The 72,089-nt window shown below is 38.0% G+C and overlaps 5 protein-coding genes and 1 pseudogene across 7 annotated transcripts; 5 read left to right on the top strand and 1 right to left on the bottom strand.

The window, feature by feature from the left end:
- The first annotated feature begins 17,998 nt into the window (after positions 1–17,998).
- On the top strand, positions 17,999–22,923 carry LOC144292635 (olfactory receptor-like protein OLF1). Its single transcript, XM_077863289.1, has 2 exons — positions 17,999–18,019; positions 21,813–22,923. The coding sequence occupies exon 2, from the start codon at positions 21,851–21,853 to the stop codon at positions 22,793–22,795; it is 945 nt and encodes a 314-aa protein (XP_077719415.1). The 5' UTR covers positions 17,999–18,019; positions 21,813–21,850; the 3' UTR covers positions 22,796–22,923.
- Positions 22,924–25,952: 3,029 nt separating this feature from the next.
- LOC144292633 (uncharacterized) lies at positions 25,953–29,206 on the bottom strand (annotated as a pseudogene).
- On the top strand, positions 26,496–55,033 carry LOC144292634 (olfactory receptor-like protein OLF1). 3 transcript variants are annotated; one of them, XM_077863287.1, is made up of 8 exons: positions 26,496–26,566; positions 29,782–29,900; positions 31,532–31,685; positions 31,908–31,933; positions 40,649–40,758; positions 44,084–44,197; positions 48,869–48,976; positions 53,140–55,033. In XM_077863287.1, exons 7-8 carry the CDS (start codon positions 48,925–48,927, stop codon positions 54,120–54,122), a joined length of 1,035 nt encoding a protein of 344 aa, XP_077719413.1. In that variant the 5' UTR covers positions 26,496–26,566; positions 29,782–29,900; positions 31,532–31,685; positions 31,908–31,933; positions 40,649–40,758; positions 44,084–44,197; positions 48,869–48,924; the 3' UTR covers positions 54,123–55,033. The 3 variants fall into 3 exon arrangements, with proteins under 3 accessions (XP_077719413.1, XP_077719412.1, XP_077719414.1); XM_077863286.1 differs by lacking the exons at positions 26,496–26,566; positions 29,782–29,900; positions 31,532–31,685; ... (1 more) ...; positions 40,649–40,758; positions 44,084–44,197 and adding an exon at positions 46,278–46,377; XM_077863288.1 differs by lacking the exons at positions 26,496–26,566; positions 29,782–29,900; positions 31,532–31,685; ... (1 more) ...; positions 40,649–40,758; positions 44,084–44,197 and adding an exon at positions 46,284–46,377 and having other exon boundaries at positions 48,869–49,002.
- LOC144293326 (olfactory receptor 10AG1-like) lies at positions 33,356–34,396 on the top strand. Its single transcript, XM_077864411.1, has one exon. It carries the CDS (start codon positions 33,419–33,421, stop codon positions 34,352–34,354), a length of 936 nt encoding a protein of 311 aa, XP_077720537.1. The 5' UTR covers positions 33,356–33,418; the 3' UTR covers positions 34,355–34,396.
- Positions 55,034–60,879: 5,846 nt separating the features above from the next.
- On the top strand, positions 60,880–62,213 carry LOC144292636 (olfactory receptor 5W2-like). The gene has a single exon (XM_077863290.1). The coding sequence runs from the start codon at positions 61,054–61,056 to the stop codon at positions 61,984–61,986; it is 933 nt and encodes a 310-aa protein (XP_077719416.1). The 5' UTR covers positions 60,880–61,053; the 3' UTR covers positions 61,987–62,213.
- Positions 62,214–70,793: 8,580 nt separating this feature from the next.
- LOC144293165 (olfactory receptor-like protein OLF2) lies at positions 70,794–71,788 on the top strand. The gene has a single exon (XM_077864288.1). It carries the CDS (start codon positions 70,850–70,852, stop codon positions 71,786–71,788), a length of 939 nt encoding a protein of 312 aa, XP_077720414.1. The 5' UTR covers positions 70,794–70,849.
- The last annotated feature ends 301 nt before the right edge of the window (positions 71,789–72,089 follow it).

Here is a 72,089-nt window from a genome sequence, read left to right as displayed (position 1 = left end):
GTTCCTCTGAAGAAAACACTTAAAAAATTAAGAAACACAACTACCTATAAGAATGTAGTGATTATATTTTATAAAAACTACTTTTTAAAATGTTATTTTATCAAAGAATTATATATGACATATGAAAAGCATGTGTCTTTAGACCATATATAAAAGATTTGAACATAGTGACTTTAAGTCACAATGTGGTATGTGGCCTATTTTCTCTGGTGACCTCTAGAAGCTAAGAATGACATTTGGCTGATAGCCAGCAAAGGGACAGGGTGTTCTGTTCTGCAACCTCAGAGAACTGAACTCTGCCAATAACCTAATTGAGCAAGGAAATGGAATCTGCACTAGAGCTTGTAGAAGGAAGTGCAGCACAGCCCACACTTTGATTTTTGTTCACTGAGATCCATGTAGGATCTATGACCTACGGTGCCATAAAAGTTCTAGGAATTGTCCATTAATATTTTAAAATAAAGAGTTGTATGTTTCTCTAGGTACAGCTCTTATAAATATCATATGCCAGATATTTGATAATTTGCAAGTAGTTTCTTCACAAATATTTTATATTTAAAAAAATATTTCACTCTCTCATCAGCTTTGCTGCCATTCCTGTATCATTTTGGCATTGAAAAACATTGTTAAGGAGTACCTGGGTCGCTCAGTTGGTTAAGTGTCTGCTTTCTGCTCAGGTCATGATTCTGGGGTCCTAGAATGGATCCTCACCTTTGGTTCTCTACTCAGGGGGCAGCCAGCTTCTTCCTCTGCCTCTCCCCCTGCAAGTACATGCACTCTCTTTCAAATAAATTAATAAATCTTTTTTAAAGTATTATTATTAAATCTGTGACTTTGCAGATATACTTTATCACTTGGTTTACAAAGAATGTGACTTCTTTACCATTATTTGAAACAGTGTCCTGAAGTAGGGAAAACTAGGTGAAGAGCATATGATTAACAGTGTGATTCATGGTTATGGTTCAATCTGACTTTCCTTTGAACATCCATACGACCATAACGATAAGTTCCTGTAACTAATATTTCATCCTTAAGATAAAGTCTGCTAAGTAGTTACAAATGGTCTCACAAGGAATTATGATTCATCCTCTTGTCTTGACAAGCTTCTGTTTCTTGTCTTTAAAATAAAGGACTATTTTAGCCGTAGTGTGCAAATATTTTAGTGATATTTGTCACATAAACACCACACATATTCTGTTCTATCATCCATCTTTGTCTGTGAGTCTCCCCTTCTACAGGGTCTATTGACTGAGTACATAAGAAAGTCCATAATAAAAAAAACTCACCTCTGGGGAGCAAAGCAGACCTTCTTTCAGTATCTGAGATTATTTTTATATATGCAGGCTGATCTTGGAAGAGGGTTTCTTAAGGGAGTTGCCAAGAGATGTTGTTTGTCATGGTGAATGTTCTCATTCATTTGGGGAATATAAATAATAGTGAAAGGGAATAGAAGGGAAGGGAGAAGAAATGGGTAGGAAATATCAGAAAAGGAGACAGAACATAAAGACTCCTAACTCTGGGAAACGAACTAGGGGTGGTGGAAGGGGAGGAGGGCAGGAAGTGGGGGTGAATGGGTGACGGGCACTGAGGGGGGCACCTGACGGGATGAGCACTGGGTGTTATTCTGTATGTTGGTAAATTGAACACCAATAAAAAATAAATTTATTAAAAAGAGATGTTGTTTGTTTAATACGGATAAAATATATTCTTTAGAGGGTTTCGGGGAAATGGCATATGTAAAAAAATATGTAAAGTCTTAGTGAAGACTTTGTTAATTGGTAGCATTTTAAAGTTTATTTTTAATTTACATACAGTAAATGTTAAATTTACATACAAAACAATATTCTTTTCAGTGTAAGTTCCACAAGATTTCACATATTTGTGAAGTTGTATAATCATAAACACCATTAAGGCACAATTCCAGCCCTCTCCAAAATTCTAAGCTGTTGTTCTCAATGTGGAGGCTGAGATTATTGGGATTTCTTTTTTTCTTTTCAAATGTAAGATTTATGTAATTCTTTTGCTGTAACAGATAAATTTTTATTTCTCTTGCTTCTTTAAAAGAATATTATGGTAGAATGTATATGACAGTTTTCTGGCATTGTCAGGGAATGGGACTGCAGGCATAAGAAAGAGCAGATGTCTCCATACCCTACTAATATTTTAAATTAAGAAAACTATAGATCATAATATGTAAGAAATAATACAAAGGGCTCCCTTTTATAATCTTCCCAGTTTCTCCCAATAGCAACATTTTGCAGAATTATAAGTTAATGTCATAACCAGGATACTGCCATGAATCCAACCACTGGTCTTATTCCAAGTTTCCTGGTTTCACGTGTACTCAATTGACTCTGTGCACACACACACACACATGCACGCAAACACATGTTTTTTAAGTTTCTCTCTTATGTTTTTTCCTTCTTTCTGAAGAACCGCCTTAGTATATCTTCTAGAGCAGATTACTGGTGATAGATTCTAACACTATTCCCTCAACTAAGAACAGTGAGGATGTTTACAGCATGGAAATCATCAAATGCTACAAAAAAAAAAGGGTTTCCCTTTACTTTTCTTTTTCCTTTCTATGTATGTCTTTATGTCTATCTATCATTTATCTACCTATCTATCATCTATCATCTATCATCATCTCTGTATCATCATTTATCATATTGATTCTGCTGTGATGGAGACCCCTGATTACTATACCTCCAAAACTCTACATTTCCAAATACCACCATATTGGTGAGGGCTTCAGCATATACACTTTTAGGGGAGCATAATGTTTGTCCTAGTACCCACACAGTTAAAATAGTTCAAATAGCCCAGTGTACTATAAAACAAGGTCGCCAAGGATTTAAGCCCTTAAACAAGACATTTTTTGAGAACTGGTGACAATCCACACCCCTTGTCCATCTTGAAACACAATTTGACCTGTGCTTTTATTTGGAAATATGGATGTCATGAGATTACCACAACTTTAATCCCATGGTCCCACTCATTAAAGCCTCCACAGGAAACATTATTGAAATTATTGACTCAGTCAATCAACAACTGTTAAATATTTTGTAGCCATAGATTTGGCTAATATGTTCTGTTCAGTGCTTATTTCAATAGTCTCTCAGAGCAGTGTGCCTTCAACTCTAAAGGGATATAATTCACTTTGTCTTCGCCATGCCTGGGGTATCTCAACAGCCCTGCCATCCTTTTTATTTTTTAAAGATTGCATTTATTTATTCAAGAGAGAGGGAGAGAGAGAAAGAGAAAGAGAGGCAGAGATATAGGCAGAGAAAAGCAGGCTCCATGAAGGGAACCTAATGTGGGACTCAATCCTGGAACTCCAGGATCACACCATGGGGCAAAAGCAGGCACTCAACCACTGAGCCACCCAGGTGTCCCTGCCATCCTACACATTTTTTCAGGCAAGATTTTAGTTGCATTCATCTCTCTCTACAAACATAGCTATGATACTGTATTTAATGTGTCCTCTTCTAGGAGATTCATTTGACAGACTCATTTCTACCATACAAACATTTATAAGGGAGCCCATAAAAAGAGGGTGGACCATTATCTCCCAAAATGTATAAGATCTCACCTCTGAAGATTATTTAGTAAACCAGTGCTTGAATTATCCCTACCACTATAAAGAAATACCTATTGATCATCTTAGCACCCACAATATTAAAAGAAAGGTAATATCTTATAGATTTTTGGGGACTCTAGAAGCAATATATCTTTGATTTTGCTTAAGCCAACTTATACTTTGACTCATTTGTCCCATTGTTAATGGGACTTCTTAAAAAGAGTTTCTTGAATCTGCCCAATTTATAATATAACTGGCTGTCCTGTTAGTGCCTCCCAGAGAGTCCTTCATTCTAGAAGCTTTGGCAACCTCATTAGTCTTAGAATCTTAGAATCTCTGGTTCTCTAAAGGTGGCCATTATTTTCCAAGAACTTCTAGTACAAGAAACTACCCTCCTCAGTTCCAGACTACCCATCATTGAGATAATAACTGCAGTGTATACTGCAGTCTCCTGAAAACAGGGGCTCTCACAAGTCCTAATCCCATGACACCCTATTAGCTGCCTACTGTGCCTTGTGTCAGGGAAGCAAAGCAGGACCCCCACAAGATTAGAGCAGTTATTGAGGCCTCCCTGCTACAACATAAAGCTTAACTTGAACCCATTCGTATATCCCATTTGCAGGAGTATGTGGCCTCTCCTGTCTTCAGTTCCTTGCTAGAGACCATGGTGTTCAGTGAGTTCCTTCTCTCCTGGACCCTTTGGATAATCCTGGAGCAGTTGGAGTCAAGTGTGTACAGGAAAGGGAGTGTTTACACTTTAAAGACAACATCCCTACCATTGTACATGATAGAACTCTTCATAGCAGTTGCTTTTTGTCCCTTTTCAGGACATCTCTAATCACAGATGAGATCCAGAATGGGCACAATTTCTCAGACTGCAAGCAGTCGTTTTAGTACTCTGGCCAATAATTATCTCCATCTTTGCCTTTTTATAGACTCTTGGACCATTGCCAATAGTTTGACCATCTAGTCAGCATAATGGCAGAAAAAATAATTCCTTATCTAAAGTTGTCACAGCTTCTGGCAAATAACCAACAAGGAAATGAGGCCTTATTCTTACAATGGCACAGAAGTTAACTTTGTCGACAACTTGAATCCTTCCCCAACCAAGCATTCAGATGATGTCCCAGCTCCAGCCAAGGCTTTGATCACAGCTTTGTGGATCACCCAACTAAACCCTGCTCACATTTCACTCACAGAGATTATGATATGATAACTACCAACTTAATCTTCTAATATTTTGGTAGTTTGTTATGCAGCAATAGATAATTAATTAGATGATCCTTATAAGCTTGGGAAAGAGCTCTTTTTCTTTTTTTTAAATATTTTATTTATTTATTCATGAGAGACACAGGGAGAGAGGCAGAGACACAGGCAGAGGGAAAAACAGGCTCCATGCAGGAAGCCCGATGTGGGACTTGATCCCAGGTCTCCAGGATCCAGCATTGGGCTAAAGGCAGACGCTCAACCAAGAGCCACCCAGGCATCCCAGGCCTCTAATCCATCAGGATACTTTACTTGGTATATGTATTGAATGTGTCACATTGTTGTGGGTTTTTTCCTGCATTTATTGAGATAATTTGATAAAGGAGTTTTTCTCCTTTATTTTTTTCATATGGTTAAATAAATTGATTTTAAAATGTTCATCCACACTGAATTTCTGAAATAAGTCCTTCTTTGACATGTTACATTATCTACTTTTAGTAACATTGGATTTGATTTACTAATAGTTTATTAAGGGCATTTTTGCATCTATTACCATAAGTCAGACTATAATGTTCTCATTGTTCTCAGGTTCTTCTCAGTTTTGATTTTAAGATTAACTGGGTTTCATACAAAAAGAATAACAGTATGCTATATTTGACTATTTTCTTAACAATATTGCATACTTTGAAACTGTTTCTTGCTAAAATATTTAGAGTTCACCAGACAAGCCCTTTGGGCTGCTACAATTTTTGTAAGAAAATTCTGAGTGTCATGTATTTTCTGATTATAGAATTATAGATTGACTTTTTAAACTTCATCCTTCTAATGTTGTCATTCTAATGTCTTTTGAAATCCTTTATTTCTGAGGAGAAATCAATACTCATTTTTATATCTGTTTCATTTGATGGTTGTTTGGGCTGCTTTGTCTATGTATAGCTATTTTTGTTATTGTTTTGCTTAATTTTATTTTATTTAGCTATCCTAAACCTAGATGTAATTCACTTTGCATTCATTATAAGTTCACTGAGAGTTTAGATCTGAGTGTTGGTGTAATTTCTGTGTTCTTATAGAATTATTATTATTATTAGATGGCAGAAGAGTAGGGTCCCCAAGTCACCTGTCCCCACCAAAGTACCTAGATAACCTTCAAATCATCCTGAAAATCTATGAATTCGGCCTGAGATTTAAAGAGAGAACAGCTGGAATGCTACAGTGATCAGAGTTCACGCTTCTATCAAGGTAGGAAGACGGGGAAAAAGAAATAAAGAAACAAAAGGCCTCCAAGGGGGAGGGGCCCCGCGAGGAGCCGGGCTGAGGCCGGGGCGAGTGTCCCCAGGACAGGAGAGCCCCGACCCGGAGGAACAGGAGCTGCACCAACCTTCCCGGGAGGAAAGGCACCCGCAGGGAGTTGGAGCAGGACCCAGGAGGGCGGGGATGCCCTCGGGCTACCGGGGACACTAACAGACACCTGCGCCCCGGGAGAGTGCGCCGAGCTCCCTAAGGGCTGCAGCGCGCATGGCGGGACCCGGAGCAGCTCGGAGGGGCTCGGGCGGTGGCTCTGCGGAGGGGGCTGTGCGGCCCCGGGAGCAGCTCGGAGGGGCTCAGGCGGAGGAAGAGGCTCCGTGCGGAGGGGGCTGCGGGGCGGGAGCAGCGGGGGAGGGGCTCGGGCGGCGGCTCCGCGGAGGGGGCTGCGGGGCGGGAGCGTGAATCCAACAGCGCAGGCCCCGCAGCACAGGGCGCCGGGACACAGCCCAGGATCCGGCCTCCCCCGGGACAGGCAGAGGCCGGGAGGGCCCAGGACAGCAAGGACGCTCCTGCCCCGAGCTGAGCAGATCAGCGGCCCCGCCCCGGAGCCTCCAGGCCCTGCAGACAGAGAGCTCCGGAGTTACTGCGGGAGCTGATCCAGGGCTGCAGAGCTGGCCCCGCCCCTGGGGCTGTTCCTCCTGGGGCCTCACGGGGTAAACAACCCCCACTGAGCCCTTCACCAGGCAGGGGGCAGAGCAGCTCCCCCAAGTGCTGACACCTGAAAATCAGCACAACAGGCCCCTCCCCCAGAAGACCAGCTAGATGGACAAGTTCCAGGGAAAGTCAAGGGGCTTAAAGTACACAGAATCAGAAGATACTCCCCCGTGTTTTTTTTTTTTTGTTGTTGTTGTTGTTGTTGTTGTTTTGCTTTTTTTTTTCTTTTTGCTTTTTGATTTCTGTTTGCTTCTCCCATCCTTTTATCCCCTTTCTTTTTCTTTCTCTTTTTCTTCTCTTTTTTCTTTTTTCTTCCTTTTTTCTTTTTCTCTTTTCTTTCCTTCTTTCTCTCCTCTCTTTTTCTCCTTTTCCCAATACAACTTGTTTTTGTCCACTCTGCACTGAGCAAAATGACTAGAAGGAAAACCTCACCTCAAAAGAAAGAATCAGAAACAGTCCTCTCTCCCGCAGAGTTACAAAATCTGGATTACAATTCAATGTCAGAAAGCCAATTCAGAAGCACTATTATACAGCTACTGGTGGCTCTAGAAAAAAGCATAAAGGACTCAAGAGACTTCATGACTGCAGAATTTAAACTAATCAGGCAGAAATTAAAAATCATTTGAATGAGATGTAATCCAAACTAGAAGTCTTAATGACGAGGGTTAACGAGGTGGAAGAACGAGTGAGTGACATAGAAGACAAGTTGATGGCAAAGAGGGAAACTGAGGAAAAAAGAGACAAACAAAAGATCATGAGGATAGATTAAAGGAAATAAATGACAGCCTGAGGAAGAAAAACCTACCTTTAATTGGAGTTCCCGAGGGCGCCAAAAGGGACAGAGGTCCAGAATATGTATTTGAACAAATACTAGCTGAAAACTTTCCTAATCTGGGAAGGGAAACAGGCATTCAGATCCAGGAAATCGAGAGATTCCGCCCCCCCTGCCCCAAATCAATAAAAACCGTTCAACACCTCGACATTTAATAGTGAGACTTGAAAATTCCAAAGATGAAGAGAAGATCCTTAAGGCAGCAAGAGACAAGAAATCCCTGACTTTTATGGGGAGGAGTATTAGGGTAACAGCAGACCTCTCCACAGAGACCTGGCAGGCCAGAAAGGGCTGGCAGGATATATTCAGGGTCCTAAATGAGAAAAACATGCAACCAAGAATACTTTATCCAGCAAGGCTCTCATTCAGAATGGAAGGAGAGATAAAGAGCTTCCAAGACAGGCAGGAACTGAAAGAATATGTGACCTCCAAACCAGCTCTGCAAGAAATTTTAAGGGGGACTCTTAAAATTCCCCTTTAAGAAGAAGTCCAGTGGAACAATCCACAAAAGCAAGGACTGAATAGATATCATGATGACACTAAACTCATATCTGTGAATAGTAACTCTGAACGTGAACGGGCTTAATGACCCCATCAAAAGGCGCAGGGTTTCAGACTGGATAAAAAAGCAGGACCCATCTATTTGCTGTCTACAAGAGACTCATTTTAGACGGAAGGACACCTACAGCCTGAAAATAAAAGGTTGGAGAACCATTTACCATTCAAATGGTCCTCAAAAGAAAGCAGGGGTAGCCATCCTCATATCAGATAAACTAAAATTTACCCCAAAGACTGTAGTGAGAGATGAAGAGGGACACTATATCATACTTAAAGGATCCATCCAACAAGAGGACTTAACAATCCCCAATATATATGCCCCAAATGTGGGAGCTGGCAAATATATCAATCAATTAATAACTAAAGTGAAGAAATACTTACATAATAATACACTTATACTTGGTGACTTCAATCTAGCGCTTTCTACACTCGATAGGTCTTCTAAATACAACATCTCCAAAGAAACGAGAGCTTTAAATGATACACTGGACCAGATGGAATTCACAGATATCTACGGAACTTTACATCCAAACTCAACTGAATACACATTCTTCTCAAGTGCACATGGAACTTTCTCCAGAATAGACCACATACTGGGTCACAAATCGGGTCTGAACTGATACCAAAAGATTGGGATCGTCCCCTGCATATTCTGAGACCATAATGCCTTGAAATTAGAACTAAATCACAATCCTTCATTTGGAAGGACCTCAAACACCTGGAGGTTAAGGACCATCCTGCTAAAAGATAAAAGGGTCAACCAGGAAATTAAGGAAGAATTAAAAAGATTCATGGAAACTAATGAGAATGAAGATACAACCGTTCAAAATCTTTGGGATGCAGCAAAAGCAGTCCTAAGGGGGAAATGCATCGCAATACAAGCATCCATTCAAAAACTGGAAAGAACTCAAATACAAAAGCTAACCTTACACCTAAAGGAGCTAGAAAAAAACAGAAAATAGATCCTACACCCAGCAGAAGAAGAGAGTTAATAAAGATTCAAACAGAAGTCAATGAAATTGAGACCAGAAGAACTGTGGAACAGATCAACAGAACCAGGAGTTGGTTCTTTGAAAGAATTAATAAGATAGATAAACCATTAGCCAGCCTTATTAAAAAGAAGAGAGAGAAGACTCAAATTAATAAAATCATGAATGAGAAAGGAGAGATCACTACCAACACCAAGGAAATACAAACAATTTTAAAAACATATTATGAACAGCTATACGCCAATAAATTAGGCAATCTAGAAGAAATGGACGCATTTCTGGAAAGCTACAAACTACCAAAACTGGAACAGGAAGAAATAGAAAACCTGTAGAGGCCAATAACCAGGGGGGAAATTGAAGCCGTCATCAAAAACCTCCCAAGACACAAGAGTCCAGGGCCAGACGGCTTCCCAGGGGAATTCTATCAAACGTTTAAAGAAGAAACCATACCTATTCTCCTAAAGCTGTTTGGAAAGATAGAAAGAGATGGAGTACTTCCAAATTCGTTCTATGAGGCCAGCGTCACTTAATTCCAAAACCAGACAAAGACCCCACCAAAAAGGAGAATTACAGACCAATATCCCTGATGAACATGGATGCAAAAATTCTCAACAAGATACTAGCTATTAGGATCCAACAGTACATTAAGAAAATTATTCACCATGACCAAGTAGGATTTATTCCCGGGACACAAGACTGGTTCAATACTCATAAAACAATCAATGTGATTCATCATATCAGCAAGAAAAAAACCAAGAACCATATGATCCTCTCATTAGATGCAGAGAAAGCATTTGACAAAATACAGCATCCATTCCTGATCAAAACTCTTCAGGGTGTAGGGATAGAGGGAACATTCATCAACATCTTAAAAACCATCTACGAAAACCCCACAGCAAATATCATTCTCAATGGGGAAGCACCGGAAGCCTTTCCCCTAAGATCAGGAACAAGACAGGGATGTCCACTCTCACCACTGCTATTCAACATAGTACTGGAAGTCCTAGCCTCAGCAATCAGACAACAAAAAGACATTAAAGGCATTCAAATTGGCAAAGAAGTCAAACTCTCCCTCTTTGCCGATGACATGATACTCTACATAGAAAACCCAAAAGCCTCCACCTCAAGATTGCTAGAACTCATCCAGCAATTTGGCAGTGTGGCAGGATACAAAATCAATGCCCAGAAATCAGTGGCATTTCTATACACTAACAATGAGACTGAAGAAAGAGAAATTAAGGAGTCAATCCCATTTACAATTGCACCCAAAAGCATAAGATACCTAGGAATAAACCTAACCAAAGAGGTAAAGTATCTATACCCTCAAAACTATAGAACACTTCTGAAGGAAATTGAGGAAGACACAAAGAGATGGAAAAATATTCCATGCTCATGGATTGGCAGAATTAATATTGTGAAAATATCAGTGTTACCCAGGGCAATGTACATGTTTAATGCAATCCTTTCAAAATACCATGGACTTTCTTCAGAGAGCTGGAACAAATTATTTTAAGATTTGTGTGGAATCAGAAAATACCCCGAATAGCCAGGGAAATTTTAAAAAAGAAAACCATAGCTGAGAGTACCACAATGCCAGATTTCAGGTTGTACTACAAAGCTGTGGTCATCCAGACAGGGTGGTACTGGCACAAAAACAGACACATAGATCAATGGAACAGAATAGAGAATCCAGAAGTGGACCCTGAACTTTCTGGTCAACTAATATTCGATAAAGGGGGAAAGACTATCCACTGGAAGAAAGACAGTCTCTTTAATAAATGGTGCTGGGAAAATTGGACATCCACATGCAGAAGAATGAAACTAGACCACTCTCTTTCACCATACACAAAGATAAACTCAAAATGGATGAAAGATCTAAATGTGAGCCATCAAAATCCTAGAGAAGAATACAGGCAACACCCTTTTTGAACTCAGCCACAGTAACTTCTTGCAAGATACATCCACGAAGGCAAAAGAAACAAAAGCAAAAATGAACTATTGGGACTTCATCAAAATAAGAAGCTTTTGCACAGCAAAGGATACAGTTAACAAAACTAAAAGACAACCTACAGAATGGGAGAAGATATTTGCAAATGACATATCAGATAAAGGGCTAGTTTCCAAGATCTATAAAGAACTTATTAAACTCAACACCAAAGAAACAAACAATCCAATCATGAAATGGGCAAAAGACATGAAGAGAAATCTCACAGAGGAAGACATAGACATGGCCAACACGCACATGCGAAAATGCTCTGCATCACTTGCCATCAGGGAAATACAAATCAAAACCACAATGAGATACCACCTCACACCAGTGAGAATGGGGAAAATGAACAAGCAGGAAACAACAAATGTTGGAGAGGATGTGGAGAAAAAGGAACCCTCTTACACTGTTGGTGGGAATGTGAACTGGTGCAGCCACTCTGGAAAACTGTGTGGAGGTTCCTCAAACAGTTAAAAATAGACCTGCCCTACAACCCAGCAATTGCACTGTTGGGGATTTACCCCAAAGATACAGATGCAATGAAACCCTGGGACACCTGCACCCCAATGTTTCTAGCAGCAATGTCCACAATAGCCAAACTGTGGAAGGAGCCTCGGTGTCCATCGAAAGATGAATGGATAAAGAAGACGTGGTCTATGTATACAATGGAATATTCCTCAGCCATTAGAAACGACAAATACCCACCATTTGCTTCAACGTGGATGGAACTGGAAGGTTTTATGCTGAGTGAAGTAAGTCAGTCGGAGAAGGACAAACATTATATGTTCTCATTCATTTGGGGAATATAAATAATAGTGAAAGGGAATATAAGAGAAGGGAGAAAAAGTGTGTGGGAAATATCAGAAAGGAAGACAGAACATAAAGGCTCCTAACTCTGGGAAACGAACTAGGGGTGGTGGAAGGGGAGGAGGGCAGGGGGTGGGGGTGACTGGGTGGTGGGCACTGTGGGGGGGCACTTGATGGGATGAGCACTGGGTGTTATTCTGTATGTTGGCAAATTGAACACCAATCAAAAATAAATTTATTATAAAAAAAGATATAAAAAAAGAATTATTATTATTATCATCATTATTTTTAAGGATCACATCTTCCTGCCTCTTTATATGTCTCATGATTTTTTAGTTTATTTTACACTGGATATTTTGCATAAAAGAACAGTAGAGACTTAAGTAGATAATATTTTCCTTCAAAATTATGCATGAATCCTCTCTGTAGCTGCTAGGACAAGCGGCTGAGTCAATCAAATTGGCATTTGAGTTTGGTCTGGAATTTGCTGCAGTTTAACTAGATTTATATCCCCATTGGCTCTAAATATCTCTATTATTTCAGAGAGTGAGATCTCACAGAGTGAGATGATGAGGATTTTCCTGCTTTCAAGCTCAGTTTGGTAAATGCATCATTTATTGTTCATCCTTTGATGCTTTGTGTAGATTTAAAATAGCTCTATTTATGATTTCTTCAGTAAAAGAGCTGGTCTGAATACCTTAGGCTGTCACAGTAACAGAAGTAGAGTCTCCTTGAAAGATATTTGTTCATTCAGAAAAATTAGCTTTTCCCATTGCTTTGACAGTTTCTGTGGGATGGATAATGGATAAATTATCATTAATTTAGTAATTTGATACTTGTTTTAGACCATGGGTTCAATTTTCAAAATATTTTTAAAATTAAATTGTTTATTTATTTATTTTAGAAAAAGACAGCACAAGCAGGATGAGGGGCAGAGAGAAAGGGGCAGCAGAGTCCTCTGATGGGATAGCCCAATGCAAGGCTTGATCCCTGGACCATGAGATCACCACCTAATCTTAAAGACAGACTTTAACTAGAGTCAAGCAGATAATCCCAAACATGAGTTCCATATTGAATAAACTGTCTTTTAGGCTATATCCCATAAAATTAATTCAACTTATTGAGTTTTTCATACAAGGGGTAGGAAAGAATAGAATCAGGGTTTGCTGTTTAATGATGCTTTATTGAGACTGAAAGTCAGAATATCATGTGCAAAGAGAAGAGATATATCTTACCCAAGTAACAGAAGTGTTTCTTAAAATAAACCAACAAAATCTGAAAAATACACTTCAGGATGAGAAATCCAATTCCGTCCAGCCTAATGAAATAATAATCACACCAAACGTTATCTAAGAACACTGGAAGATTAGGTTTGGCTTCAGGACTTACTACTTACGTGGTGACATAGTTGTCTCTGGTGCCATCCAGTGTGTAGAAGATGTAACAACTCTGTAGATTCTGGGGCAAAAGTGCTGAGTTCATTCCTTCCCAAGCATTCCCAGGGTGAAAGAGCCCTTGCTGGGAAAATCTGATTTCTTAAGAGCAGGTTCAAAGTGAGCATTCTAGATATTTGGGTGACAGAGCATATACTTCTCTGATGGCGTTCTGTACCACATTGGTTTCAGGTTCCAAGCAAAGATCCGAATATGAGCCCTCTGGTTCATCAATGTTCATTCATCCTCCTGTTTTCTAATATTCAATGCACCATTCATTAAGTTAAATTAATTCAGTAAGTTGCTCATTATAGACAGATTTTTAAATGAATTTAATTCTTTTCTGTAGCTTTCAATTCATCGGGGAATTTCTCTGCTTTTTTGTCATTTTTCTAATTTAAAAAAAATGTTTAAACATACTTTTACAATTATTTTAAAGTCCTTACTTGCGAACTCCAGTATAGGGCTCAATCTTCATTTGCTGTTGGCCTTTTTTCTCCTTGTCCATTGCTCATAAACTTTGCTCGCCCTGAGTAGTGATTCATTTGCTTATTACATGCCTTATATGATCACAAAGAAAAATGTTCCAGATGATTTCACCTACCAAAGAGGTTTCAATCATTCCTCCACTGAAGTTAAGGCTAATAATCTCAATTCAATCAGAAACTGATCTGAGTTGAACCTTCCTTACAGTTTTGGCAAGAATCAGTGTACCTCCAGGTCACCCACCCCTATTTCTAGGGCATGGCAATCCAGGATTTTCACTTAAGAACACGGGCTCTCTTTGTCTCTTCAGCAAGAAGAGAATAAAACAATATCCTGTATTTGAGAGGTTTCTGGTTTACATCTTTAGTCTCCCACCCAGACCAAATTTAGAATCTGGCAAATGCCATGCAGGGAAGAGCGCTAGCATTTGAGAACACACAAATTTCCAGTTTTGAATTATTCCTGTGTGTGCTATTACCAACAGTTCAGCAAGTTTGTTTGTTTGTTTGTTTGTTTGTTTTTGTTTTTGTTTTTGCTGGTTTCTGATTTTGTTTGTTTGATCCAGCTGAAGTCTATTCCAGGGCCCAGACCCGTATTCTCAAGTTAGACTCTCAGGGAAATGTGGTTTCTGATTGTCAGGTCAAATCCCTCCAGGATTTTACACATTTTTATTCTCAGAATCCAAATTCATGGCACTCTTTTTATCCTAAGCACAAGAAATTGGGAGGAAGTCCACTTTGCTTTTCCTAAAGTTTTGGTGCTTTTTTGTCTACTATATGCTAAAGCTTTGAATTTAGAAAATGTCTTGAAGAGAAAATCTACCATTTGTTTGAGGTTCCTTACATCCTCCGTTTTGCTATTCCAGCCCAATGTAACTGCCAAAAGTTCTAGACAAGTCCATATTCTCAGGGTCTTGCCCATACTCACACTTGATAAATTCCTACAAGGACATCAGTAAGTTTTCAGCTCACCTCTACATAGGTATAACCTTCCTTGAGGTTCTCTAGTCCATAATGATGAGTCTACATATATGATGCAAAAGTGATTTCCTCACATATCACCAAAATAAAGTTGGTAAGACAAAGGTGAGTTTACTGCTCGCATTCATAAGGGAGAACATCACCTCACAGAGCTTTCACAGTTTCCCTGGGGAAGGGGAAGCAAGGAATGAATTTATTGAGACTTGGGAGTTTGGTTTAAGGTAGGTTGTTCAAAGCAAGGATTTGATAGGATTGGCTAGAGGTCAAGAGACAATAGATCAAGTTGGTGGAAACAAAAAGAGGATTTTGTGGCAAGAGATCCAAAGAATTTGAGGAGTAAATTGTTGATATTTTCCATTGAAGAGTCTATGGGTTGTGTACATTGTTGTAATGGACAATCGAAATATTAGCCTGGGCAAACCCTCTTAGATAAATATAGTCATGATAATAAAAACAGAGGAAGAGCTAAGTCATCTTTTTTTTAAGACTTTTTTTTTTATTTATTCATGAGAGACACAGAGAAAGAGGCAGAGACGTAAGCAGAGGAGAAGCAGGCTTCCCTGGGAAACCCACTGTGGGACTCGATCCCAGGACCCCAGGATCACAACCTGAGCCAAAGGCAGATGCTCAACCACTGAGCTCACTCAGATGCCCCTATAGCTAAGTCATCTAAATGTAAATATTAAGTTAGTTCCTTGTTTCCAGGTTAAATGATGTTAGACAGTTTCTGTTCCATATGTTACTTTTAATTTACTTTTTTCTCCCCCCAAAAAATATCAGTGAAAGTAAAAAACTATAAATGATCACATCCTACCTCATATGGAAGGCTGTTTTTTTGAAATTTTTATGAAAATAATGAAGAATATTGAGTTATTTAAATACTATATCCCTTACTCCTCTCAGTAATTCCTACATGGGAGAGATCTGATCCATTGCTTACAAAGTCCTGTGTAATTTTCTGGTATCAAATAGTATAAAATCAGATGCAGCAAAGCAGCATCACCTGCAGTGCCTTCTTTGTAAACAAAGATCTAAAATTAACAGCCAATATCATACTTGCTATATACTAGCAGATCTTATATTAAAAAGTTAAATTTCAACTGTATTTATTTATCTAACAACTGTGTTTTCCTAGAGCACTTCAAAAGTGAGTACAATTAATTTACCATTATAAGATTCCCTTCATTCCACGTTGCCTTCTACTCTCCTGTATACTATGGCAGGAACATTTCAAATCATCATAAAAAATGTTGTAAAGGGATGCCTGGGTGGCTCAATGGTTGGGCGCCTGCCTTCAGCTAGGTTTGTCATCCTGGGATCTGAGTTCGAGTCTCACATTGGCCTCCCTGCAAGGAGCCTGCTTCTACTTTGGCAGGCTCTCTGTCTCTCTCCCTCTCAGTCTGTGTCTTTCATGAATAAATAAATAGATAGATAGATAGATAGATAGATAGATAGATAGATAGATAAATAAATAAATAAATATTTTTTTTAATGTTGTGAAATCCCAGGACTTACACCAAGATTCCAAATGTTTACTACAGAAGCAAGGCTGCTGGTGCATTTTACAAAACTTAAAGACTTGGACCTCTGCCTGTGGGTCAAATAGATCATTCAATTCGTGTTAGTTATTACTCTCCTCTTTGAAGAGTAAGAATAGGGAAAAGAGATAGGTATTTTTATCTTTTAATGGATAAAATTCTAAATAATTACATTTTTAAAATGTAAGTATGTATAGAAACAATTATCAATAATTAGTTTTAATAAAACTATTAAAATTTTAAAACATTTCTTAATTTTTTCTATACCATCATTATCATCATGGTAGAATTTTTTTATTTTTGTGTTTTTTTTTATTTTTTATTTATTTATTTATGATAGTCACACAGAGAGAGAGAGAGAGGCAGAGACACAGTAAGAGGGAGAAGCAGGCTCCATGCACCGGGAGCCCGATGTGGGACTCGATCCCCGGTCTCCAGGATCGCGCCCTGGGCCAAAGGCAGGCACCAAACCACTGCGCCACCCAGGGATCCCTATTTTTGTGTTTTTATACAGTCGATTTTTTTTAATTGTAAAAATCCATAATGGCCATGTTACGCTAAAAGAACTTTAATTTTTGCTTAAATTATTAACTTACAGTTCATCAACCCAATCATTAAACAAAATGATTTCAATATGGCTTGCATATACATGAGAAGATCACACTACAAATAAGGTAGAAAAATAAATTCAGATCAGCATTCACCATAATGGAGAATTTTTCAATGGTTAGAACACCCACAGTAAATTGAAGTTGTGAAACTCTTGCCCTTAGAAACAATTAAATTGAAACTGGCTGGCCATTTTACCATCCTGAATTAGAAGTAGACCTTTACATTGGCTATAGGTTTTAACAGGATTCCCTCTAAGATTCTTAAATATGAGTCATTAATAAACCCATGTTATGCTGTGAAAAAAATTTAGAGTTGCGCTAATTACCCTTAGCCCTTAAATACCGTTGTTGTAGTAAAACTGTCAGATACTGTATATATAAGACTAATTAGCTGAAGAGAGCTTGTCCTTACTAACTGGAATGGTTCTGCCATTTATGCTTTCTGGCAAAATATACTCATCTGTAAATCCTTCCATCTTCTCAGAAAGCATATGCCAGTATCAGCTTCTACAGTAAACCTCCCCTGTGCTCAGCTTTTGAGGACATGAGAATGAATTATCAATTTTCCAGATCTGATAATAAAAATAAGTAACGATTTTTGACCTTCCATGGGGTTTTTGTTTTTGTTTTTGTTTTTTTGTTTGTTTGTTTGTTTGTTTGTTTTCTCCATGGGGTTTTTGAAAAAACTTAAATGGTGATTAAATCAAAATTTCAAGTATTTGAACTATTCCAAAGAATCTCCACCAAAAAGGGGATCCTGCAGGATTCCAGGTGTCATTACAAACAACCACAACATTACTATAATGGAAACTGCCTATTCAAATTTACACTACCAGAATTTCTATTATAATTGCCAATTCTTTTTTTAGAAAAATAATTCGTAATAGCAATAACCTGTTAATAGTTAATTGTTCTCTAGGTGCCCCTTGGAAATGAGCATGTTTGGAATCCTTCATTTATTTGGTCCCCAAAGACATGAGAATGCATGTAAAGGCTTGTGGTTCTGCTGGTGAAATTATTCATGTGGGTAATTGGAAAACAACTCCTTCCTTGGTAAGTGGCTTCTGTGGTTACTAGATTGGCTTTCATGGTACAAAAACAGGCTTTTGTGGATTTGAGAGCAAGAACCACTGAATTGTGTCTAAATGGTTCAGAAACCACACTCATCAGTTAGTATTGCACCCATGTAATCTATCTTGGGTCATTCTTTTTTACATAGCTTCTACAAGGGTCTAAAAAACTTCGGTTTTAAATAAGCTTTTTTTCCTTACAGATAAGAAACCTGCAGCATGACTGGCTACCTGATAGAATTAATTTGTTTTCTATATTAAGATTGTTTTGTTATAGCTTTTGGAAGAATGTAATGAATTATAGAGTCATTCAAATTTTTCATTAAATTTTAGTTAACATACAGTGCAACCCTGGTTTCATGAGTAGAATTCATGATTCATCACTTACGTACAATACCCCGTGCTCATCAAAACAAGTGCCCTCCATAAGACCCATTTCCTATTTAACCCATCCTTCCACAAACTTCCCCCTCCAGTAATCCTTAATTTGTTCTCTGTAGTTAAGAGTCTCTTACTCTTTATTTCCTCTTTTTCTCTTTCCCCCCTTCCCACATGTCCATCTGTTTTGTTTCTTAAATTCTAATATTTGTTTTTCTCTGAACAACTTATTTCACTTAACATAATATCCTCTAGCTCTACACATGCCTTTGCAAATGGCAAGATTGCATTCTTTTGGATGGCTAGTACTCCATCATGCACATGTGTGTATATATATATATATATATATATATATATATATATATATATATCTTCTTTATCCATTCATCAGTCATCAGTCAATAGACATCTGAGCGCTCTCCCAAGTTCGGCTATTATTGATAATGCTGCTATACACATCAGGGTGCATGTACTCCTTCAAATCTGTGTTTTTGTATCCTTTGGGTAAATAGCTGTTATAGCAACTGTTGAATTGTAGGGGAGTACTATCTTTAACTTTTTGAGGAACCTCCATACTGTTTTCCAGTTTGCATTCCCACCAAAAATTGAATTATATTATTTTGATTTAATCATTTTGTTCATTACTTTTTGAAGCAAGAATCTAAAATTCTAAGACTCTGTCTTCTACCTTGACCATCATGCCTCTCTCATCTCTCTAAATGGAAAAGGTGACCAATCAGAAATTCTCACGGACACATACCCTGCTTTTCTGTAAACATATAAGTATTTTTTCCATCTTTCAGCACCTGTCTACACCCCAGACTGTCTCACCTTGGCCACCCCTTCTTAATATTCCAACAACTTTCATGGTAGCTCTCATGAGCTTAGTCCTAGGATACACACCTGGACTTAAATTGCATCTATCACTGAGTAGTTGAATGACATGGCATATTGCTCTCAAAGTTCATATCTAAAATGTGAAATTAATCACAGGAATGCAGCTTTAAGAGACCCAGTGTATCACAAGGTTTTGAGGTCAGGAGCTTGGGTTTCAATCTTATTTCTTTCACATCTTACCTCTCAAACTGTGTGTTAGTTTCCTCATCCGTAATAGAAAGAGCACAGAGAGGGTAACTGCATTGTAATTTTGTTATAGTGTGTGTGTGTGTGTGTGTGTGTGTGTCTGCCCGTGTGTGTGTGTGACAAACAAATTATATAAAATGTGCTTAGAATATTGCATTGCATGTAGTAACCATTATATAAATGATAGCCGTTACTTATACAGCCTTGCCACCTAGCGCTGCTCGTAAGCTAAGGAAGGAAGAGAGCAATTGAAATTAATATTTGCTGTTTACCTCTCATGTGTCAGTCTCTGTAAAGTGTGACCACACAGAAGCATAGATACCTAGATGGATGGATGGATGGAGAGAGAGAGAGACAATCAGATAAATTTTTCTAACCCATGCAGCAACCGTATGAGATACTTGTCATTTTTACAGTACAGATGAAGATGTGTATATTAAATTGCACTAGGTCACATGGCTCACATGTGGCCAAGGTAAGATTTTAACCAAATTCTTAATAACTCTAAAGTAAAATCCTATCTTTTTCAAATATCTTGATGACTTTGAAACAGACAAAAGAATAAATGAACCACTGTCCCACTGTAGTACATTCTGATATGGGGCTTTCAAGGGGATTGAGCTCTGTTCTCATTCTAATATGGGGCTTTCTGCCACTGGTTTGGGCTCTGTTCTCATTCTAATATGGGGCTTTCTAGGAGTTAAGCTGTAAGCTGTTTTTGTTTTGTTTTGTTTTGTTTTTGTTTTTGTTTTTTGTTTTGTTTTTTTCCTGTAACTGAAGTAATGTAAATTTCAGCTCTGGGATGGCTGTACTTGTGCTAACTCTGAACTTAAGCCTTAATTTTCTCGGCCTCCACATTTCCCTCTCTCAGAGGAACCTAAGGAAGGGCCCAATCATGGGTCCAGGTTGCTCTCAGAGTGAGCCAGAGGGAATGATTAAACCAGGATTTGAACCAACCTTGTTGCTGTTCTTGCTCCCGTTTACATCCCAGGGAAGAAGCAACATCCTACGTTTAAGGCAGCACATAACCCTGCCCCCCCCTTTGTTGTAAGAAGACTAAGTCTAATCCCCTTCTATTTTGAAGGACAACCTCAGACTAGGGAGTCTTGGAGTTGGGAAGTAAGTGAGAACAGCGCAGTCTTAGCTTTAGGGGAACCAGAGGAATTAATATGCTGTCATGTTATTGCCTCAGAGTGTGAATGAGATGTTGGACTACAATGTAGGTTTCTCTGTGCCTGCCCCACAGGGTGTTTGAATGGTTAGCTGGCATAAACAAATGAAGTTCGCATCACAATCACTGACAGGATATGCTTTACATAAATGAGAGAACAACCAAAAACATTTTGTTCCCTTGCTGGCAATATTAACAAGGCTCATTGAATACTTTACTTGTATGCTTTAAATATTTCCAAGCATATCTTTTAAGATTAGGAGAAAAGTTTTTGCACTTCAAGCTTGGGTTTGATTTTTTTCCACTTCTGGAAAAATGTGGGTTTCAGCTTAGTTTTATGGACTGGTCTAGGGGACCTCCAGAAGGGGTGGAGGAATTTCTCAAGTTCTGTTTACATTCTGATATGGGGCTTTCAAGGGGATTCAGCTCTGTTCTCATTCTAATATGGGGCTTTCTAGGACATTAAGCTGTAAGCTGTTTTGTTTTTTTGTTTGTTTTGTTTTGTTTTGTTTTTTCCTGTAACTGAAGTAATGAAAATCTCAGCTCTTATTCACAGGGGACTTGGATGGCTGTACTTGTGCTAACGCTGAACTTAAAGTGGAATGGCCTTAATTTTCTTGGCCTCCATACTTTACATTAAAAAATAACCAGAATGTTTCATTATACCACATCATCTGCTCTGCCAAGAGTACAGCATACCACTGTCTATTGAATCTGGACAGAAAGAGCAAACTCATCTCTAGCCATCATTCTAAGGCAGACTCTAAAGTCAATTTCTGTTTAATAATAGCTGTATTCTTCTTCTCTTTATATCATCGTCAGTACATCCATTGATCCATCAATTCTTTAATCCTCTGAACCAGCTATTGTGAAATATTTAGGTACAAAAAAGTAAGCAAATTCAGATCCCTACATGTAGAATCCAACTCTCCAATGGAAGACAGAGTCATTCAAACAAGTAAGATAAAACCATCAGCCATGGGACCTGATAGCTACTAAATTCTGAAATACATCTCTCAGGTTTATATTTGAAAGGGAGTTTGGGCTTGGAGTCTTTATTTGCTTACTTGTTTGCTTGTTCACTAACAATAAAATACCGTGTAATTATATCTGTTTTCCTCTTTCCTTCAATAAACCATTTTAGGATGTTTGAATTCTCATAGAAAGAAAACAACACAGAATATGGAATTGATGGATGGAAACTACACCTTGGTGACCGAGTTTATTCTTTTAGGGTTTCCGACCCGCCCTGAACTGCAGATTGTCCTATTCCTCGTGTTTCTGACATTGTATGGTATAATTTTAACAGGGAATATTGGATTGATGATGTTAATCAGGACCGACCCTCACCTTCAAACCCCTATGTATTTTTTCCTTAGCAACCTCTCCTTTGCAGACCTTTGTTTCTCCTCAGCCATTGTTCCCAAGATGTTGGTCAATTTCCTCTCAGAAAATAAATCTATCTCCCTTTATGGCTGTGCCCTACAGTTTTATTTTTCCTGTGCTTTTGCTGATACAGAATCCTTTATCCTGGCTGCCATGGCATACGATCGCTATGTTGCCATCTGTAATCCTTTACTGTATACAGTTGTGATGTCTCGGGGCATCTGTGTATGGTTGATTGTCTTGTCCTACATTGGAGGTAACATGAGTTCCCTGGTTCACACGTCCTTTGCCTTTATTCTGAAATACTGCGATAAAAATGTCATTAATCATTTTTTCTGCGACCTCCCTCCCCTGCTTAAGCTATCCTGCACAGACACCTCAGTTAATGAGTGGCTTCTCTCCACATATGGCAGCTCAGTGGAAATTTTCTGCTTCATCGTCATTGTCATCTCCTACTATTTCATTCTGCGCTCAGTCTTGAGGATCCGCTCTTCCAGTGGCAGAAAGAAAACCTTCTCCACGTGTGCCTCTCACCTGACTTCTGTGGCCATCTATCAGGGGACTCTTCTCTTCATTTACTCACGGCCCAGCTATCTGTATACTCCCAACACTGATAAAATTATCTCCGTGTTCTACACCATTATTATCCCAGTGCTGAATCCGTTGATTTATAGTTTGAGAAATAAAGATGTAAAAGATGCCGCTAAGAGAGCTGTAAGGTTAAAAGTGGATTCCTCATGAGCTATAAGGTTCTGGGATTCATCTAAATCCCCAGTTACAAACTCTAAATGGAATCTGTGACATGCCCACCAGCAGATACACAATGGATGTTATCAAACACTCGTTTTTCATACAGCCGAAACTCAAGTTGTAAAATGAGGCAATAAAGCATTTAAAAGTTTCAAAATTGCTGCTAAATAATAAGACTACTATTGAAAGATTATTTGCTTGAAGTTAATGCTAAAATGTGCTTTATCCTGTTGTTTTAAGGGATATAGTAAAGAATGCATGTATTTGTTCATGTGTAATATACAACAATATACAACAATATTCACATGGTAGATTAATGGATGATGAAGGAGGCTAGATTCTCTTGGTTCAGCTGCATACTCAGCTAATGAGTGACTTTTTGAACAAGTTACTTCATTTTTCATGCTTCAGTTAACTTCTTGTAAAATGAGGAGAATATGGTACACATATCATTGGCTGTTGGATGGTTAACTGAGCAGATGCTGTAAACAGTACCTGCACCATTTTCAGCCCTTGATAGATGTTAATATATATATTTGTATAATAGCTCACCTTAATTAAAATGTATATTTACAATGAGATAATGAGAGGCAAGTATGTTATCGAAGCAATAATACAAAATAAATCTATTTTCTTAACTTCAGTTCAGTAATATGATGCTAACCTTCTCTACCCAATCTACTCCTAAGTAATTTGGAAATTTTGTCTAAGTAGCGCCTTGAAGAATATAGATTAATTTCAAGGAAGGCCATTTGCCTTCCTGTCTTCTTTCTTTTATAAACCAAAGTTTTACTAGAGGGATGAAACATCTTTCTCTGGCATCTCAGAAACAGAATCAGCCCTGCGATATATCACCTGTATCCTCAAGCAGAGATCAACCCACATGACCTGGTGGAACTTCGAAGACTGAAATGAGAGGCATGAATCTGCAAAGTGTATTTTCATAATTAAAAATGTCTACTGTGCTTTATTTTTATTATTATATTATTTCTTCTCTATGATAATAAATATTTATAATCTTTGACCTGGAAATATCAATGTTTACAAAGTATGTTTAAAGCCAGGTACTCTTTGTTGCAAAAATCCCCAAAAGACACAGCCTGAATCACTGTCAGTTTTAAATTCCCCTAGGAATCTTCTCTTTGGATTTCTGACCAATAGTGTTTCTCCTGAGCATTTTGATTGTTTCATGTGGTAAGTCACTCACAGCTGCACACTCACCAAAGTACTCTAATATTTTTATTTTTACTTAGCCAAGATTACTTGTCTGAGATTATAGAGAATCACGCAAAGCAATATCAGATGAGTAATTATCTATAGCTTTTCATGTTTGCTAAGTTCTGAAATTCCATAAGCGTCTATTAGGAGGAGTGTATATGGTGCAATATTACATACCCAGCTGCCTATGAAACCCTTAGTTTTGCGACAGCACTGCCTTTTGATGCTGAATAATTATGGCACCAAGTATTACACCACTAAAAAAAAAAATAGCCATTTCCAAGTGAAGAAATACCTGAAATTAAGGGGTATTGGTATTTTTTTCGAGGTCTGCAGGGCTGTTGTTATTTGGTGAGCTTTCATGATGGTCCACACTGCTTTTCCCCCAGGGAGAATCCTATATTTCCTCCGGGGGTACAGGCACCTATCAAATTCTCAAGACTCTGTGGTAGCCAGCAAAGCCCAAATTTATTTTTTAGCCCTATCATAGTCAGAATTTCCTGGGGCCACCCACTTAGCTATGCCCTCTTCTTTGGTCTGTGCTGAAGCCTCTGTGGTCCCCGTATTATTGAAGCTGCTTAATTCATAACTTTGGTAATAAAAGCAGAACCACTATAAACATTAAGGAAAGAGGCTATTTATGCCCAAACCTCATGCAAATTTCTCTTTTTAATAATGCTATCTTGAAACCTGGCTGAGAAGATTTGGGAAATGCAGCTCCCAGCCACAACCACCTTGGCAGCAGGATCCCAAATAATCCACCCCCTTTTCAACATGCCATTCAGAGGCATGTCTTTTACTCACAATCCACTTTCAAATAAGACAACAGCAAAAGTATGCTTATTTTTAACAGATGCATACATGCAATGGAAAGAAAAGGAGTGACACAAAGTTTCATATGCCAATTTATCCTTATGCGGTGGTCCAGGGTCTTTGAGGCTGTCACACAGCTTTCATATCCCATAACATGCAAAAACCTTGAAGTAAAAGTTTAAACCTTCTCAATGTATCTTATGTTAGGAATCAGAGGAAATAGGAGAGACAGAAATACTAGTCAATATATTTATATCACAACAAAGGAAAAACAACATCGTAACTCCTACAGTCTTGTTTTCCCCATGGGACACATGATCATAGCTGGTACCATAGCATTTCCTTTTTTCCACAGCCTCTACCATAACCCCTTTAATTTCAATTAGCATCCCAGTTGTCTTGTTTCCTTGTCTTGTGAAGTGGCCCAAAGCTTGATCCCTCAATATAGGTATCACTTCTAGTTCTTTTTATCTGGGTCTGTTACAGTTTTCCATTCACTTTTTAATATTGGACATGTGAGTTCTCAGAGGTGCCCCCAGAGGCTCTCTTACGTTCCAGAAACACACCTCATTACCCTATCTCTATAGTAAAGATCACCTGTTCCCCTTATATTCAGGAACAACCACCCTCAACTGGTAGAGAAACCCCTGTTTCCTGTTGACTAAGTAGCATGAGGTCAGTGACCAGATGCAGTCTTGGTATTAGTTCAAGAGAACCACTTTGTGTTCCCTGATGTAAAAATTATTTTTTTATTATTAAACAAAGACCAACAGCCCCTAAAATTATGAGGATAATGAGCAAATTGTTCATTAGTGGACCATTAGTAATAATAAGACAGGGGCTACCTCTTTTTCTCTGCTTTTTTAGAATTATCTGCATCTAGATGAACTTCTTTAAATGCATTATTTTTGCACATATGAATTCTATTAATAGATAAATCCCCAAATACATTGTATTATTATTCTTCGCATATCACCTTTCATTTTAAATAGCTAAGAAGATTCAGCAATGAATATTTAGAAAGCAGTTACTTTTGCAAATCATGTACTGGGGAGCTTAGAGAATATAAATATAAACATTGGTCTTATTCCTGAAATCTCAAATGTAGTATATTTTATATATATATATATATATATATATATATATATATATTTTATGAACAAAGGGAACATAATTCAGTAAAGGATACACTAAGTATAGAATAGGTGATGGAGTCCTAATGTCAATGAAATGGTGGATGATGTGTGGTGGGGGGTGGGAGAAGATATGCTCCTTCATGAGCAGGTTGCTAAGACCTGGGTCACCATAAGGGCCTCCTCCTTTGCTTTTAAATCAGCTAGCTGGTTTCCCCTGGCTACTGGCGTGTCTGCCTTTTGGTGCCCCGGACAGTGGATGATGGCTAGGGCCTTGGGCAGCCAGAGGGCCCTCAGGAGTTCAAGAATCTCTGTTTTGTTTTTAACAGTCTTTCCGTCTGCTGTCAGGAGCTCTCTCTTCCTGTAAAGGGCTCCGTGGATGTGAGCGGTGGCAAAGGTGTACCTGCTGTCACTGTAGATGTTTACTCGTTTACCTTCCCCCATGGTCAGCGCCTTGGCCAGTGCCATCAGTTCTGCCCATTGAGCTGACGTTCTGGCTGCCAGTGGCTCCGCCCAGATGGTCTCCGTTTCCGTGGTTACGGCTGCCCCCGCACATCTGACTCCTTCTCGCACAAAACTGCTGCCGTCCGTGTACCAGGTGACGTCCGCATTCGGCAGTGGCTGGTCCTGGAGATCAGCTCTGATGCCGTGCACCTGTGCAAAAATTTCTTGACAGTCATGCAGAGGGGGGGGCCCAGTCTGGGTTAGGGAGTAGCGTTGTGGGATTCAGGGTTGTTGGTGGCTTAAATAAAATTCTGGTGGGGTTTAGCAGCAGGCTCTGATAATGGGTCAGATGGGCATTGCTGATCCAGCGGTCTGGGGGCTGTTTGAGTACCCCTTCAATAGCATGTGGGGTGGTAACATGCAGTTCTTGCCCCATGGCCAGTTTGTCTGCATCCTTGACCATAGTGACCACCGCAGCAATAATTTTTAAGCATGGGGACCATCCAGCAGCCACCGTGTCCAGCTTTTTGGAGAGATAGGCTGTGTCTCTTCCAGGGACCTAAGTACTGGACAAGGACCCCTTTTGCCACCCCGTCTTTCTCATCCACATACAGGTAGAAGGCTTGGCTAGATCGGACAACCCAAGAGCCGGGGCAGACAGTAAGGCCTGTTTAAAGGTCATTAAAGGCTCTGTTCATGGCCTCTGTCCATTCAAAATTTTGCTGGTGCCTGGTGGCCTAATAGAGGGGTCTGGCCATCTCAGCAAAATCGGGAATCCATAAGCGACAGAACCCTGCTGACCCCAGGAATTCACGTACCTGGTGGACAGTTTGCGGCTGTGGGATTCTTAAGACAGTTTCCTTCCGTGCATCCGTCAACCATCTTTGTCTATCCTTTAATTTGTACCCAAGGTAGCTCACCTCTGCTCTGTAGATCTGGGCTTTTTTAGCTGAGGCCCAGTATCCTAGGGCCGCTATGGTCTGGAGCAAGTCCCTGGTACCTCGCAGGCATGTGTCCTGGTCCTCCGCCGCCAACAGGATATCATCTACATATTGTAATAAAGTCAAATGAAGGTGCTTGGAATGCAACTCACCCAAGTCTTCGTGTAATGCCTCATTGAAGATGGTCGGTGAATTTTTGAATCCTTGTGGTAGTCGAGTCCAGGTGAGCTGACCATTGATGCCTGTCTCAGGGTCCGTCCATTCAAAGGCGAAGAGGTCTTGGCTCTTGGGCGCTAAAGGCAGGCTGAAAAAGGCATCTTTTAAATCTAATACCGTATACCAAGTTTTGTCTGGAGGCAGGGTGGAGAGGAAGGTGTATGGGTTTGGGACCGTAGGGTGCATATCCTCTACTCTCCGGTTGACTTCCCTCAAGTCTTGGACTGGCCTGTAATCGTTAGAGTGCGGTTTCTGAACTGGAAGCAAGGGAGTGTTCCATGCCGATTGGCAGGGCCTTAATATGCCCGAGTCCAGTAGTCGCTGTATGTGGGGTGTGATTCCCTTTCGTGCTACTAGAGGCATGGGGTATTGGCGTACCCTGACAGGGTCTGCCCCCAGCTTTAGTTCTATGTATATGGTCGGTCTATGCTGGGCCAGCCCGATTCCCCCAGTTTCTGCCCACGCTTGGGGAAATTCCCACAGCCAACGGTCAATGTCAGTCATTGGGGCTGAGGGCATTTGGTGGAGATGATATTCATCTTCTAAACTCAGGACAAGCACCTGAATCAGGTGACCCTTCTTGTTTAGGACTTTTGCCCCTTTGGGGTGGAAGCAAATTTGTGCCCCCATCTTGGTGAGAAAATCCTGACCTAACAACGGGTAGGGACACTCAGGGATGACCATGAAGGAGTGGGATACCCAGCCCGTGCCGAGATCCACAGTTCTTCGGGTAGTCCATGAGTATTGTTTCGTGCCCATGGCCCCTTGCACCCATGAAGTCTTGTTTGCCAATTTCCTTTGGGGTTGTAATAAAACTGAATGTTGTGTCCCAGTGTCCGCTAGGAATTCAATAGGTTGCCCCTCCACTTTAAGAGTTATCCTGGGCTTGGGGAAGGGTGCCCAACACTGACTCCCCTAATTGTCTAGGTCCTCCATTTCCAAGATCTTGGCAGGGGCCTTAGATCTTTTGTTAGGGCAGCTTTTTACCCAGTGGCCCTCTTCTTTGCAATAAGCACATTGGTTTTTGTTCAGCTTAGGGCGCTCCCGATGGGGACCAGGGCCATCCTCCTTACCTGTCCCTGAAGCCAGTTTCTTGAGGTGCCTCCGTCTTTCCTGCGGGTCATTCATGGTTGTGGCCAGCAGGATCTTGGCCAGGTTTCAGGTTTGCCGGTCACTTAGTTTGGTTTGTTGTTCTTCCGAATCTTATTATTGTAGACTCATTCTGCTACTATCGCTAAGTCCTGCAAGCTCTTCTCTCTCAGTCTCTCTACACTTTGCAATTTCTTTTTAATGTCCGGAGCAGCCTGGTTAACAAAAGCCATGATAATTGCGGCCTTTGTTTCCGGGGCTTCTGGGTTCATAGGGGTGTACTGCCTAAAAGCCTCTAAGACTCTCTCTAAGAAGGCTGCTGGACTCTCATCCTTACCCTGCCTCACATCATAGACCTTGGCCAGATTGGTAGGCTTGCGCGCGGCAGCCTGGAGACCTGCCCCTAGAGTCTGGCGGTGGACCTGGGGTCTCTCCTTACCTTCAGCTGAGTTGTGCACTTTGAGGGGTGTAAAAACGGTGTTAGCCAAGGAAGGGAATTTTTCGGTCATGTCCTGCCAGGCCAGGATGTTGGGCACCTGGTCAGGGTGGCCGTCTGGTTTGTCCCTGAAGATCACGGCCTTAACCTGTAAGATAATAGGTAGGTGGGAAGTTCCTTCTCAGGGCCATCCCACGTCAAAGGTTGGCCATTCTGATATGCAATAAATTTGGAATCTCTCTCTCTGTATGTCTATGCTCAGAATACGAGCTCTTTCCGTAACATCCAAGAAGTGGGAGAGCATAAGAGACAGGGGAGTGGTTTCTGTCTCCCCCATTATGTCCCCAATCCACACCAAGACACAGACAGTAAAGACAATTAACAAGGACCCAACAACACAGACAAATGCAAAAAAAAGTTAACAAGGACATAATAACACAGACCAACGTTCCTATGCAATCGCAGAGACAAAACAGAAAGTAACCCGAAGGGCTGGCAGCTGGCCCTCCTCACAGATGAGGTCCCCTGTCCTCCTCACAGATGAGGACCCCCGTCCTCCTACAGATGAGGACCTCCGTCCTCTTTACAGATGAGGACCCCGTCCTCCATACAGATGAGGACCTCTGTCCCCCTTACAGACGAGGACCCCCGTCCTCCTATAAATGAGGACCTCCGTCCTCCTTACAGATGAGGACCCCATCCTCCAGGCGGGGGCAAGGGACGTCTCCTCAAGACCCCCGGTCGACAGCCTGCCAGCGCGTCTGCCTAAGCCAATGTTGACCCAATACAGATCGGAATTCCTACAGGTACAGTACAGTTTAAAGCTCTCAGAAAATATGCGCACAAAAGGTGGAAAAAGTTGAGTGCACTCACCATGCGTGAAACCTTCTGGATGGGGTCCTGGGGGTTCTCGGATCCCGGATGAGCCCCCAAATGTTGTGCCCAAGATCACAAATCCGAGAAACCACCGAGGACCCGACACTGATGCAAACACACGAGGGTTTATTTACAAGCTCGGGCTTGGGTCCAAGTGCACCCCACACAGCGGAGCAGGGACTTGGACCCTGAGACTAAGAGGCATAGCAGCTTTATAGGGGCCAGTGGCCCATGGGATATGCAGAAAGTTGCACAGTCATGTCGATCCACACGCAGGTGGCCAATTGAATTACATCTTACCCTATAGTATCCATTTGAGCTGGCCTATTACTTTGGTCAGAATTGGTGCGCAGTTTTGTCGGGCACAAAGCAGGGTTACTTTGTTATGAGCTGATTTCTGATTAGGGTGGGCCCAGCAGCTTGACTAGGGTGGGGCAGCGCCTTAAGCAATAAGCAGGTCATGTGGGGGTCATACAGGAGGTGGCAGGTGTAGCACAAAATGGAGTTAGTCCTGCTCTGCTTGTCCAGGGGTAGAGGATTTTTGTTAAATTTCCTGGGTCCCACAGTGTGAAGATTAGAAAGTTGGTTATTGGTCCCTGGGAGCTGGAAGGGGGCAAGGAGTGTGGCACCTAACAGGAATGGGTTTCTCACAGTTTCAGGATTAGACTATAGTGATGGCTTAACAATCTTGAAAATATGTTAAAAACCAAAAAACTATATACTCTGAAAGGGTGAATTTTACACCAATCAATGACACTTCAATAAAAAAAGAAAATACCTTGAAATTGTAGTAACATACGTAAACTGATTATGAAGGAGAATGTTTCAAATGCAGAAGAAACAAAATGAACAATCAAAAGGAGCTAGAAATGATTAAGGGGGGGGTCAACTTCATTTTCATTAGATTTTTCTCTTTGACTAGAGGAGAATAATATAAGTTCAGAGAAGCTGAAGAATACAGAACATGAAAGACTCCTAACTCTGGGAAATGAACAAGGGGTGGTGGAAAGGGAGGTGGGTGGGGGGTGGGGGTGACTGGGTGACAAGCACTGAGGGGGGCACTTGATGGGATGAGGACTAGGTGTTATTACATATGTTGGCAAATTGAACACCAATAAAAATAAATAATAATAATTTTGGGAGCACTTGGGTGGCTTAGTAGTTTAAGCATTTGCCTTTGTCTCAGGTCATGATCCTAGGGTTCTTGGATCCTCTCTGCTCATCAGGGGACTTGCTTTTCCCTCTCCAGTTCCCCCTGCCTGTGCTTTTTCTCTCTCTCTCTTTCTCTCTCTCTGAAAAATAAACAAATAACATGGTTTCGGGGTCCTGGGACTGAGTCCCCCATTGGGCTCCCTGCAGGGAGCCTGCTTCTCCTTCTTTCTGTGTCTCTGCCTCTCTCTACGTGTCTCTCATGAATAAAAAATTAAAACTTTAAAATAAATATTAAATAAATAAAATCTTTTAAAAAATAATAATAATTTGGAGTTTTCTTTCTGGCATAGATCAACTTGATGACAGTGAAACATTAAAGCTCAGTCTTTGCCTGTTTCTGAATTCACAGGGAGCTACACAGAACCAGAAGTATAATTACCGACATGTTTGTGTAACATCAAAGCCCAAGGGTAATAGCTTCAGAGATTTAAGTCCCAAAAGCATCTGCTAAAATAAAATACCAGCTCCCTATTGTTTGGCCAATAAAGACCTGCTCATTTCAGGTAGGCTTTGAGGTTCTAGTTTAAAGAATATAGGGGGGGAAAAAACTAATCTTTCAGGAAAAAAAAAGAGATTTTTAATGATCTTTTCCCTGCTCACTCAATTAAATAAACTCCACAATTTAATGACCAAAAGTATTTTCTTTTCAAAGCTGAAAGAATCTATCTGAACTTAGTATTCACAATATAACTTTTTAATTATTTTATTTTGATGTTGGTTTACAGAAAGCTTCTATTCCTTCCATCCCTGGGTAAGTATATCTATGAATTTAAGTGTTTCTTGTTTTGTTTTGTTAATTTAAAATATGACGTAGGCAGCACTTTACAATTAGCAATAATCACAAATGTGTCTTCATGTGTACCACATGCCATATTTACCTCTGTCTAAAGAACAATTTCATTGTCCACTTTCTATTCTCAGGTACAACAGAAACATACATACATGTAAAAGTGTGACACACACATACATACACACACACAAAGAAAGGAATCCTGGATCTCTCAGAAAAATTTATTGTTCCTCATCTTATTTCTTTTTCTTTCTTTTTCTTTTTTCTTTTTTCTTTTTCTTTTTCTTTTTTAAGAGATATATAGAAAGAGCAGGGTTGAGGGGAGCCAGCAGAGGGAGAGAGAGAATCTGTTTCTGTTTCTGAGATGCCAAGGAGAGATTTTCCATAGCTCTCATAAGACTTTGGCGTATTAAAGTTAAGATAGACAGGAAGCCAAATAGTCTGCTTGCAATTAACCTATATTCTTTCAAGCTGCTACTTAGAAAATGCTTCCAAGTTACTTTGGAGTAGATTGGGTGTAGAAGGTTAGTATCATGTTATTGAACTTAAAAATATGGATTTGTGGGATGCCTAGGTATCTCAGCAGGGTGTGATCCTGGAGTCCCAGGATAGAGTCTCACATAGGGTTCCCTGCATGTAGCTGCTTCTCCAGAACTCTGCTTATGTCTCTGCCTCTCTCTCTGTGTCTCTCATGAATAAATAAAGTCTTAAAAAATGAATTAATTAATAAAAATTTAAAAAGAGAAATAAAATGCATTTGACTTCCTTTTCTCCACTCTGCAAAATCTGAAAAAAAAAAAATGCTGATTTCAGGGATCTTACACTGAAATACACAGTTTAAAGATAAAATAACACCCCATGATATTTAGTGTTTGGTTCACCAATTTTGTTTTACAGAAAAATAGTCTAAGCATGCAGAATGTCAAAGCTCAAAGAGATTTAGAAATACCCCCAAAAAACCCACTACTTTAAAAATGAACTGTATTCAGCCCTAATGCCAATTTAGGTGGCTTAAAATATTTACTTGTGCAATGAGATTCATTTTGAATTGATAATAGTGGAAAACAGAGTTGAGGGGTGGGGAGAAAACATAGGAGGTGAAAGAATGGAATCCTTGTCACAAGTGAACATAAATTCAGATTTTGTACTTTTGAGTGTTACAATGGATAGGGACATGATAATTACATATCTTATCTTCAGAAGCAAAGCAATATAATTCATATCAGAAAAAAAAAGGCCATGGGGACTTTTTTTCTTACAGATACATTTAATAATAATGAAAATTACACTTCACCACACTTCTAGAGTGCTGGCAATTACAGATTTGTTTTAACAGAGGATGGGAAAAATTGGCAGGCATGCCATGTGTGCAAGAAGACAAGAACCAAAGAAATCAGAGTAACTTGGACTTCTGATTCAATCATTCCCACAGATGACGTTGAAGAGATGAGAGCAGAAGACAATGGTTCCACAATAACACAATTTGTACTCTTGGGATTTTCTGACCTTCCAAACCTCCAAGGGTTACTATTTGGGGTGTTCTCCATCATTTATGTTATTATCTTAATTGGAAATAGCCTCATAATAATAATAACCAGACTTGATGCTGCACTCCAAAAGCCCATGTATTTTTTCCTGGCAAATTTTTCCTACTTGGAAATCTGTTATGTGTCTGTCACCCTCCCCAGGATTCTGGTGAACCTTTGGACTCAGGACAGAAGCATTTCTTGGTTGGGCTGTGCCACTCAAATGTGCTTTTTCCTTATGCTGGGAGCCACTGAATGTTTCCTCCTGGCTGTGATGGCCTATGACCGCTACGTGGCCATTTGTAACCCTCTGCACTACCCTCTCATCATGAACCACAAGATGTGCGTCCAACTGGCTGTTGGGTCCTGGATTGGTGGAGTCCCAGGCCAAATAGGACAAACATGGCAGATTTTCTCTCTACATTTCTGTAATTCTAACCAAATCAACCACTTCTTCTGTGACATACCTCCCATCCTCAAGCTAGCCTGTGGGGACACTGTTGTGCATGAGATAGCAGTCTATGTACTAGCTGTGTTGTTTGTTGCAGTTCCTTTTCTGTTAATACTTGCCTCTTACAGCAAAATCATTTCCACCATTCTGAGGTTGCCAACAGCCAGAGGACGGGCCAAGGCTTTCTCCACCTGTTCTTCCCATCTCATTGTTGTGCTTTTATTCTTTGGATCGGCTACCATCACCTACTTAAGGCCCAAATCCAATCATTCTGCAGGAACTGACAAGATGTTCTCTCTTTTCTATACCATTGTGACCCCGATGTTTAATCCTATGATATACAGCCTTAGGAACAAGGATGTGATTGCAGCACTCAGAAGACTGTTACTTAAAAAAATAGTGTGATGAGTTTAATTGTAAATGCTTTAGCTGCTTGCCACACATTGATCAGAGGAACATTTCTAATCTCTACATTCCCTTGTAAGAAGGTAGCCACTTCCAGTTTATGATGTATTTCTACATACTTCTAGTTGCCAACCTACAATTTACTGTGCTTGGATACATACCAGGCAATTAATCTGACTTCAGTGCTCCAAGCCTAAATAATAAGCCGCCCTCATGAATAAAACAGTAATGTGTACTATTCATTTCATATGAAATTCAAATATAAATAAAATTTATATTAAATAAAATTCAATCTGCTAAGATTTTTGGATTGATTATCCTAAAAATATATAAGATTATTTACATAAATAATCTCCTAAAACTTCACACTTCTATTTGTTACCATTCCTTGATTCTATACCCAGAGATTGAAAATAGCAGCTAAATAGTAAATGTTCTAAGATGCCTGGGTGGCTTAGCAGTTGAGCATCTGCCTTCGGCTCAGGATGTGATCCCAGGATCTGGTATCAAGTCCCATATCAGGCTCCCTGCAAGGAGCCTGCTTTTCCCTCTGCCTATGTCACTGCCTCTCTCTGTGTGTCTCTCATGAATAAGTAAATAAATCTTTATAAATACATACATACATACATACATAAAGTTCTCTTGAATGAGTGATTAAATAAATTAATGGGTAAATGAATATTGCTAGGACACACCTCAGACATCTGGCAAAATCGAGAGATTTCAGAGCATCAATAAACATTGAAAGTGCATTTATCTGGGATGCCTGGGTGGCTCAGCAGTTTACGCCTGCCATTGGCCCAGGGAGTGATTGTAGAGTCCCAGGATCCAGTCCTATATCAGACTCCTGCATCAAGCTTGCTTCTCCCTCTGCATATATCTCTGCCTCTGTGTGTGTGTGTGTGTGTGTGTGTGTGTCTCATGAATAAATAAATAAAATCTTTAGAAAAAAAGAAAGAAAGTGCACTTATTTAACATACTACACAGCCATGTGGAATTACACTAAACATAACACCAAAAGAAAACCTTACATTCACTTAGCTCTTTTTCTAATAACATCCTTCTGTATTTAACTTAACTGTTTTGGTCCCAAAGTAATTTGCTTTGAATTACTTCACCTCTTCTTTCATGGCACTCCAAACAGCTACTCCACCAATTCATATTTTGAAAATAAAATATCCATGAGTTGGAAAGTGAAGGAATGTGTTAGAAATTTTTTGCAGAACTACTCAAAGTCCGCATAGATGGGTGCCTAAACTTTCATGCCTTTAACCCTTTCTAAAGAGTCTGAAATTAGGGCAGCCTGGCTGGCTCAGTTTAGGGCCGTCTTCAGCTCAGGGCATGATCCTAGAGACCCAGAATTGAGTCCCACATCAGGCTCCCGGCATGGAGCCTGCTTCTCCTTCTGCCTCTCTCTCTCTCTCTCTCTGTCTTGAATAAATAAATATTTTTTTTAAATCTGAAATTATTAAACCTCTGAACTGTTTTTTTTATTGGTGTTCAATTTACCAACATACAGAATAACCCCCAGTGCCCATCACCCAATCACTCCCACCCCCCGCCCTCCTCCCCTTCTACCACCCCTAGTTCATTTCCCAGAGTTAGCAGTCTTTACGTTCTGTCTCTCTTTCTGATATTTCCCACACATTTCTTCTCCCTTCCCTTATATTCCCTTTCACTATTATTTATATTCCCCAAATGAATGAGAACATATAATGTTTGTCCTTCTCCGACCGACTTACTTCACTCAGCATAATACCCTCCAGTTCCATCCACGTTGAAGCAAATGGTGGGTATTTGTCATTTCTAATAGCTGAGTAATATTCCATTGTATACATAAACCACATCTTCTTTATCCACTCATCTTTCGATGGACACCAAGGCTCCTTCCACAGTTTGGCTATCGTGGACATTGCTGCTATAAACATCGGGGTGCAGGTGTCCCTGCGTTTCATTGCATCTGTATCTTTGGGGTAAATCCCCAACAGTGCAATTGCTGGGTCATAGGGCAGGTCTATTTTTAACTCTTTGAGGAACCTCCACACAGTTTTCCAGAGTGGCTGCACCAGTTCCCATTCCCACCAACAGTGTAAGAGGGTTCCCTTTTCTCCACATCCTCTCCAACATTTGTTGTTTCCTGCCTTGTTAATTTTCCCCATTCTCATTGGTGTGAGGTGATATCTCATTGTGGTTTTGATTTGTATTTCCCTGATGGCAAGTGATGCAGAGCATTTCTCATGTGCATGTTGGCCATGTCTATGTCTTCTCTGTGAGATTTCTCTTCATGTCTTTTGCCCATTTCATGATTGGATTGTTTGTTTCTTTGGTGTTGAGTTTAAGAAGTTCTTTTTTTTTTAATTTATTTTTTATTGGTGTTCAATTTACTAACATACAGAATAACCCCCAGTGCCCGTCACCCATTCACTCCCACCCCCCGCCCTCCTCCCCTTCTACCACCCCTAGTTCGTTTCCCAGAGTTAGCAGTGAGTTTAAGAAGTTCTTTATAGATCTTAGAAACTAGCCCTTTATCTGATATGTCATTTGCAAATATCATCTCCCATTCTGTAGGTTGTCTTTTAGTTTTGTTGACTGTATCCTTTGCTGTGCAAAAGCTTCTTATCTTGATGAAGTCCCAATAGTTCATTTTTGCTTTTGTTTCTTTTGCCTTCGCGGATGCATCTTGCAAGAAGTTACTGTGGCCGAGTTCAAAAAGGGTTTTGCCTGTGTTCTTCTCTAGGATTTTGATGGAATCTTGTCTCACATTTAGATCTTTCATCCACTTTGAGTTTATCTTTGTGTATGGTGCAAGAGACTGGTCTAGTTTCATTCTTCTGCATGTGGATGTCCAATTTTCCCAGCACCATTTATTGAAGAGACTGTCTTTCTTCCAATGGATAGTCTTTCCTCCTTTATCGAATATTAGTTGACCAGAAAGTTCAGGGTCCACTTCTGGGTTCTCTATTCTGTTCCATTGATAACAGGCCAATAACCAGGGAGGAAATTGATGCAGTCATCAAAAACCTCCCAAGACACAAGAGTCCAGGGCCAGATGGCTTCCCAGGGGAATTTTATCAAACGTTTAAAGAAGAAACCATACCTATTCTCCTAAAGCTGTTTGGAAAGATAGAAAGAGATGGAGTACTTCCAAATTCGTTCTATGAGGCCAGCATCACCTTAATTCCAAAACCAGACAAAGACCCCACCAAAAAGGAGAATTACAGACCAATATCCCTGATGAACATGGATGCAAAAATTCTCAGCAAGATACTGGCCAATAGGATCCAACAATACATTAAGAAAATTATTCACCATGACCAAGTAGGATTTATTCCCGGGACACAAGACTGGTTAAACACCCGTAAAACAATCAATGTGATTCATCATATCAGCAAGAGAAAAACCAAGAACCATATGATCCTCTCATTAGATGCAGAGAAAGCATTTGACAAAATACAGCATCCATTTCTGATCAAAACTCTTCGGAGTGTAGGGATAGAGGGAACATTCCTCGACATCTTAAAAGCCATCTATGAAAAGCCCACAGCAAATATCATTCTCAATGGGGAAGCACTGGGAGCCTTTCCCCTAAGATCAGGAACAAGACAGGGATGTCCACTCTCACCACTGCTATTCAACATAGTACTGGAAGTCCTAGCCTCAGCAATCAGACAACAAAAAGACATTAAATGCATTCAAATTGGCAAAGAAGAAGTCAAACTCTCCCTCTTCGCTGATGACATGATACTCTACATAGAAAATCCAAAAGTCTCCACCCCAAGATTGCTAGAACTCATACAGCAATTTGGTAGCATGGCAGTATACAAAATCAATGCCCAGAAGTCAATGGCAGTTCTATACACTAACAAGAAGAAAGAAAAATTAAGGAGTCAATCCCATTTACAATTGCACCCAAAAGCATAAGATACCTAGGAATAAACCTAACCAAAGATTTAAAGGATCTATACCCTAAAAACTATAGAACACTTCTGAAAGAAATTAAAGAAGACACAAAGAGATGGAAAAATATTCCATGCTCATGGATTGGCAGAATTAATATTGTGAAAATGTCAATGTTACCCAGGGCAATTTACACGTTTAATGCAATCCCTATCAAAATACCATGGACTTTCTTCAGAGAGTTAGAACAAATTATTCTAAGATTTGTGTGGAATCAGAAAAGACCCCAAATAGCCAGGGGAATTTTAAAAAAGAAAACCATATCTGGGGGCATCACAATGCCAGATTTCAGGTTGTACTGCAAAGCTGTGGTCTGAACTGGTTTTTTCAAGGAAAGTGAGCCCCTGTCAACAGAACCACTAATGCCTATCCTCCCAGTTCCAGGTTTTCATATTAGTCACTGGCATGAAGACATGATTAGTTCATCTGTCCCTGAGAACATCTATTAACAGTTCTTTGACAATTATGACATTCTGCAGTTTTAGCTATAATCGTACATATGCCTGTATGACAATGTTAGTTCCCGTTCTTTAGATGGTTATATTTTACTTTATCAAGCCAACTACATCCTCTACCACCTAACATAATGTACTACATTCATTTATTTCTGTATTTTATCCTTGGAACTAAACATGTTTATACCCTTCTCATTCAATGTTTTACATAAGAAATTTATGTATGCCTATGATAAAGACCATGATGGTGATGATGATGATGATGAAGATGATGATGATTGTGGTGGTGGTGATGATAATGATGATAAAGATGATGATTATGATAAAGATAGTAGTGGTGGTGTTTGCTGTTTCTGAAATTTAGTAAAGCAGGAATCATGATGTCACAGATACAGTGCTATCTTAGGAGTTCAGATAACTCGATTTAAATCTTTTTACCAATATCTTGAGAAGTTCATTAAGCACTTTCTTTCAGTATATTCTGTTAAGAACAGAAATCCAACTAAGTAAATCTTAAAGATCTTATTGGCTTTTTTCAGCACTTCATGAAAAAGGTAGCATCCAATCCCACAAGTAGAAAGGAGCTCTAAAGAGCTACAAAAGGCAAGGGGTTTTATAGGAAGAAAGGAGCAGGAACAAGGAACAAAAAAATTGAATTGGTTATTGCAAAGTTACTTTTCTTATAGGGCATGGCAGGGAGGAATCAGGTATATTACCTAGCTTATGTTAACCAGGTAATTCCTGATTGTGTGGTCTTAGATTCCATTCTTGGGAGAGCCAAAACTGGAACTAAGTTTTGGTTAGGTGATGTGGGACTTAGAATGGCTCCATTTTGAGCCTGTTGTCTTGTCTTTAACAATTCACAATTAATAAAATGGTAAAAACATACTATTTTCTATGAACTTCCAGGACCATTATAAAGATCGATCACTAGCCACCTAGCATGGAGAAGCATTTGGGATGGTTTAAAGCACCAAAAATGGAAGTATTGGCTGTATTTCAGTATAATTCTTAGTGAAATCACTAGTGTTTTGTTTTATACTCATATTCATAGAGGTAAACAATTTGATGCTATTTTTTGAGAAAAATGGACATTCCACAATATTAATTACCTTTGGAAGAAAATCTATTTAAAGACACCTTAGAATTATTTTCTTTTTACTTTCTTAATGGTTAGTCTTTCAAAAATGTGTACTCAACTCTTTGGTATTCTAAACAACAGTTATGGAACAAAACTAAATATTCCTTAGTATTCAAATAAAATATTAACAGACATTTGTAGGATTATTATTTCTTTTATACTTTTAAAAATTCCTTGAGACTTTTGTATTTTCTCTTTTTGTATCTCTATCCCATCTTCCCAGTTTGTCAATTCACAATGAAGTAGCTTCTAGGAATTACTCCCTGGATTCACTTGATTATAGATGCTATCCATTATTAGCTACAGTGCTTGAGAATGATTAAAAAAAAAACTGTGAGGGGCCACTAGGTAACTCAGTCAGTTAAGGGTGACTCAGACCAAGGTCTTAGGGTCCTAGAATCCAGCCCTTCGTAGTGCTCCCTGGTCAGCAGGGAGTCTGCTTCATCTTCTCTCTCTACCCCTCCCCCTACTTGCACTCTCTCTCTCTCTGTTATTCTCCCTCAAATATAATAATTAATATAATATAATATAATATAACAATATAATATAATATAATATAATGAAATAATAAAAAGAAATTTTGACATAGTTTATGAAAAATGGGTATTCGAACTAACATACACTTTAACTAAGCCATGATTGCTAGTGAGGGCTGCACACATTTTTTGAAGGAGAGACCAAGAAATTATTCTCATGCAGCTTTCCTTTTTTTTTTTTTTTCTGATTTTTATATTGCACCAGTCTTCTAGATAGCATCATTTACTGACTTCTGGCCACCCAGTATATGCAGACTGCAATACATGGCTTGTACCAGTTGCTGAGGATTTAGATTCTCCATTATTTCAAAATAGGTGAGTCAGGGAACCTGGGTGGCTCAGTGGTTGAGCTTCTGCCTTTGGCTCAGGGCATGATCCCGGGGTCCTGGGATGGAGTCCTGCATCAGGCTCCCTGCAGGGAGACAGCTTCTCCCTCTCACCTTATCTCTCCCTCTCTCTCTGTGTCTCTCATGAATAAATAAATAAAATATTCGAACTCTTTAAAAAAATAGCCTAGGCAATAAATCCATCATTGACAATATGTATTTAATGAGAAAGGAAACGCACACACTCTTGTCTAAATTCATTTTGGATGAGGGTTGTTATATGTAAAAGATTCCCTCTTCCCAAGGCTATTTATACATTCTTTCCTTAACAAAATAACAACTTGGATATAATGTTCCTCTGAAGAAAACATTTATAAAATTAAGAAACACAACTACCTATAAGAATGTAGTGATTATATTTTATAAAAACTACTTTTTAAAAGGTTATTTTATCAAAGAATTGTATATGACATATACATGTATCTTTAGAGCATATATAAAAGGTTTGAACATAGTGACTTTAAGTCACAAAGTGGTATGTGGCCTATTTTCTCTGGTGACCTCTAGAAGCTAAGAATGACATTTGGCTGATAGCCAGCAAAGGGACAGGGTGCTCTGTTCTGCAACCTCAGAGAACTGAACTCTGCCAATAATCTAATTGAGCAAGGAAATGGAATCTGCACTAGAGCTTGTAGAAGGAAGTGCAGCACTGCCCACACTTTGATTTTTGTTCACTGAGATCCATGTAGGATCTATGACCTACGGTGCCATGAGATAATAAATGTGTATTATTATGACTCAATCTATTTGTGGCAATTTATTACAACAGAAATAGGAAACTAATACACAGATTCATGCAAAATGATGTCGGAGATGTTGTAGATGGGCTCGGAACATAGTGACCTCCATCTTCTATCTTATAACCAATTTAACTATACATTTGAGGATTTGAAATACCAACTTTCCAGCCCCCCTTCTAGCTAAATATGAGCAGATGACTCAATGCTGGAAGACGGGATGAATGTAGATATGCTCTTTTACTTCCATTTTCTCTCATTCTTGGCAGATTGGAGAGGTCAAATTTAGAATCAAAAATCAGGAAGATGAGAGAAATGTAGCCCTCTGAGGTAAAAAGCCCTAGACTATTTACCCCATTCCCTAGAAAATTTGGCATGTGATGCAAATAAATGTTTCATTGTATACGACTGCATGCAATTCTAAAAGAGAAAATATCTACAATATAAATATTTCACAAGGTTTGGTGATGGATAGTACTTCTTAGGTAATTTTCGGCTGGTGTGAAAATCCTTTTGTGGTAAGAAATGTTTCTCAGGAAGGCAGGTCCTGGTATTTTTCTATGATCAAACACTTCAGGTGTTTAAGGATGCTTTTCTTCACTTTGCATGTATTTAACACACCTTCACCTGATATATGAACTTCTGAGGATATAGAAAGTTGTGAACACAAACACCTTTTAGTAGTATTTTACAAGAATTCAATATACTCCAAGTAGCAATGGGGAAGTAGCAAGAAAGTTCTAGGAATCATCCATTAATATTTTAAAACAAAGAGTTGTTTCTCTAGGCACAGCTCTTATAATGATATATGCCAGATATTTGATCATTTGCAAGTAGTTTCTTCACAAATATTTTATATTTAAAAAAATATTTCACTCTCTCATCAGCTTTGCTGCCATTCCTGTATCATTTTGGCATTGAAAATCATTGTTAAAGGGTACCTGGGTCACTCAGTTGGTTAAGTGTCTGCTTTCTGCTCAGGTCATGATTCTGGGGTCCTAGAATGGATCCTCACCTTTGGTTCTCTACTCAGGGGGCAGCCAGCTTCTTCCTCTGCCTCTCCCCCCTGCAAGTGCATGCACTCTCTTTCAAATAAGTTAATAAAAATTTATTTTTTATTTCAATCTAACTTTCCTTTGAACATCCATACGACCATAACGATAAGTTCCTGTAACTAATATTTCATCCTTAAGATAAAATCTGCTAAGTAGTTACAAATGGTCTCACAAGGAATTATGATTCATCTTCTTGTCCCTTTGTAGCATTTGCTGATTCCCATGCTGTAAACATCCTTACTGTTCTTAGATTAAGGAATAGTATTAGAATCTATCACCAGTGCATCTACTTTATTAGGAGATATACTAAGGCGGTTCTCCAAACAAAGGAAAAGATATCAGAGGGAAATTATGAAAACATGTCTGTGCATTCATGTGTGTGTGTGTGTGTGTGCACAGAGTCAACTGAGTACACGTGAATTAATGAAATAAGTCCTTTGACATGTTACATTATCTACTTTAAGTAACATTGGATTTGATTTACTAATATTTTATTAAGGGCATTTTTGCATCTATTTCCATAAGTCAGACTATAATGTTTTCATTGTTCTCAGGTTCTTCTCAGCTTTGATTTTAAGCTTATTTGGGTTTCATACAAAAAGAATAACAGTATGCTATATTTGTCTATCCTCCCAACAATTTTGCATACTTTGAAACTGTTTCTTGCTAAAATATTTAGAGTTCACCAGACAAGCCCTTTGGGCTGCTACAATTTTTGTAAGAAAATTTTGCATAAAAAAACAGTAGAGACTTAAGTAGATAATATTTCCCCTCAAAATTATGAATGAATCCTCTTTGTAACTGTTAGGTTGAGGGGCTGAGTCCATCAAATTGTCAGTTGAGCTTGGTCTGGAATTTGCTGCAATTTAACTAGATTCATGTCCCCATTGGCTCTAAATATCTATTATTCATACATAGTGAGGTGATGAAGATTTTCTTGCTTTCGTACTCAGTCTAGTAAAGATATACAGTTACGGTTCATCCTTTGATGCTTTTGTGTAGATTTAAAATAGCTTTATTCATGATTTTCTTTTCAGTAAGATAGCTGGTCTGAATACCTTAGGCTTGGGATCCCTGGGTGGCTCAGCAGTTTAGCGCCTGCCTTCAGCCCACTGCAGGAATCCAGTCCTGCAGTGGGGTACCTGCATGAGGCCTGCTTCTCCCTCAGCCTGTGTCTCTGCCTCTCTCTCTCTTTCTCTCTCTTTGTGTCTCTCATGAATAAATAAATAAAATCTTTAAAAAAAAATGAATACTATAGGCTGTCACAGTAACAAAAGTAGAGTCTCCTTGCAAGATATTTGTTCATTCAGAAAAACTAGCTTTTCCCATTGCTTTGACGGTTTCTGTGGGACATATTTATGGTTAAATTACCACTAATTTTGCTAATTTGATACTTGTTTTAAACCATGGGTTCAATTTTTAAAATATTTTTTAAGTTAAATTGTTTATTTATTTATTTTAGAAAGAGAGAGCACAAGCAGGATGAGGGGCAGAGAGAGAGAGACAAGCAGAGGCCTCCATGATGGGGTAGACCAATGCAGGGCTTGATTCCTGGACCATGAGATCACCGCCTAAGGTAAAGACAGAGGTTAACACACTGAGACACCCAGGTGCCCCAAACATGACTTTAATATTAAATCTATTGTATTTTATCCAGTTTGCCATAAAATTATTTCAACCTATAGAACTGTTGACACCACAGGGTGGGAAAGTGTAGAATCAGGTTTTACTGTTTAATGATGCTTTATTGGGGCTGAAAATCAGAATGTCATGGGCAGAGAGAAGAGATATATTTTACCCAAGTAACAGAAGTGTCTTTTAAAATAAGATAACAAAATCTGAAAAACACCCCTTCAGGATAAGAAATCCAATTCTGTCCAGCCTAACGAAATAATAATCACGCCAAACGTTATCTAAGAACACTGGAAGATTAGGTTTGGCTTCAGGACTGACTTACTCCTTAGGTGGTGACATAGTTGTCTCTGGTGCCATCCAGTGTGTAGAAGATGTAACAACTGTAGATTCTGGGGCAAAAGGAAAGTGCTGAGTTTATTCCTTCCCAAGCATTCCCAGGGTGAAAGAGCTCTTGCTGGGAAAATCTGATTTCTTAAGAGTAGGTTCAAGGTGTGCATTCTAGATATTTGGGTGACAGAGCATATACTTCTCTGATGGCGTTCTGTACCACATTGGTTTCAGGTTCCAAGCAAAGATCCGAATATGAGCCCTCTGGTTCATCAACGTTCATTCATTCCCCTGTTTTCTAATATTCAATGCACCATTCACTAAGTTAAATTAGTTCAGTAAGTTGCCCATCATAGATTTTTCAGTGTAAATTCTTTTCTTTAGATTCCAATTTCTCAGTGATTTCTCTCTTTTGTCATTTTTCGAATTAAATTTTTTAAACATATTTTTGCAATTATTTTAAAGTTCTTACTTGCCAACTCCAGTATAGGGCTCAATCTTCATTTGCTGTTAGCCTTTTTTCTCCTTGTCCGTTGCTCATAAATCTTGCCCACCCTCTCTGTAGTAATTTATTTTTTTACCACATACATTACAATGACAACAAAGAAAAATGTTCCAGATGGCTTCACCTACCAAAGAGGGTTAAATTATTCCTCTACTGAAGTTAAGGCTAATAATCTCAATTCAATCAGAAACTAATCTGAGTTGAATCTTCCTTACAGTTTTGGCAAGATTCAGTGTACCTCCAGGTCACCCCTATTTCTAGGGCATGGCAATCCAGGATATTCACTTAAGAACCCAGGCTTTCTTTGTCTCTTCAGCAAGAAGAGAATGAAAGAATCTCCTGTATTTCGGAGGTTTCTGGCTTACATCTTTAATCTCCCACCCAGACCAAATTTAGAATCTGGCAAATGCCATGCAGGGAAGAGCACTAGCATTTGAGAACACACAAATTTCCAGTTTTGAATTATTCCTGTGTGTGCTATCACCAACAGTTCAGCAAGTTTTTGGGGGGTTTTGGTTTTTGTGTTTTTGTTTTTTTTTTTATTTTTTTTTGCTTTTGCTGGTTTCTGATTTTGTTTGTTTGTTTGATCCAGCTAAAGTCTATTCCAGGGCCCAGAACCGTATTCTCAGGTTAGATTCTCAAGGAAATGTGGTTTCTGACTGTTAGGTCAAATCCCTCCAGGGTTGTACACATTTTTATTCTCAGAATCCAAATTCATAGCACTTTATATCCTAAGCACAAGAAATTAGGAGGAAGTCCACTTTGCTTTTCCAAAAGTTTTGGTGCTTTTTTGTCTACTACATGCCAAAGCTTTGAATTTAGAAAATGTCTTGAAGAAAAAATCTACCATTTGTTTGAGGTTCCTTACATCCTCCGTTTTGCTATTCTAGCCCAATGTAACTGCCAAAAGTGCTAGACAAGTCCATATTCTCAGGGTCTTGCCCATACTCATACCTGATAAATTCCTACAGGGTCATCGGTAAGTTTTCAGCTCACCTCTACATAGGTATAACCTTTCTTGAGGTTCTCTAGTCCATAATGATGAGTCTACATATATGATGCAAAAGGTGATTTCTTCGCATATCACCAAAGTAAACAGTTGATAAGACAAAGGTGAGTTTACTGCTCACCTTCATTAGGGAGAAAATCACCTCACAGAGCTTTCACAGTTTCCATGGGGAAGGGGAATCAAGAATGAATTTATTAAGACTTGGAAGTTTGGTTTAAGGTAGGTCGTTCAAAGCAAGGATTTGATAGAATTAGCTGGAGGTCAAGAGACAATCCATCAGGTTTGTGGAAACAAAAAGAGGATTTTGTGGCAAGAGATCCAAAGAATTTGAGGAGCAAACTGTTGATGTTTTCCATTGAAGAGTCTATGGGTTGTATAAATTATTGTAACAGACAATCAAAATATTAGCCCGGGCAAACCCTCTTAGATAAATATTGTCATGATAATAAAAACAGAGGAAGAGCTAAGTAAACTTTTTTTAAGGTTTTATTTATTCATTCAGGAGAGACACAGAGAGAGATTCAGAGACATTGGCAGAGGAGAAGCAGGCTTCCTTGGGGAGCCTGATATGGGACTTAATCCCAGAATCCAGGATCACAACCTGAGCCAAAGGCAGATGCTCAACCACTGAGCCCACCCAGATGCCCCAATAGCTAAGTCATTTTAATGTAGATGTTAAGGTAGTTCTCTGTTTCAGATTAAGTATGATGGTAGACAGTTTCTGTTCTATATGTTATTTTTAATTTACCTTCCTCTCCCCCCAAAAAATTATCAATGAAACCAAAAGCTACTATGGTTGATCACATCCTACCTCAAATGAAAAGCTGTTTTCTTTTTAATTTTTATGAAAATAATGGAGAATATTGAGTTATGTAAATACTGTATCTCTTTCTCCTCACTTGATCTTAACCAAAAGGCCAAGAAGCGATTATCTCATTCTCCTCTCAATAATTCCTACATGAGAGAGATCTGATCAGTTGCTTACAAAGTCCTGTGTAATTCTGGTATCAGATAGTGTACAATTAGATGTAGCAAAGCAATATCACCTGTAGGGCCTTCTTTGCAAACTAAGATCTAAAATTAACAGCCAATAGTATTCTTGGTATATACCAGTAGATCTTATGTTAAAAAGTAAAATTTCAACTGTATCCATTTGTGAAACATCTGTGTTTTTCTAGAACACTCCAAAAATGAGTATAATTAATTTATCGTTATAAGAAAGATTCCCTTTGCTCCACCTTGCCTTCTAGCTCTCCTGAATATTATGGTAGGGACATTTCAAATTATCATGAAAAATGTAAAATCCCAGGACTTATACCAAGATTCCAAATGTTTACTACAGAAGCATTGTTACTAGTGCATTTTACAACAGTCTTAAATACTTGGACCTCCACCTGTGGGTCAAATAGATCACTCAATTGGTGTTAGGTTATTACTCTCCTCTTTGAAAGGTAGGAATAGGGAAAGGGAATGGTATTTTTATCTTTTAATGGATGAAATTCTAAATAATTGCATTTTTAAAATGTAAATTTGTATGGAAAGTTTATATGAAATCATTTTTATTAAAATTATTTATTTTAAAACATTTCCTAATTTTTTTTCATTACCATCATTATTATCACAGTAAAATTTTTTTTATTTTTGTTTTTTTACAATAAATTTTTTTAATTGTTAAAATCCATAACAGCCATGTACGCTAAAAGAACTTTCATTTTTGCTTAAATTATTAGCTTATAGTCCGTCAACCTAATCACTAAAGAAAATAATTTCAATATGGCTTGCATATAGATGAGAAGATCACACTGCAAATAAAGTAGAAAAATAAATTCAATTGCAGTTCACTCTAATGGAGAATTTTTCAAAGATTAGAAAACCCACAATAAATTGAAGTTGTGAAACTCTTGCCCTTAGAAACAATTAAACTGAAGTTGGCTGGCCATTTTACAATCCTGAATTAGAAGTAGACCTTTACATTGGCTATAAGTTTTAGCAGGATTCCCTCTAAGATTCTTAAATATGAGTCATTAATAAACCCATGTTATGCTGTGAAAAAATTCAGAGTTCTGCTAATTACCACTAGCCTTTAAATACCGTTGTTGTAGTAAAACTGTCAGATAATGTGTATATAAGACTAATTAGGGCAGCCCAGGTGGCTCAGGAGTTTAGCGCCCCCTTCAGCCCAGGGTCTGATCATGGAGACCCGGGATCGAGTCCCACATCTGGCTCCCTGCATGGAGCCTGCTTCTCCCTCTGCCTGTGTCTCTGCCTCTCTCTCTCTCTCTGTGTCTCTCATGAATAAATAAATAAAATCTTTAAAAAAAGAGAGAGAGAGAGACTAATTAGCTGAGGAGAGCTTGTCCTTACTAACTGGGATGATTCTGCCATTTATGTTTTCTGGCAAAACATACTCATCTGTAAATCCTCCCATCTTCTCAGAAAGCACCTGCTGTTATCAGGTTTGAGGACACAAGAAAAAATGACCAATTTTTGGTACTGGTAATAATAATAATAATTAACAATTTTTGAGCTTCCATTAGGTTTTTGGGAAAAAATTAAATAGTGATCTATTTTCAAATATTTGAACTATTCCAAAGAATCTCTACTATAATGGGGTTCCTGCAGGATTCTAGGTGTCATTACAAACAACCATAATATTACTATAATGAAAATTGTCTATTCAAAGTAATACTGAAATAATTTCTACTATAATTACAAACCCCTTTTTTAGAAAAGTAATTCACAATAACAATAATCTGTTAATTGTTCTCTAGGTGCCCCTTGGAAATGAGCATGTTTGGAATCCTTCATTTATTAGGTCCCCAAGGACATGAGAATGCATGTAAAGGCCTGTGGTTCTTCTGGTGAAATTATTCACACAGGTAATTGGAAAACAACTCCTTCCTTGGTAAGTGGCTTCTGTGGTTACTAGATTAGCTTTAATGGCACAGAAACAAGCTTTTGTGGATTTGAGAGCAAGAACCACCGAATTGTGTCTAAATGGTTCAGAAATCACACACATCAGTTAGTATTATACCCACAGCATAATCTATCTTGGGTCATTCTTTTTTACATAGCTTCTACAGGGGTCTAAAATACTTCTGTTTTAAATAAGCTTTTTTCTTACAGATAAGAAAACTGAAGCATGACTAGCTGATAGTTTGAATTAATTTATTTTCTATAGGGATGCCTGAGTGACTCAGTGGTTGAGTGTCTGCCTTTGGCTCATGTAGTGTGATCCTGGAGTCTTGGGATCAAGTCCTGCATCAGGGTCCCCTCATGGAGCCTGCTTCTTTCTGTCTCTGCCTATGTCTCTGCCTCTTTCTCTGTGTCTCTCATGAATAAATAAATAAAATCTTTAAAAAATTATTTTCTATACTAAGATTATTTTGCTATAGCTTTGGGAAGAATTTAGAATTATAGTTTTTTTTTAATTTTTCTTTAAATTTTAGTTAACAAAAAAAATAAATTTTAGTTAACATACAGTGCAATACTGGTTTCTGGATTAGAATTCAGTGATTCATCACTGACATACAACTCCCAGTGCTCATCACAAGTGCCCTCTGTAATACCCAGCTCCTACTGAACCCATCTTTCCACACACCTCCCCGCTCCAGTACCCTCAGTTTCTATTCCACAATTAAGACTCTTTTATTTTTTTAATTAATTAATTTATTTATTTATGATAGTCACAGAGAGAGAGAGAGAGAGGCAGAGACACAGGCAGAGGGAGAAGCTGGCTCCATGCACCGGGAGCCCGACATGGGATTCGATCCCGGGTCTCCAGGATTGCGCCCTGGGCCAAAGGCAGGCACCAAATCGCTGCGCCACCCAGGGATCCCTAAGACTCTTTTATAATTTGCTTTCCTCTCTCACTCTCTTTTTTTCTTTTTCCCCTCTCACTCTCTTTTTTTTTCTCTTTCCCTCCTTCCCATATGTTCATGTTTTGTTTCTTAAATTCTACAAATAAGTGAAATACTATAATATTTGTCTTTCTCTGACATTTTTTGCTTAGCATAATATACTCTAGCTCTAAGTATGTCTTTGCAAATGGCAAGATTGCATTCTTTTGGATGGCTGAGTAATACTCCATCATATATATATATATATACATATATATGCCTATATTATATATGAATATAATGAATATAACTTATTCATATTATATACATATATGAATGCCACTTCTTTATCCATTCATCAGTCATCAGTCAATAGACATTTGAGTGTTCTCCATAGTTCGGCTATTACTGATAATGCTGCTGTAATCATCAGGGTGCATGTACCCCTTCAAATCTGTATTTTGTATCCTTTGGGTAAATACCTACTAGTGCAATTGCTGGATTGTAGGGTAGTTCTATTTTTAACTCCATACTGTTTTCCAGTTTGCATTCCCACCAACAATTGAATCGTAATATTTTGATTTAATCTCTTTCATTGTTTTTTGAAGCAAGAATCTAAGATTCATTATCTTCTCTTACCTTGACCCACATGCCTCCCTCATCTCTCTAAATGGAAAAGGTGACCAATCAGAAGTTCTCATGAACACGTCCCCTGCTTTTCTATAAACATATAGGCATTTCTTCCCCCTTTCAGGACCTATCTGCAGCTCAGCCTGTCTCACCATAGCCACCCCTCCTTAAAATTCCAACCACCACATGGTCACTCTCATGAGCTTTGGCAGGGAACACACTTGGATTTGAATTACACCTATCAATGAGTAGTTGAATGATGTGGCATATTACTCATAATGTTTACATCTAAAATATGAAATTAATAATAGAAATGCAGCTTTAAGATACCTAGTGTATCACAAGGTTTTGAGGTCAGGAGCTTGGGTTTCAATCTCATTTCTTTCACATCTTACCTCTCAAACTCTCTGTACCTTAGTTTCCTCATCTGAAAAAGAAAGAGGACAATGAGTGTAAGCCAAGAATTCTAATAAATGCCAAAGATAGAGAACTGATTAATCATTTTGGTTTAGTGTCTTGAGAGAATTTGTGGAGTCACCCTGAAATTCCTGTCAAAAATATACTCACAGCTGATGTTTGCTGGCATTTGTTTTCACACGTTACTATCACTTTTACTTTGTTATTGTGTGTGTGTGTGTCTGACAAATTCTATATAATGTGTTTAGAATATTGCATTGAATGTGATAACCATTATATAAGAGATAGCCATTAGTAATAAAGCCTTGCCACTTAGGGCTGCTCATAAGCTAAGGAAGGAAGAGAGCAGGGGAACAATTGAAATTAATACTTGCTGTTTACCTCCCATGTGTCAGTCTCTGTAAAATTTTGACCACAAAAAAGCATAGATACAGGGGATCCCTAGGTGGCACAGCGGTTTGGCGCCTGCCTTTGGCCCAGGGCGCGATCCTGGAGACCCGGGATCGAATCCCACGTCAGGATCCAGGTGCATGGAGCCTGCTTCTCTCTCTACCTGTGTCTCTGCTCTCTCTCTCTCTCTCTCTGTGACTATCATAAATAAATAAAAATTTAAAAAAAAAGAAGCATAGTTACATAGATGGGTAGATGGATGGATGGATAGATAGGGACAGACAGACAGATAAATTTTTCTAAACCATGCAGCAACCTTGTGAGATACTTGTCATTTTTACAGTACAGATGAAGATTTATATGTTAAATTGCACTAGGACGCATGGCTCACTTGTGGCCAAGATGAGACTCTAACCAAATTCTTATTAATTCTAGAGTAAAATCCTGTCTTTTTAGAATATTTTGATGACTTTGAAAACATACAAAAGAATAAATGAACCACTGTCCCACTGTAGTCCATTGTAGTCCAACATCTCATTCACACTCCGAGGCAATAACATGACAGCATATTAATCCTTCTGGTTCCCTTAGGTTTCTCTGTGCCTGCCCCACAGGGTGTTTGAATGGTTAGCTGGCATAAACAAATGAAGTTCACATCACAATCACTGACAGGATATGCTTTACATAAATGAGAGAACAACCAAAAACATTTTGTTCCCTTGCTGGCAATATTAACAAGGCTCATTGAATACTTTACTTGTTTGTTTTAAATATTTCCAAGCATATCTTTTAAGATTAGGAGGAAAGTTTTTGCATTTCAAGCTTGAGTTCAATTTTTTTCCACTCCTGGAAAAATTCAGAGACCCCAGAAGCAAGCATTGGCAGAATTTTTAGACTCAACATCCTGAATTATACTAGCATGAAAGTAAATGGCAGCTAACTATTTTTGTTTGCACAGAACATATAATCAGTGAGGAGGCCAATAAAGTAATATTTTTTAATTAGAAGACAACTTATGACTAATTTTTTGCCCACTTTCCTCAATCAGCCAACTAATATTCATCAGGCACTCACTAGAAGCCAAGAATTTTAGTAAATGCCAAAGATGGAGAAATGATTAATTTAATCATTTTGGTTTAGTGTCTTGAGAGGATTTGTGGAGTCACCCTAAACTCCTTCCAATCAAAAAATATATTCACAGATGATGTTTCCTGGCATTTGTTTTCACTTCATCATTATCACTTATACTTTAAATTAAAAAAATAACCAGAATGTTTCATTATACCACACCATCTGCTCTGCCAAGAGTACAGCATACCACTGTCTATTGAATCTGGACAGAAAGAGCAAACTCATCTCTAGCCATCATTCTAAGGCAGACTCTAAAGTCAATTTCTGTTTAATAATAGCTGTATTCTTCTTCTCTTTATATCATCATCAGTACATCCATTGATCCATCAATTCTTTAATCCTCTGAACCAGCTATTGTGAAATATTTAGGTACAGAAAAGTAAGCAAATTCAGATCCCTACATGCAGAAGCCAACTCTCCAATGGAAGACAGAGTCATTCAAACAAGTAAGATAAAACCATCAGCCATGGGACCTGATAGCTACTAAATTCTGAAATACATCTCTCAGGTTTATATTTGAAAGGGAGTTTGGGCTTGGAGTCTTTTATTGCTTGCTTGTTTGTTTGTTCACCGCAAAAATAAAATACCCATATTATTATATCTTCTTTTCTGTTTCCCTCAATATACCGTTTTAGGATGTTTGAATTCTCATAGAAAGAAAACAACACAGAATATGGAATTGATGGATGGAAACTACACCTTGGTGACCGAGTTTATTCTTTTAGGGTTTCCGACCCGCCCTGAACTGCAGATTGTCCTATTCCTCATGTTTCTGACATTGTATGGTATGATTTTAACAGGGAATATTGGACTGATGATGTTAATTAGGACCGACCCTCACCTTCAAACCCCTATGTATTTTTTCCTTAGCAACCTCTCCTTTGCAGATCTTTGTTACTCATCAGTCATTGTTCCCAAAATGCTGGTCAATTTCCTCTCAGAAAATAAATCTATCTCCTATTATGGCTGTGCCCTACAGTTTTATTTTTTCTGTGCTTTTGCTGATACAGAATCCTTTATCCTGGCTGCCATGGCATATGATCGCTATGTTGCCATCTGTAATCCTTTACTGTATACAGTTGTGATGTCTCGGGGCATCTGTGTATGGTTGATTGTCTTGTCCTACATTGGAGGTAACATGAGTTCCCTGGTTCACACGTCCTTTGCCTTTATTCTGAAATACTGCGATAAAAATGTCATTAATCATTTTTTCTGCGACCTCCCTCCCCTGCTTAAGCTATCCTGCACAGACACCTCAGTTAATGAGTGGCTTCTCTCCACATATGGCAGCTCAGTGGAAATTATCTGCTTCATCGTCATTGTCATCTCCTACTATTTCATTCTGCGCTCAGTCTTGAGGATCCGCTCTTCCAGTGGCAGAAAGAAAACCTTCTCCACGTGTGCCTCTCACCTGACTTCTGTGGCCATCTATCAGGGGACTCTTCTCTTCATTTACTCACGGCCCAGCTATCTGTATTCTCCCAACACTGATAAAATTATCTCCGTGTTCTACACCATTATTATCCCAGTGCTGAATCCATTGATTTATAGTTTGAGAAATAAAGATGTAAAAGATGCCGCTAAGAGAGCTGTAAGGTTAAAAGTGGATTCCTCATGAGCTATAAGGTTCTGGGATTCATCTAAATCCCCAGTTACAAACTCTAAATGGAATTTGTGACATGCCCACCAGCAGATACACAATGGATGTTATCAAACACTCATTTTTCATACAGCCAAATTCACAATGTAAGAAAGCATTTAAAAGTTTCAAAATTGCTGCTAAATAATAAGATTACTATTGAAAGATTATTTGCTTGAAGTTAATGCTAAAATGTGTTTTTTCATGTTGTCCTAAGGGATATAGTTAATACCTCAGAAAAGTGTGTAGCGGTGTGCATGTGTCTGTTCCTGTGTAGTGTATCTCATTCACATGGTAGATTTACAGATGAGAACGTGAATAGTACTATGCTGTAAATAATACCTGCACCATTTTAAGCCCTTGATAGATGTTAAGTACATATATTTGTGTAATAGCTCACATTAATTGAAATGTACATTGTACAATTAGATGGTTATGGAATGTCATGGAATGTCTTGGAAGCAATAATACAAAATAAATCCATTTTCTTAACCTCAGTTTAATAATATGATGCTAACCTTCTCTACCCAATCTACTCCAAAGTAATTTGGAAACTTTGTCTAAGTAGCACCTTGAAGAATATAGATCAATTTCAAGGAAGACTATTTGCCTTCCTGTCTATATTTTTATCTTAAGTACCAAAGTATTACTAGAGGGATGGAACATCTTTCTCTGGCATCTCAGACACAGAATCAGCCCCACAATATATCACCTGTATCCTCAAGCAGAGATCAACCCACATGACCTGGTGGCACATTTGAGGACTGAAATGAGAGGCATGTACCTGCAAAGTGTATTTCCATAATTAAAATTTTCTACTGTACATTATTTTTATTACTATATTATTTTTTCTCAATGATAATAAATATTTATAAGCTTTGACCTGGAAATATTAACGTTTACAAAGTATGTTTAAATCTGTGTACTCTTTGTTGCAAAAATCCACAAAAGACACAGTGTGAATCACTGTCAGTTTTAAATTCCTGCAGGAATCTTGTCTTTGGATTTCAGACCAATAGTGTTTCTCCTGAGCATTTTGATTATTTCATTTGCTAAGAAGGGAAGAGTCACTCACAGCTACACACTCACCAAAGTACTCCAATATTAAGTTTATATTTCTTAGCAAGATTTACTTGTCTGAGATTATAGAAAATCACACAAAGCCGTATCAGATGAGTAATTATCTACAGCTTTTCATGTTTGCTAAGCTCTAAAATTACACAAATATCTATTAGGCGGAGTGTATGTGGTGCAATATTACATATCAGCTGCTTATGAAACTCTTAGTTTTGCAACAGCACTGCCTTTGATGCTCAATAATCATGGCACCAAATATTACACTATTTATGAGAAAATATAGCCATTTCCAAGTGAAGACACATATAAAATTATAGGGTATTGTAATTTTTTCAAGGTCCACAGGGCTGCTATTACTTGCAAAGCTTTCTAGATGGCCCACACTGCTTTTCCCACCGGGAGCATCCTATATTTCATCCCTGGAGAGTACAGGCACCTGCTAAATTCCCAAGACTGTATGGTTGCCTCCACGGCCTGAATTTTTATTTTAGCTCCAGCATGGTCAGAACTTTCCGAAGCCACCCACTTAACTGGGCCTTCCTCTGTGGTTTGTGTTGAAGCAGTGTGGCCTATATTATTGAAGCTGCATTTTGATAATAGAAGCAAAAACACTATAAACATTAAGGAAGGAGGCGATTTATGCCCAAACCTCATGCAAATTTCTCTTTTTAATAATGCTAAATCGAAACCAAGCTGGGAAGATTTGGGAAATGCAGCTCTCAGCCACAACCACATTGGCAGCAGGTTCTCAAATAATCCACCCCTTTTTTCAACATGCCATTCAGAGGCATCTTGAAAACAAAATCAACTTTCAAATAAGACAACAGCAAAAGTATGCTTACTTTTGCTAACAGATGCATGCATACAATGTAAAGAAAAAAGATGCAATGTAAAGTATTTATGCCAATTTATCCTTGTGCAGTGGTCTAGGGTCCTTCAGGCTAAGTCACACATCTTTGATACTCTGTAACTTGCAAAAAGTTGAGATAAAAGTTTAAACCTTCTCACTGTATCTTATGTTAGGAATCAGGGGAACAGGAGAGAAAGAAATATTAGTCAATGTATTTATATCACAACAAAGGAAAAGCAACATTTTAACTTCTACAGTCTTGTTTTCTCCACAGGCCACATGATCATAGCTGGTACATAGAATTCCCTTTCCTCCACAGCCTCTGCTGTATCCCCTTTAATTTTAAGAAGCATCCCAGTTGTCTTTTTTTTTTTTTTTTTGTCTTGTGAAGTGGCCCAAAGCTTTATCCCTCAATATAGGTATCATTTCTAGATCATTTTATCTGGGTCTCTTTAAGTTTTCCATCCTCTTTTCATTTTTTTTAAAGATTTTATTTATTTATTCATGAGAGACAGAAAGAGAGAGAGAGAGAGAGAGAGAGAGGAGCCCAATATGGGACTCGATCCTGGATCCGGGGATCCCGCCCTGAGCTGAAGGCAGATGCTGAACCGCTGAGCCACCCAGGCATCCTTCCATCCTCTTTTTAATACCAGGCATGGGACTTCTCAGAGGTACCCCCAGAGGCTCTCTTACACTCCAGAAACACACCTCATTACCCTAACTCTATAGTAATAATCATCTGTTCCCCTTATTTTAAGAACAATCACCCTCAAATGGTAGAGAAACTACTGTTTGTCTGTTGACTAAGTAGCATAAGGTCCAAGTGACCAGATGCAGTCTTGGTGTTAGTTCATTGGAGCCACTTTCTGTTCCCTGTTTAAGATTTTTTTTTAATATTTATTTATTTATTTATTTATTTATTTATTTATTTATTTATTATTTATATCTATTTATTTATTTATTTGAGACACACAGAGAGAGGCAGAGAGATAGACAGAGGGAGAAGCAGGCTCCTCACAGGGAGACAGATGAAAGACTTGATCCCAGGATTGGGTTCATGCCCTGAGCTAAAGTCTCAACCACTGAGCCAGGTAGGCATCTCTACTTTTTTTTTTTTTTTTAAATAAAGGCCAACAGCCCCTAAAATTGTGAGGATAGGAAGCAAATTTTTTCATTAGGAATAATAAGACGGGGGCTACCTCTTTTCCTCTGCCTTTTTAGAATTACCAGCATCTAGGTAGGTATATGAGTTATATTAATAGAAAAATCCCCAAATCCAATATATTACTATTCTTTGCATATCATCTTTCATTTTAAATAGCTAAAAAGACTCAGTAATGAATATTTAGTGCAGTTACTTTTTAAAGATTTATTTATTTATTCATGAGAGACACAGACTGAGAGAGAGAGGCAGAGATATAGGCAGAGGGAGAAGCAGGTCCTCACAGGGAGCCTGATGCAGAACTCAATCCCAGATCCCGGGATCACGACCCAAGCCAAAGGCAGGCGCCCAACCGCTGAGCCACCGAGGCATCTCAGAGCAGTTACTTTTGCAAATCTTGTACTAGGAAGCTTAGAGAACACAAAATATAAAAGTTGGTCTTATTCCTGAAGTGTCTCAAATGTAGTAGATTTTATATATTCTTATATATTTTTTATATGAACAAAGGGAACATAATTCAGTAAAGGATATACTAGGTATAGAAAAGGTGATGGAATCTTAAAGTCAACGAGATGCTGGATGATGTGTGATGGGGGGTGGGAAGAAGATATGCTCCCTCATGAGCAGCAGCCTGGCAAGCAAGGCATAATTGACAAGAATGCTTTTAGCACGTTTGTTCACATAGCCAAAAGGCAGAAACAACCCAAATGTTCATGCAACTGAAGAATGAATCAGCCAAAAGTATTATATCCAGAAACTGAAATATTATTCAGCCGTAAAATGAAACAGAATTCTGGCACAAAGGCAGCCTGGGTGGCTCAGCAGTTTAGCGCCACCTTCAGCCCAGGGCATGATCCTGGAGACTCGGGATCAAGTCCCACATCCGGCTCCCTGCATGGAGCCTGCTTCTCCTTCTGCCTGTGTCTGTGCCTCTCTCTCTCTCTCTCTCTCTCTCTCTCAGTCTTTTGTGCTCTCTCTCTCTCTCTCTCTCTCTCTGTGTGTGTGTGTTTGTGTGTGTGTGTCTCATGAATAAATAAATAAAATATTTAAAAAAAAGAATTCTGATGCAAGCATAATCATGGATGAACTTTATAATCATTGGGCTGGAGGAAAGAAGTTTCATCCCACTTAACAAATGCCATATAATGCAGTTTCTATGGGATGTGCAGAGCAGGCAGTGTGCAGATTAGAAAATTGGTTATTGGTCCCTGGGATTAGACTGTAGTAATGGCTCAACAACCTTGAAAATATGTTAAATACCAAAAAAAACAAAAAACAAAAAAAACTATATACTCTGAAAGAGTAAGTTTTACAGCACTCAATGACACTTTAATAAAAAAATAAAGTATTAGGGAATTGTAGTAACATACCTAAATCGGATGTGAAGGAGAATGTTTCAAATACAGAAGAAACTAAATGTACAATCCAAAGGTGCTAGAAATGATTAAAGAGGGGTCGACTTGGGTTTCATCAGATTTTCTCTTTGACTAGAGGAGAATGATATAAATATGGAGAAGCTGAAGCATACTATAAAAATAATTTGGGGGTGCGGTGCTTGTGTGGCTTAGTCGGTTAAGCATTTGCCTTTGGCTCAGGGTGCTGGGTTCCTCCCTGCTCAGCTGGGCCTGATTTTCCCTCTCCAGTTCCCCTTGCCTGTGCTCTCTCTCTCTCTCTCTCTCTCCCTCTCTCTTTCTCTGTCAAATAAATAAATAAAATATTTGAAAATAATAATAATAATTTGAAGTTTTCTTTCTGGCATAGATCGATTTGGTGACAGTAGTGAAATGTTAAAGCTCAGCCCTTGCTAAAGTTGTTTCTGAATTCACAGAGGTTACACAGAACCAGAAATATAATTAATGACATGTTTGTGTAACATCAAAGCCTAAGGGCAGTAGCTTCAGAGATTTAAGTCCCCAAAGCATCTGCTAAAATAAAATGCCAGCTGCCTATTGTATAGCCACCAAAGACCTGCTCATCTCAGGTAGGCTTCAAGGTTCCAACTTATAGAATATAAGGAAAAATCCTTACTGTGTAGGGGGAAAAAAGGTTTGTGTTTTTCTAAAAGCATCTTTTTCCTGCTTACTCAATTAAAGAAACTCCACAATTTAATGACCAAATATATTTTCTTTTCAAAACTGAAAAGATCTATCTGAACTTAGTATTCGCAATATAATCTTTTGGTTATTTTACTTTGATGTTGATTTACAGGAACCAACCAGGCTTCTATTCCTTTCATCACTGGGTAATTATATACGTGAATCTAAGTGGGGTTTTTGTTGTTGTTGTTGTTGTTGTTTGTTTGTTTTGTTTTTTTTTGCTTTCTTTAAAAAATAATGTAGGTACAACCTTACAAATAGCAATGTACACAAATGCATTTTCATGTGAACCACATGCCATATTCACTTCAGTCTAAAGAACAAGTCCATTGTCCATTTTCTATTCTCAGGTACAGCAGAGACATATACACATGAAAATATATGTCACATTCATACATACACAAACCGTTATCATTCAGAAGCATTTGATGTACTTCATCTTAATTCCTTTTCCCTTTTGTTTTTTGGTTTTTTGGGGTTTTTTGTTGTTGTTGTTGTTTTGTTTTTTGTTTTTTCGAGAGACAGAGAACAGGGTTGGTGTGGAGGGACAGACGAGGACAGAGGGAGAGACTCTGAAGTGGACTCCATGCTGAGCATGGAGACCTATGTGGGACTGCAACGACCCTGAGATCATGACCTCAGACAAAGTCAAGAGTCAAACACTTAGCTGACTCAGCCATTATCTTATTTCCATTTTATATTATAGAGGTCCATTCAAAATCCAGGAGATGCAAATGTGTGTGTTACATTCTGTTGTTTTCACTTTTTTGTTTGTTTGTTTTGTTTTTTGTTTTTTTGGGTTTTTTTTTAGCACATTTCTTTGGTGAAAAGACTCCTTCTTCAGCACCAGACCACTCCACAAATAGGTTGTGAGTACCGTGGCAAAGCAATAATACATTTCCAGAGAAAGGTCAATAATGCTTATTTCATGTCTCAGCAAAAGCTAAAGTCAACTCAGACCAGAATCAGTAACATAATTATTTTCATTATTATTAGTGTGTAATATGGTCATTGTTTCTAAAACTAAAAGAAAAAAAATCTTTTAAACAAATCATGCTATTGAAAGGATATAATAATTACTCTTTTTTTGTGTGTTCATGGAACATTTTCAAGTGTACAAAATGCTTAGTCCTACATCTTGCATCGTGCTCTAACATTGGTGTTTCTTCCATATAATTTTGAAGCTGTAATGATCTATTAGCTCATCCAAATATCTTCCTTGACATAAGGAAGATAATGGCCAGGGAAATCAAAGAGCTTATAGAAAGTCACAGACCTCATAAATGACACCTAGATTTTTTTTTAATTTTTATTTATGATAGTCACAGAGAGAGAGAGAGAGAGAGAGGCAGAGACATAGGCAGAGGGAGAAGCAGGCTCCATGCACCGGGAGCCCGATGTGGGACTCGATCCCGGGTCTCCAGGATCACGCCCTGGGCCAAAGGCAGGCGCCAAACCACTGCGCCACCCAGGGATCCCGACAGCTAGATTTAGATCAAAGTTCCTCAACCACCTACCATAGATATTTTCTGTTATTGCCACATTAGATAGTAGTGCTTCTTTAAAGAGTAACTATTGACCGAGTAATTTTATGAGTATAAAAGACAATCTCAAAAAGAAATTGTGTTCTGCTTTACAGATATTTTGTGGTGGTCAGAAGAGTTATATGTGCATCTATCACTTTCTTGATCATTTTCTCAAAATTTGAGACAAGAATATACAAGAATGGATAAAGGAAATTGCTCATCCTTGACAGAATTCATTTTCTTGGGAATTACCAATAACCCTGGAATGAAAGTGACACTATTTGCAACGTTTCTTGTTGTTTATCTCATTAATCTGTTTGCAAATCTTGGAATGATTATTTTAATTATAATAGATTCCCAGCTTCACACACCAATGTACTTTTTCCTTAGTCAACTCTCTTTCTGTGACCTCTGCTATTCTACAGCGGTTGGGCCCAAAATGTTGGTAGACCTTTTAGCTAAAAACAAATCAATCCCCTTCTTTGGGTGTGCCCTTCAATTCTTGATCTTCTGTATGTTTGCTGATTCTGAGTGTCTACTGCTGGCAGTGATGGCCTTTGATCGGTACAAGGCCATTGGCAACCCGTTGCTCTACACAGTCAACATGTCCAACAGAGTGTGCTCCCTGCTCATGGCTGGAGTTTACTTGCTGGGAATGGCAGATGCTCTGATACATACAACATTAACATTCCGCTTATGCTTTTGTGGATCAAATGAGATTAATCATTTCTTCTGTGATTTACCTCCACTCTACCTCCTTTCATGCTCAGATACAGAGATCAATGAGTTGGCATTATTCATCTTTTTTGGCTTCATTGAACTGAGTACCATTTCTGGAGTTCTTATCTCTTATTGTTATATAACCCTATCAGTCTTGAAGATCCGCTCTGCTGAGGGGAGGTTCAAAGCTTTCTCCACCTGCACCTCCCACTTAACTGCTGTTGCAATTTTCCAGGGAACTATGCTCTTCATGTATTTTCGGCCAAGCTCTTCCTACTCCCTTGATCAAGATAAAATGACCTCATTGTTTTACACCCTTGTGATTCCCACATTAAACCCACTGATTTATAGCCTACGGAACAAGGATGTGAAAGAAGCGCTGAAAAAACTGAAAATTAAAAAGTGGTTTTAAATATTTATACCACACACACAGGCATCATGGTTGTTGTTTTGTAAAATTATACTGCATCGCACAAGAGAAAGAAAGTTGTCTCAAAACCTTAATTTAACAAAATGAGTTTGTTTTAATGCTCTGTCACAAAAATTTTACAGTTCCCTAAATATAACATACTTTATTAGGTGTCTAGAGTTTATATATGGTACTCCATCTTTGTGTAAAACTCTTCTGACCTTTCTAATTTTGCCAGATTTTTATGTGTTCATTTGTTCATTCAAACATTAATTTATTTTATTTTATTTTATTTATTTATTCATGATACACACACACACACACACACACACACACTCACAGAGGCAGAGACATAGACAGAGGGAAAAGCAGGCTCCCGGCAGGGAGCCCAATGAGGGACTTCATCCCAGGACCCTGGGATTACCACCTGAGCTGAAGGCAGATGCTCAACCACTGGTCCCCCAGGCATCCCTCAAACATGAATTTATTACATTTAGATGTACTGTGTGCTTACTAAGTGAACTTGGGTATTTAAGTGCTTTAAATTTCATAGTACACCTAGTAGTGTTCATATTAATGAATCTTATAATCTATTCAAAGTAACCAACAATACTTAACAAGGCACCAAATAATTCACAAATCTCAAACTCAATATGAAGTAAAGACAGGGGGTTTTATCCAAAGAAAATATCTAAATCTAGTGTAAAAGAAAAGCTTCATTGGCTAGAGATACTGAGTCTCAGATCTTAAACATCTCCTTTAAAAACAGTTTTAATATAATTCTATTTATTAACTCACTGCTTCTTATATGAAATTGGGAGCATTGTATTTCAAGGATTGAGCATTTCAGTCCCATTATCCAAAGTACCTGTATATACTCTAGGACACAAAATGGAAAAACAAATAAATAAGAAATTTAAAACACCAGATAACATTTTTGGGTGTTTATTAGAACTTATTAACACAATTATATGACTATATGGTATGTGGCCAGTATATATATATATATACACACACACACACACACATTATATATACATTATAGTGTATATATAATACATTATATATACATTATAGTGTATATATAATACATTATATATGTTACATGTATGTATATTATGTATCATAATGCATTATATAGTCATATATATTATAACTTTTAAGAAAGTACATAAAATGGTTGTGGATACTAAGGTAATGGATCAATAAAGACCTACATATTAATTACACTAGAGGTAAAGAGTATTCATGTGTGTATGTTCTTGAAATTTGTCTATTTCATCTCTCTCTGCTCTAGTTTCTAATGATTGAAGCAAAAGGCAAGTTGTTGAAATAACATGGAAATATTCTTAGGTTTGAAAAATCATATCAGACCCAAGGACACTCTTAATTACCCATTACAATTGTAGAAGCTAAAAGCCACTGAATTTCTTAGATTTTGTAGCTGCTGTTTTTAATTATTTTTGGGCAGAAACCTTTCAGAGTGGAAGAAACAGCTCCTCTGCTCCTTAAGACAGCATTTGTTGAAGAGTGTGACCTGTCACTAGGAATCATGCTGGAAAAAAAAAAAAAAAACTGTAAAGAAATTTACTTTTTTTTAAATAAAATGCTTTAAAGGTTTCTATGTGTACATTTTTTTTCTCAAGGAACATATACATTTTTGAAATTGTTTCTTATGAGCAGCTGCATGGAAGAAAACATTGCCTTAAATATAAAAGTCCAAGAAAAATAGAAAGGTTGTGGATTGCTGTTAAAACTTAGAGGATTTTAGGGGCACCTGGGTGTCTCAGTCAGTATCTGCCTTTGGCTCAGGTCATGATCCCAGTGTCCTGAGGTAGGTCCTGCATAGGACTTCCACCTCAGCGGGGAGTCTGCTTCTGCCTCTCCCTCTGCCTCCCCCTTGCTCATGCTTCTCCATGCTTCTCTCTCAAATAATTAAATAAAATCATTAAAAACAAACAAACAAACAACTTAGAGAATTTTAATATGTAATTCGATTAACCAACCTTTTCCCCTTATGGCAGCCATATCTTACAGCATCTAAAGACTAATTTGATCCACATACTGTATAGTTTATCAGATCTAGTGAGCTTGAAATAAGAAATAGAACTTTTAAACCCTAGAAATGGAATTCTAAAAAATAAAATGAACTGATTCGATTGATTGTGGGCTTCCTCTTCCTAAAATTAAAGCCAGGTAATGTATATTTCAGAAGGTCACATAGTTGTAAATATGACCCATTTTAGTGGACAGTTATGCAAATTCAAAATTTCATAGACACTTCTAAAATGGATATCCAACTTTCTTGATATTCAAGGAATAAAAATGAATACTTAAATGTAGTGTATTATGACTCCCCTCCAGATTATAAAAAATGCAGACAATTGAAACTTAGTGTACTTTAGTACCAGCATCATGTCAGGAACACTCTGTCATGATACTCAATGTTTCAGGGACAGATAACTACTTTGAAAGAATATGATCTTCTGGGTGGATGGTCACCTACTTGGTATTGCTTTAGTATCACCATGGTTATCCACAAACCTGTAGTTAGAGATAATTTTTCCTCACTTGCTTTTAACTGATGTATAGAATTTATCCTAAAAACATTATTTTTTCAATTATTTATAACTTTATTCTTAATGAAAATTGACATCCATTGAGAATTAAATTAGGTTTTCTAACTTGCAGTAATAATGTTGTCACATAAGCTCAGGTGTAAATCATGGGAAGAAGTAGACTGAATGGTCTTGAGGAGAAAGCCCTGCTTGAGAGGCTAAACTTAGGTTCTGGTTGAACAAAATGGAACCTGAGGAATTTTCACACCCCTCTAGACAGGGAAATCCCCTGAGGGAAAAATTAATTTGAAAGGAATCAGACGAAAGGACCAAGGACAATTCCACATCCTCCAAATATGGATCAAAGAAGTAAACAATGATAGAAAATGTCTTGAGGAACACAAATGCATGAGTTTCTTGAGTTTAACAGGTGAACAATTAGTAGCAATTGGTTGCATGATTCCGCCTTGCCTCCACAAAATCTCCCACAGGAATACTTTTGGTATCTTAGTATTGAGACCATCACACAAAGAATGACAAAGAAATATATGAAGGCATCAAAAACTGTCACTAAGAACCACTTTTCCCAAACTTAAAAATGTATTAATTTTGTTGAGGATTGTTCCAGCTTTATAGAAAGCAAAGGACAAAAGCAACACAGTAATAAAAGAGAAAAAAAAAAAAAAAAGAAAGAAACCCTGTGCCTCTGCTAACCTCCAGGTGAAGTTTCTGAATAAACAGGAAAGTGCCCGGAGTACTCAAGAACAGAAACTAGTCTATGCCTAACACAACTTACTTTCTTCCCTCCTCAAATTTTGTATTTACCGGTTTAGTAGCAATAAAATTAACTACAGTAAGACTCAGAAAATACAGGGGATGTACATGATTATTATATATTATCGGGAAATATCTATCAACAGTAGATCATCAATGAATATAGAGCAATCTGTGATGCCAGGCGTATTGTCTTGATTGGCATATTGTAAGTGTCACTCAGAACATGGCCAGTACAGAGAGTTTCTCCTGGGGTTGCCATGGTGCACAATTTCAGGGGCCACCAATTGTCTTATTTTCTATTTAGTCTCTGGAATTGTGCAGTGCTGCCACTTTCCACATTACTTTCTCTTCACACTAATGTCGGTGAGGTTCAAGAGTTCAATTATAATATATAACATAGACCATGGCTCCATCTGGTGACCCTCCGTCTAGGCTGCCCTCTCATTCATTCATCACACAGACTGAAATCTTGCTGCATTAGAGAGCATACTTAGAGGAGTTCCCAGATGCTGAGAATCCTGAAAACCTGTCCTCCCTGGTTTTATTTATTTTGGTTTTTTTTTATTTCTCTTTTTTTGTATTTTTTTTATTGGAGTTTGATTTGCCAACATATAGTATAACACCCAGTGACCATCCCGTCCAGTGCCCCCCTCGGTGCTTGTCACCCAGTCACACCATCCCCGGCCCACCTCACCTTCCACTACCCTCTATTCTTTTCCCAGAGTTAGGAGGTTTTATTCATTTTCAAATGAAACTTAATGGTAAACACACTTTAGCCTTTTATAAGATTAGCCAAAAGAATTATTTGCTAAAAGGAACTTATTTCATGATGCTGTCATCAGGAGTCTATTAAGAGCAAGGGCTTTGCAGCCAGAAAAACCTAGTGTCTTTGAGATTCCATATGCAATGTCTGCATCTGTACGAGGAGGTTGTTAATAACCAGTTGGAATATATGAGCTAACATAGAAATATGTGATAGTTTAAAGAAATGAAAGAAATGATATATGAAAACTACTACCTAGATTTTCCAGGTGCTATTGCAAAATGCCTTTGTGTGAAAACATTTCAAAATGGATGTAAAGTCCAAGAAGAGTCTCTGGTTTTAAAAGGAGCATTTGTGGGATACTCTGATTTTTCACGAGGTACCACGCTGGAAAAACCTATGAAGAATTTCATCATTATTATTATTATTATTATTATTATTATTATTATTACAAAAGGCTGTTAGGGTTTTCACCTGTATGATCTTTTTCCAATTAATACCTACTCTTTTGAAGGTATTATCAGCGTCAGCATGGTAGAAAACATTGTTTGAAATATATTGTCCAAGAAGATGGGATGTCAGTGGATTACTACTAATTAAGACCATGTAAACCTGTAATAAGATTAACTCATCTCTCTGCCTTAGGACAGCTATATATCATGGCATCTAAAAATTGATTGATTTATGCATTGGCTGTTTTATCAGATCCAGTGGTTTTTAAACTAAAAATATGGGAATTTTTAAGCCCTACCAAAGAAATTACAAAAGTAGAATTTACTGATTCAATTAATCATGGGCCTCCTCTCTCTGAATTTGTGAAATTGAATAACACATTATGGAAAATATTTTTTAGGGAATCGTGACTCAAACAGAAGCTGGGGCAGATGGCCTATAATGACTATCTCAGTATTTTACATAAATAAGGGACACCACATCAAAAGGCTTTCTGTATTCTTGCTTGTCTACTTCAATCCTCATCATTCTCTTCCCTTCTGAGTCATTCTACATCATATCCTTCTCACATATCCCCAGGGACTGATAGAAATTAGCTGTTTCCAAAGGCAGTATTACCAGGGCCAAGGGAAAGTCTTTAAATATGGCAACATAGGAGACTCCAATACCTCTCTTTCCACGAACACACCAAATGAGTAGCTCACATGGCAAAATTCCTTCTGAAAGAGATCAAGAAATTAGTTGAGTGACTCCTACACATCAGGAAGTTAGCAAAAGCAAGTATAAATGTAGATCTTCTGTAAAAATGTAGTGTAACACACACTTTCAAAAAGCGGAAGAAACCTGTACAATGTGACATGTCAATTGTATCTCAGTAAAACTAGGAAATAATATCCTCAAGGAAATACATAAATGAAAAGACATGCACACAAAACACACACATACATACACATATAATTTTTTAAAGTTTTTAAATTTTATTTTCTTAGTAGATGATCTTTCCCCTCACTACTCTATTCCTATCTTAGTAAATCTAGGAAATAATATCTTCAAGGAAATACATAAATGAAAAGACATGCACACAAAACACACACAAACATACACATACAATTTTTTAAAGTTTTTAAATTTTATTTTCTTAGTAGATGATCTTTCCCCTCACTACTCTATTCCACACATTCATCTCTAGTATGCTACATCTTTTTTTTTCTAATGTACAGCTCAAAAATCCCATGACCCATGATAACAGCTTATTCTTTATCTTTTCTTAGTTTTTCATTGTGCTCATTCATTAGTTAATATATGATCATCACTTGCTTTTCAGGAAATAGTGTATATATAATTCATTGCATGTTAAATATCCCAATTAACTGTAATCTTTTGCAAATCTTTCTCCACCTATATAAAGGACTCTCATATATTCCTTTTAATGATTATATCATGTTCCATATAATGGAGCTATCTTAATCCATTTATTTATGACCCTATTCATGAGCATCTCCTCATTTCTAGTTTTGATCACTACTAACTTTGTTAAAATAATTATGTTTGTAAAGAGTATATACCTCTTGAAAACTAATCCCAGAAAGATAAGTATTTTTTCCATACTGTATTCACCCAAGCAGTCAAAGGCCAGCTCAATGTAACCGGGGGGGTGGGGGGGTGGGGGGGGGAAGACATTGTATGTCCATGGGAGATATGTCAGAATTTTAAATCATCTTTAATTAGACACAGTTACCATCAGTCAGTAGTAGAACCTTGAAAATTTTCATTTTCCCATTCTTTTGTCATTAGCTTTTCATATATTCAAATTAAATACATAAGTACGTGTGAATGAATTTTTTCTTATTCCTTACAAGCATACACGGAACAAAATGCACTGGTTGAAAATATACTTGAATTTCACATTACAGAAAGGAAAGGTAAATGGAAGTTTGTATCAGTCAGGCTGGTGTGAATGACTGATTAGCTTTGGTTACTGCTGATGAATATCAGTGGTGCCAGGGACCAAGAGGTCAGGAAAAGGTTCAGGGATCATTGAGCATTACATCATAACTGTTGGAAGGGATTTGGAAAAAAAACACAAAATTACACTCCAATACTTCTAAACTTTGTAAAAATTTCAATAAGTAAAATAAAAACAAACAAAAATTTTAAGAAACAAATAGAACCTTGTTTTTTCTTAAACACTTTTCTATATACACATGTATATATGATCTATATTAGTTGAAACCGTTTGCAACTAAAAACCTCTTTATTTCAACTATTTGTCTGTCACCTACAACCTATCTACCTAAAATAAGAACAAAGATTCAATTATTTGTACCAGTGCTGGTGCTAGGGCTGCAGGATATACAGAAATTTCTCATGCAGCTATTCTTACTAAAGAGCTTACAATGTAGACACATATCTGAATAAAATAAAGATAATGCAAGAAAAAGTATGCTATGCACAAATGGCTGTGATAGTCATAAAATAATTGAAATCCAATCAGGTGACATGGTTGGAGAAATGGAATCACACATAATGAAAAAATGTATTTAATATAACCATTGAAAAATTTTTCTATTTGTAAATGGGAAGGTGAAGGAGTTTTCTCAGAAATAAAAGAAACAGGATAAAAATAAGAAAAAGAAATAATTAACAGGAAAATAATCATTTTATTTCATAAACTTATTAATGTAATACATTTAACAGAATAGAGAATAATTAACAGATAATGTAACTGAGTAGAAGATCTATTAGAGTTTCTTTGAAGCTCTGATCTGACTGGAGGAAGATGGTATAGACTCAGTGTAGCAAAGAATCATACTATAAAGATCATTTTATAGTCCCAAAGATGGTCCATTCTGTGCAAGTGCAAAAAATTAAATTCATTCTTTGCTGAAATTGTTGCAACATTCATGGGGGAAAACACAGAACTAGAAATCTAATTAATAACATTTGTATATATAGAAGTGTGAGGGCAGAGGCTTGAGAGATTTCAGTCCCAAATGACATGGAGTAAAAATAAAATGCATGTGTCTGTATTGTTCAGCTGCTAGGGGCAAGCACAGAATGATTTGCCCTTCCCAGGTAGGTTTCTGAGGCACTAAATTTAAAGAATCAAGAAAAAAATGCTTATATTTGGAAAAATGAGGAGTTGAATATTTACAAAATTAAAAATGATTTTTTACTTATTTTCATTGGTTCATAGTCTGCAATCTGATGGCAGAAAAGAAGGTGTTTCCCATTTAAGCAGGGTGAGTCAAATTCATTTTGATTAGCAAATGAACTGTTTTTACTTACTTCTATCCTAATCAAAATTAAAAAGAAAAACACTGACTTTATTTTTATTTTTTCCCAGTAATGGTTGAGGTATCACAACACAAACACTAATTTGTGTAAATTCAACCCATACAAACCACAAATCATATTTATTTAAATCTAAAAAAAATCAGATCATCACCCATATGCCAGTTTTCACATATCAACAGAAAGGTGCATGCATACACACTTGGAAGCTTATAAAAGATATATTTATTACTCTTGTTCCTGTCTTCATTTTTAATAAACAAGTCAGGTCTAAAATCCAAAGAGATGGAAATGTATGTGTTCAATATTGTGTTTTCCACTTGGTTTTAGTATTCTTTTTTTACTGGTCAAAAGAAACACTCTTTGGCACCAGATCACTCCTGCATGTTAAGTAATAAAAACATAGCAAAGTAGTAACATACTACTAGAGACAAGTTTATTAAAATATATCTAATGTCTCAATAAATACAAAAAACAATGTGAATGGGAACAATCACAAACATATTCATTATTCTTAAATCAAAGATATATTCATTGTTCCCAAATTTAATACAGAGGCTTAAACAAATCATGATTCTTGAAGAAGTCAGTGAACATAAACATTTTATGCTCAATTTTATATTTATTTTTAAAATATAAGAATGCAATTTCCAATTTTGTGTTTAATGTAAGTGTTGCTTTAATATTATATCTGACCTGTAATAAGCTTTCATTCATGATCGACCATTGAAATAAAAGCACTGCAGGTGAACACAGATCATATACCTTAAGGACGTCTCCAAATTCGGAATCAAACTTCCTCTAAATTCTATACCAAATACTTTTTTTAACTTTTGTCAGCAACATAACAATGAAATTTGTCTTGACTACTGTCTGAAAATTAAGAATATAAAGAATAGAATATGCTGATATAAATTCTTTTTGATTTACAGATGATGCTTTCCTGAGTGTCGAGAAGAGTTAATACCTTGATATACCATTTCTTGATCATTTCTGTAGCATTTTAGAAAAATCAAGAAGAATGGATGGAAAAAATTGCTCTTCCGTGAATGAATTCCTTCTCGTGGGAATTAGCAATAAGCCTGGAGTTAAAGTGACTCTATTTATCACATTTCTAATTGTCTATCTCATCATTCTTGTTGCAAACCTCGGGATGATCATTTTAATTAGGATGGACTCCCAGCTTCACACACCCATGTATTTCTTCCTGAGCCATCTCTCCTTCAGTGACGTCTGCTATTCTACAGCAGTCGGACCCAGGATGCTGGTAGGCTTCATTGCCAAGAACAAGTCAATTCCTTTCTACAGCTGTGCTATGCAATGGTTGGTGTTCTGTACCTTTGTAGATTCTGAGTGTCTACTGCTGGCAGTGATGGCCTTTGATCGGTACAAAGCCATTAGCCACCCCTTGCTCTATACAGTCAGCATGTCCAGCAGAATGTGCTCCCTGCTGATGGCTGGGGTTTACTTGGTGGGAATTATGGATGCTTCAGTAAATACAATATTAACATTCCGGTTATGTTTCTGTGAGTCGAATGTGATTAACCATTTCTTCTGTGATGTCCCACCTCTCCTCTTGTTATCTTGCTCAGACACACAAGTTAATGAGTTAGTGATATTCACCATTTTTGGCTTCATTGAACTGATTACTCTTTCAGGGCTTTTTGTGTCTTACTGCTATATTATCCTAGCGGTGAGAAAGATCAACTCTGCTGAGGGGAGGTTCAAAGCTTTCTCCACCTGCACCTCCCACTTAACTGCTGTTGCAATTTTCCAGGGAACTCTGCTCTTTATATATTTCCGGCCAAGCTCTTCCTACTCCCTTGATCAAGACAAAATTATTTCATTGTTTTACTCCCTTGTGATTCCCATGCTAAACCCTCTGATTTATAGCCTACGGAACAAGGATGTGAAAGAGGCCCTGAAGAAACTTAAAAAAAACTTAAACTTAAAAAAATAAACTAAAAAAAAAACTAAAAAAAATTTTAAAAACTTAAAAATAAATAAAATATAAGTGGTTTCATTGAAAACTTGCATGTGCATATTTTTCTCCCAGTCTTACTTATTCAAGAAAATCAAAATTGTTTTGACTAATATGGTATGATCTAAAAACTATCCGTAATACGTTTCTGCCGTACCCAAATGTGTCATTCCCTAAATACTCCATGGTTCATTTTATGTCTTGAGTTTGTATTTGGTAGTCTTTATTTGAAAATTTCTAGACTCCTAGTTTGCCAAATTTTTGTTTCCTCAATCTTTCA

Source organism: Canis aureus, chromosome 21 (genome assembly GCF_053574225.1).
Source record: "Canis aureus isolate CA01 chromosome 21, VMU_Caureus_v.1.0, whole genome shotgun sequence".
Lineage (NCBI taxonomy): Eukaryota > Metazoa > Chordata > Mammalia > Carnivora > Canidae > Canis > Canis aureus.
This window is presented reverse-complemented; position numbering and strand designations above follow the sequence as displayed.

Excerpts from the sequence above, each read along its gene's own strand:
- LOC144292635 (XM_077863289.1), top strand. The coding sequence starts at position 21,851 with ATGGAATTGATGGATGGAAACTACACCTTGGTGACCGAGTTTATTCTT.
- LOC144293326 (XM_077864411.1), top strand. The coding sequence starts at position 33,419 with ATGAGAGCAGAAGACAATGGTTCCACAATAACACAATTTGTACTCTTG.
- LOC144292634 (XM_077863287.1), top strand. The coding sequence starts at position 48,925 with ATGAGAATGCATGTAAAGGCCTGTGGTTCTTCTGGTGAAATTATTCAC. Across the intron at positions 48,977-53,139 it reads TGGTGAAATTATTCACACAG|GATGTTTGAATTCTCATAGA; the intron begins GTAATTGGAAAA and ends ATACCGTTTTAG.
- LOC144292636 (XM_077863290.1), top strand. The coding sequence starts at position 61,054 with ATGGATAAAGGAAATTGCTCATCCTTGACAGAATTCATTTTCTTGGGA.
- LOC144293165 (XM_077864288.1), top strand. The coding sequence starts at position 70,850 with ATGGATGGAAAAAATTGCTCTTCCGTGAATGAATTCCTTCTCGTGGGA.